The sequence below is a fragment of the Anabrus simplex genome, chromosome 2, assembly GCF_040414725.1.
Source record: "Anabrus simplex isolate iqAnaSimp1 chromosome 2, ASM4041472v1, whole genome shotgun sequence".
Lineage (NCBI taxonomy): Eukaryota > Metazoa > Arthropoda > Insecta > Orthoptera > Tettigoniidae > Anabrus > Anabrus simplex.
In genome coordinates this window covers 661,242,831-661,314,919 of record NC_090266.1, presented here as the reverse complement: position 1 = coordinate 661,314,919, position 72,089 = coordinate 661,242,831, and the positions used below count along the sequence as shown (strand labels likewise).

The 72,089-nt window shown below is 40.1% G+C and overlaps 1 long non-coding RNA gene across 2 annotated transcripts; it reads left to right on the top strand.

Moving 5' to 3' along the window:
• Positions 1-36,276: 36,276 nt before the first annotated feature.
• On the top strand, positions 36,277-63,224 carry LOC136863015 (uncharacterized). Of its 2 annotated transcripts, none has more exons than XR_010859129.2 (3): positions 36,277-36,332; positions 46,408-46,654; positions 61,830-63,224. It is a non-coding gene; the product is annotated as an uncharacterized lncRNA (long non-coding RNA). The 2 variants fall into 2 exon arrangements; XR_010859130.2 differs by lacking the exon at positions 36,277-36,332 and adding an exon at positions 45,446-45,955.
• Positions 63,225-72,089: the final 8,865 nt, after the last annotated feature.

The following is a 72,089-nucleotide window of genomic DNA, read 5'->3' as shown; positions in this document are numbered from 1 at the left end:
CCTTATCCTTCTTTCCTGGCCATATATGTACTGATAAAACGGACACTCCCAAGCTTGCTTGTGTTCAGCTCGTATGACTTGGAGTGAGTATGTCCGACATTCTTACACCTTATCCAATCACACTTAACTTTTCCGTAAGGCAGCCTCAGCACTTCCTTTCAAGTTTGCTTAGTACGAACTCTCCCTCTCTTCAATAGCTACAGCTTTCTATAACAAATGCTATTATTCATTTCTTATTCTGGTGTGACCATAACAGCAAAGCTGTTTTGATTCCATCTTGTAGCTGATGGGCATAACTTTGATAGTTCCTCGCACATACTCACTGCGCACGTTGTCATGCAGTGCGACTCCTGCTCTCTGCCTCTGTACATATCTGTTAGCACTATAGATGCCATCCTCGGAGGCCCGGGTTCAATTCCCGGTACTGCCATATATTTAAAAATGGCAGGAGGGCTGGTATGTGGTTTGAAATGTACATGCAGCTCACCTTCGCTGGGGGTGTATGAGAAAAGAGCTGCACCACCTCGGGATTAAAGAAGTCTAGTTTATTTATTTATTTATTGTTTATTTTACCCCTGCCAACCTAAGCAACGTCCACCATCTCTGTTACATGCATTCGCTGGTCATGTTTTTAGTGCATTGCCCAACATTTGGAGCCTTACTTGAGGGCAGGCCGGATAGTGGTATTGTTCACTTTGCCCTTTAACTTCACTGCATCGGCATATCACGCGAAACGCCAGTAAGTGACCGCCAGTTGATCCATCCAACACTGATGCAATGCTTGACATTTGCTCAATATTAACATCAGTTGTAATAACTTATCCAAGATATGTAGGTCTTGTCCATTCCAGTTATCTTTACCTTTTTCAATCTAAACACAATATTTTTCCTCTTCATTGCCTCCTGGATGTCATATTTTCACCACCAAGTTTCTTTGCCTATTTTCAGTCTGCCATTAAAAACTCCTACTGGTGCAATACTTCTGGAATCTCTCCCACATTTGATTTGGGGTGTCATTATCGTTGTTCTGTATGTCCTGGACCATATAAGCCTAGATATCATCAATGAGTTGTAGTGCTGTCTCTTCATCTCACAGCTTAAACCAGTTAGGCCCCATTCACAATGCAAACGTAACCGTAAACTTAAAGACGTAACATAACCGTTAAATTAACGTAAAATTTGTGTTATTCACAATGGAGGAACATAACACGGATGTAAAGAGTATACAGCAGCCAATCAAATCACTGCCATGTTATTTAGCACGGAAGTCGTGTTTTAGGCTATCACGCAGTTTTATGTGTTATTTTAATATATCGATGGAATTAAACAACGTGGTCGCGGAATTCATTTTACTTCATACATCTCTTGCTTTGCTGCTGGGAGCTATGTAAGTTTACATGGAAAGGCGAACTAAACAACGGTGCAGACAATGGGTTCATCCCTTGAATCAAAGAAGGTTATTTCAGGGCAATTTCGGTAATCTAGCATAAGAAATGACCCTCATCAGTTCATTTTGTACATGCGGATGAAACCTGAACTGTTTGACACTCTCTGACGATTTAATTCCCCTTTCCTAACAAAAAAAAGTGTAAGGTCTTCTTTACTGACATTATTTCGCCTAGCTATAACACTCGGATGAGATGTTTGGATCATAGCGTTTTCGCAAACTAGTAGTCTGTCATGATGTTAAGAAATATATTGGGACATTGTTTTATCTATGACAGGGATTGTCTCTCGTTCGGACGCCAGCGCTGCGAGCTTTTCTCCCGCCATTTACCATCAGATTTAATTGCTACAGCATATTTACTTCCACGTTTTTGTTTTCAGTACAGTGTTTTCGCAATTTTTTTTGCCTTTTATCATACATACGCATAAAGATTATTTTGAAAGAGAACACAAGTGTTTCGTCGAAAGAAGTAATTTTATATCGAGCACCAAATACAATATTTACGTCTGCTCTGATTTGCTTGTTCTTAAACCTTACGTAAAATTAACCGCAAGAGCTTGGAGTTGCAATCTCTTAATTTTACGTTCTCGCAGTTAAGTTTACGACGGCGTATTGTGAATGGTTACATTAGATAACATGGCCACTAAATTCTAAGTTAATCTTAATTTTAAGTTTACGTTACATTACGTTTGCATTGTGAATGGGGCTTTAATCTTCATAGTTGGTCGGATTCTGTTGTTTAACGGACAAAGTTGCAAAAGCTCTCCGATCGAAAGCATATTTTGAGATGTCAGAGGCCAATCAGGGATGACCTTGCAGTAGATGAACTGTCTCAGCAGATCATTGTTGAAGGGATTATAGTCAATTTACGTACATATGACTCTCTCTTCCACTTGGTCTTGTACCAATGATAAAGTCTTTCCTCTGTAAGTGATAAGGTGCTCTTCCTTCTTCTGAAAGTATCCGTTGAGTACAGCTAGATTATATGCTGACGCAAACTGGACGATCTCTTATCCCTGTTCATTCCTCATTCCTAACCAAAGCCTCGATGACATTCAGAATAATCCTTGCCAGTCTGTCAAACGTGACCAATAAGATCAGCCAATGCAATCTTTTCTCTTCATGTGACATCTGCTACATTAGATGATCATACTCCTCCCAGAATATTGGGTTATTATTCCATCACAGCAAGCCTGTGGTGCATATGAAGAGATCATTTTCAGGCAGGTGGCATCATTCATGGCTAATTTCACTGCCATGTGACGGTCGGTGATCCGTGTGACTGAAATAAGCCTTCTAAGAACATGACTGGCGAGAATGATTCTTACACCATTTCTTATTATTGTGTCGTTGTAGAAGAGTTTTTAGCCTTAGTCCCTGTTACTGGCTTTGCCTCCACTCCACTATGTTTCCTGCACAGCTACCATGTCCCATTTTGCACCTTTCTAGAATGTCTAATGTTCAAATTTTTTTCCGTTGAACATGCCAACATATCGAGTGCTGCTTCTCAACTCTGGCAACGTATCTCGTGCTTTTTACCCGGAGTCAGGTGTCCTTTTTTTTTGCCTCAGTTTTACGTCATGAGACAGAATGAGATAGCTTCCAGTGGCATTTACTCCACTGAAGGGGCCATCACCCCTCCTAAATGAGTTCATCTGCACCAAGGTGTTGGCACATTTGGGAAGTCAGATTATTTGCCACCACCCAACACCCGGCGTTGACTTTCTGGCTGTACGGTCTACTCAGTTTCCAGAGCCAGATAACTCTATAGAAATGTAACTTTTTAATCAAATTTGAATGGGACGTACAGTCAAAAGCTTTGCTAAGATCACATAACATAATCTGAGGAAGCCTCTTATTTTCTAAAGCAAAGAAAATGTCATCAAGTAGAGAGTCAATTGCTTTAATAGTAGATTTTCTAATTTGAAATCCAGAGCTTCATAACTTAAAAAGATTATCAGTTTCAGAAATGTTTACCAGTTGCCCTATCATAATGAATTCTAGAATTCTACCTAATACTCTGACAGCTGAAAATGCCAGTAACTGCTTGCCTTGCTATGTACAGTACAAACGTTTTGATTGGTACTGCGTTTATTCTTGAATAATTTTGTGTTTTGTTGAATACTCCAGCTTCCAAGCTGTTATTAACAGAGATACTGGTATGTTTAATAACCTGATCTACACTCACCAGGAAAAAAAAATAACATTTTTCAGAACAAATTAAATATTAGTCCGTTTGAAACCTAGCCTGTGAATTTAAACTACCTGGTGATTGCATGACATAGAAATAGTGATCTTTTCTAATTCAGGCATGCTGAATGTGGAACTGAATTGTGTTTTCCTGTATCACATCAGGTTTTTTTCCAATATTGAAAAGCATATACAAGAAAGTTATGCATATCATAACAACTGTATACATAGTGCCAAATGGTCTGAAATTTGTCACTCATAAACCTGGTAATATGTTGTAAACTGGCAAGTCCACGGTTTCAGTTGTATATCTTGACTTATTTTAAGAATCTTTGTTTTGTACCTTTTCTCTTGCGAGGTGTCATTCTTCGATAACCAGCAGTAATCTGCCAGCATGTTGGAGTTGGTAGGGAATTAATCCACATATGAAAAGAACATGTGCACAACTGACTTTATTGCACATAGTCAATTATTGGATGTACCTATATTTGAAATTGTTTTCATTGCATCAAAAATGCATTACCAAAAGGTAATAAGTTATCTATATTGAGATATTGAAAACAATTGCCTAGCTCTGGACAAATTATTCAAAACCAGAAGTCTGATTAGCAATCTAAAGTTAATTGTCAACCTAATTTACTATGGTGAGAATTTAGTAATGTATTGTTCAGGAGGCCTGGACTGTTATATATGAAATATTTGTGGATTGGAACATATAAATATTTAAAAATCCTGAATAATTCATGACCCTGTGAAAGATAGAGGACTTTTAATAGCAAGGAACAATGGGGAGATTGAAAAACTGCACTGTAGAACAGATGTTGTTCCAGGAATGAACAACAACAGATTGTTATGACTGGGCCATGTGCACAGTATGGTCAAAGCAAATTTCCTGGGGGAACCATGGTGATGTGAAATGAGAAGCATGCCAGCAAAGAGGTGAGTCAATCCTGTTGAAGATGACCTTGGGAGTGTGGGAGTTAATTGATGGAGAAAGAAAGCAAAGGTTAGAACATTTTGGGCAGTAATCAAGGAGGCTCTTGCCCTCCACAGATCTAGTGCCAAGGAGTAAGTAGGTAAGTAGGCCAACTTATTAAAATTTGCCATATAGTACTGTTGTTCAGTAGACAATTGATACTCTACATTAAACAAGTAATCTGAATATTGATCCCAAGAATTAATGCATAAGTCTTGCTCTGTATGGTACTACCCAACTCTTACCATATCCTAAGGGGGTCGACATTAACTGGAATACAAAAAACCTTTCGCATGTTAATCTGGTAAGTTTGCTGCCTTGTTCAAATAAATCCTTTATCCCTTGCTGTGATGATATCAAATAGGGATTCCTTTCACAGTTTTTGGATCCAGTTACTTCCTTTGTTACTTTAGAAAATACTCACATTACATTTAAATTCTTTTATTTTAGATATCATAGCATACCAAAATCTATATACTGGTATATATATATGTTCCTGGAAACTTGGAATGTCCTGTTCAGCTTAGAATATAGGTGACTGTACGTAAATTTTCTGCTGAAATGTTATGTTGGTGAATATTTCCACGGGCATGCATGATATCTTTTCTTTTTTTACATTTGGCATTACCGTGCACTGACACATATGCATTATGGAAGATTAATTTCATTAATATCATCTGTTTGTGTAATATTCTTAAATTCCCCATAGCTGCTAGTGGTTTTTTTACGTTGTACCGACACAGAGAGGTCTTATAGCGACGATGGGCGAGGAAAGGCCTAGGAATGGGAAGGAAGCAGCCGTGCTCTTAATTAAGGTACAGTCCCAGCATTTGCCTGGTGTGAAAATGGGAAACTACGGAAAACCATCTTCAGGGCTGCCGACAGTGTTGTTCGACCGACTATCTCCCGATTACTGGATACTGGCTGCACTTTAAACGACCGCAGCTATCGAGCTCATTCCAACAGGACATAGCAGATATCTTGGATTCAGGAGGTCAACTGGATTGTATAGCGATTGACCTGTCTAAGGCATTTGATAGGTTGGATCGTGTAAGACTACTGGCAAAAATGAGCACAATTGGAGTAGACAAAAGAGTGACTGAAGGGGTGGCTATATTCCTAGAAAATAGATCTCAGAGAATTAGAGTAGGCGAAGCTTTACCTGACCCTGCAATAATTGAGAGGCGAATTCTTCAAGGTAGTATATTGGACCTTTATGTTTTCTTATATACATAAATGATATGAATGAAGAAGTGGAATCAGAGATACCATAAAATGGGTTGAATAGGGACAAAGGGGTGAATAGGCACAAGGAAAGAAAAAATAATATTTTATTCTTCAAAATCACATCTCTGGCCTGTGAGTCAGCGTTACTGTCTAGGGGCCCGCCCCGCTTTTTGGGCGGGGAATGAAACACATTTTTTAAAAACAGCCGACCCCTTCTCCAGCTACTTGTGTACTGTATGGCAACTGCTACGAAAGGCGACACCTGTATACCAGCAGTAGATCAACAGAGGGCACCATCCGTCGCAAATTTACCATCTGCGGGTAAAGCAACATTCATGGCTTCCGGAAGTACTACACCACCACCACCACGAGGACAACAAACCACGATGGATGAGGAAACAGGAAAACAAGCAAAGAGTCTTGAATCCAATGATTCTTCGAGTCCCACTCATCGCAAGAAGCTCGCCATTGCTCCTGAGGATGACAGGTCTCGTGCATCGACTGGCAGTATCTATAAAACATTGTCAGCCAATCTGGAAGCATCTCCAAGCGGCATATCACTTCTAAACATCAAAGAGAGTGATATTATAGCACCGTTCCATTTACCACCTGGGAACCAGTCTCCAGGATTTATGCCATCAAATATTAGAAGCTATGCAGAGGCAGTAAAAAATCCTGCACTGCCCTATCAAGTACGACAGCGCAGTGGCACAGCAAAAAACACAGGTCTACCTGCCCCATTCTATATAGTGAAGTTGAGGCATCTGAACCCAGAATCAACCATCCTAAAGCAATCTACCATAATATCACCAATTTTCTGCCCAATGCCTTACATGAATAAAATCTAGAAATTCAGTGGAGCAAAGACGGCTACAATATCAAAACTTCTATACCATTCTACACAGTCCTAGTCAACTCCATAGGACTGGCGCACTTTGGAAAGCATGCTGCATCACAGAACCTGGCTCAACAACTACGGCGAAATGCCTTCTCTCTGGCCAGGAGAATGGTGGGGCTTGGGCATTTGTAGGAGTTGGAATAGGGGGAAACGGTCATCAAACGTGACATCAAATCTTCCGGGCCATTCGTACCCGGAATGCCAACGGACTGACCTCGCTGATGCATATCCTGTCCAGGGATACTGCAAGATTGGACCAAATACTGAGGGATGGTGTGCTGATCTACGCAAAGCGACATCGTGTGGAGGCCTCTCGCTCATCTGCACCACAGCGCAGGCGCTGTGATCGCTGTCAATCCTACGACCATCCTACTACTGCACCATGCTTTCATGATCAGGTATGTGCGATTTGTAGTGGTCAACACGCCTCACACGCTTGCATGAATAAGGGATCACCCAAATGCAGCACTTGCGGCGAAGCTCATCCAACATTTGCAGTTAAATGCAAGGGTAAAACTCCAACTTCCACCACTCAGCCAGAAACCATGCTACCTATCACTCCCATTGACCTCCCTAGCCCGCCTTCCTCTTCCACTCTTCCCCCTCCATCCACTGAGAGCATTCTGCGATTCATCACTATGCTGTTCCAGAATGTTCTCCTCTTCTAACGTCCTAATATTCTGTATCAGATTCTGTTAGCGGTGCGATTGATCTTCCAGACTCTCTTGGATGCAACGTTCTCTGGGACAAGAATGCACTGTGCATTCTTTACCCTTGATCCTAGTCCACTATTGTAGTAAATGAAAATTTATTATAATAACGTATGTTCTTTGAGGGTCAAGTGCCCGGTGCTGGATCTGCAGATAGATAAACAAAAACCAGATATCATAATTTTTAATGAAATATTTTTAACAAGGAAACAAAGTCCAAAATTAGAAACCATACTTTCTACCACTCCGATTGCCCCACCAGAGGCCGCGGAGGGGTAGCTATTAGTATTCATCAATCCATTCCCTCACAGTAACATTATCATTATCTAAATGAATATCCATCTAAAAACTTAATTAGAAACATCATGATTGGAAGTCAAATAATAGCTCTAGCAACAATTTATATACCTCCAGGTTCTTCCCCACCAACCAAATTTGTGGAATACATCGATTGTAAATAGAGTATGTACATTATTATTGCATATTTTAACATTACGTCATATACATAACAACAAGAAACCATCTACGACCAACTTATATGATATCCGGGGTGTTGACTTACCCTTCCCCTCCTCCACCCGCCCTATAAACACAAACAACCCCTGACATTCTAATCCTCTCCGCTAACCTAGCAATGAACTGTGACATCACTATGCCACCTTCAATCGGCAGTGACCATGTTCCTGCTCTATTAACCGTCACAAATATCCAAACCAATCCATACCAACACACCCGACGTCCTCCACCTGTCAGACAGTATAATCGAACCGATTGGGTAGCATACAGTCAAACAATAACAGACATAATACGAAATACTGACCCACCTACATCACCGCATGAATTACATGATGTAATTAAGGCATTAGAATCCACCCTAATTACTGCCGAACGACTCCATATTCTTCGCCACACCTCCCATCCCTCCAAACCTCCCCACCCACCCAAAGCACTCCAGCTATTAAAATATTCTCATGACTTTTACAAGGTATACCTCCAAACCCGTGACCCAAATACCCTCCGCGAACATAGAACTACCCTTAGACATGCTCGTTCATTCATCAAGGCTATGAAAAGAAAAGCCTGGGCAAATACTTGTACTAAATTATCCAACACAACTGATATTCGCAAATATTGGACCAAATTAAAACAACTGACACACATAAAGAAATCCTACCCCCCATTATCAAGTAATACATAACAAATCCGAACCCAATGATCCTAAAGTAAGGGCCGAAATTTTTGCAGATCATTATAGGGTAATTTTCTCACGTTCTTCCGACCCTCATTTCTACCGTCCTGACCACGCTGTAATATCCGAATATGCGGATATCAATCAACCTCCTCTTCGACCTAGCATTGAACCTCCTTCCACTCCTGATTCCCAACATCCCCTAAATGCTCCTATTACAGTACAAGACATAAAAGACGTACTCAGGACCAAAAAGAATACTGCTCCTGCTCTACATCAGATTACTTACCGACACAACAACGAAGCTCCACATCTCTTCCTAAGTGCAGTATATACTATCATTCTCCATACTGGATTCTTTCCTGCCCATTGGGGACATGTTAATGTTTTGTTATTTTTGAAACCTAAAAAACTACCATCCCTCCTAAATTCATATTGTCCTATCAGCCTTCTAACAGTGTATTCTAAAATCTTAGAAACCATACTCGCACGCTGTATATACTCCTATCTCAACTCCCTCCATCCCATACCTCAATTGCAAGCTGGTTTCCATCTCAGCACTCTACACATGATCACCTCTTTCATATCTCTGCATCCCTCACAAAATATTTACCTCCCAAAAACCTGCGCAGCCCTTATCAGTCTAGACCTTCAGAAAGCTTCTGACAAGGTATGGATCGACGAACTGATATTTAAACTTCGTCACCTCCCGCTACCTATGACGATCATCCGTTTCCTCGCCGACTTTCTTAAATCCCACACAGCCAAATCAATATCCATAATACAGTACCCTACCCCTTTCCTATTAAAGCAGGAGTCCTACAAGGTATTCCAATGTCACCACTTTGGTATACCTTTTTTTGTATCGATATTTCCCATCCTCTTCCCCCACTCAGATTATATCAACCTGCTGATGACATAGCAATACTGGCTTTATGAACTAATAACCAATTGCTGCAATCCCAATTACAAACCTTCTTAAATGTGCTCGAACAATGGCTGAATCTTTGGCACATCAAAATCAATGTAAGCAAAACACAACTTGTAATTTTTGTAATCGTAAACGTAGATGCCGTCCTACTAACCAAATTTACCTAACCTTACATGATCAAACCCTTACTGAAATCACCACTCTTACCTACCTAGGCATCACTTTTCAAAATAATTTAAAATGGAATATACATTTTGAACAGATTTACAAAGAGGCATCCTGCAGGGTTCAGCTCCTCCGCTGGTTGTTAGGTCAAACCTAGGGATTAAAACCAACACAAATTATTAATACATACAAAGCTTTTGTTCGACCTGTTATCACGTATGCATCCTTATCCTGGAACTCCTCCTCCCTTCTCCAATACCTCGACATATTAAACTAGACCGTCACGCCATCCGACTGGCTTATTGCCTCATACCAGAAACTAGACTCGAAGTAATAAATAACATTTATACATTCCCAACAATCCTGTCCCATCTGTATTCTATTCATCTCTGCCATTTACAGAATGCTGTCTCCCGCAGCTCATCTGAACCTTTTAGAAGCACTTTGCCTTTCTCCTCTCATCACCGCCATCCTTAAAAACCAACCATTTATCAAACACCTCTTCCCACCATCGACCTTGGACCACAGCTAAAGCTAAACGCACATAAAGTTATGGACCACTGCAGATTGCACAATTCTGAGTGAGGTTCTTATTCTGGTTATTTTTCCAGTGACACTTTACACATTTTGTGGAATTAATGGCAATACCACCGCCATCACTTACTACATTCGTGTTCAGTGTATGTATGACCTCTCAGAACTTATGACGATTTGGCTCTTTCACTTGGACAAGAATTGGTTAAAAATATTATGTCATTGCCTGTATATTAAAATTCCGAACATGTTTATCATTTCATTCCATATTCTTTCACTTCAAGAAATCAATGTTCACAGTTCTTATGTTAAGTTTGTAGTGCTTCGTACTTCAAGAAACAGACTTTCATTTCTGATGACGTGTTCTATAATAGAAGACTATTTTTAACCTTTCATAAAAAATGTGCTATTAGCACACGCTCATATAAAACATTTCACAACAAATTATTGTTCATGTAATTGGCCAAAGAGTCCCTTTGTTGGACTGGTGGCCTGCTCCCCTCATGGGGAGTATGAAACAACTATTTGAATAAAATATCTCAGTGTTCATCTCTCCCTTCTCTTACAGGTATCTTCTCCTAGTATGGACTACTCAATTCTACACATCAACATCTCTTTATTTCGCTTTCCGGGTGACGCCTCATCTCTAATTCGTACCTAGCCTGCTACAAAAAAGCATATAGGCCTGACGCCGAGAAGGCAGTCGGCCTCCCCTAAATCAATATGTATACCTTCACAGTCCACGACATTCGCTCTTTCACTTTCTTATCTCGAAATTGAAAGGGAACTTATCAAATATGGCATATACATTGTGGACAGGCTACACGCAGGCGCGGAACCATCCAGAGAGGTACTGCTACACATCTCCGAGCCCCGTGATTACCAGTATATCCTAAACAACGGTGTAACGCTCCGTGCCAACCGCTATATGACTGAACGGACTCCGCAGCATATCCCATTACAAATAATGGACACCTCACCACCTCAACATGCGACAGCACCACTACAGGAACCGCCGCAACAACAGCCACCGCCCCCTTCCCCCTACTCCCCAACAACCACTACTATCACTAACCCGACCACCACTACCTCTACTACAAAAATCTCCTCTCTTTCTCCTAGCACCACCATGGTCACGACCCATCCATCCTCCCTCATGACTTCCTGGCTCCCGGTACCGATTTCACAGCAAGCAACTCCGCATCCACCTGGAGATGAAACTGCCCCTTCTACTAATGACACAGCAAGGCCACCATCACCCTCAATAATAACGGACAACGGCACCATTCATAGATGCGTTATATGCGGAGTGGATACCAGCATCCCACCAGAAGACCTCGCAGAAGACCTACGGAGAGCAGGAATCCCCAACCAATGCGCGTTCAGGATCCGGAACGCAGACGGGTCTAAATTTCTAGTGCATCTCCATCTTCCAAGCCACAAAGGAGTCCAGCACATAGTTGACCACCTGCACGGCCAGCACCACCGAGTGGAACACGCCCGTTCCCCTATTCGCACTATAACTCGTCCCACAACACCCAGACGTCGTCCCTGGCTCACCCCTGCACCACTAACTAGTCCACATCCTCGCTACCATCCCCCTCCCCCGAAAACCCACGAACCACACCACCTAACTCCGAACTTCTCCATCTACTTCTTACCTCAATTATGAACTTCTCCTCACTATTAAATATCCTCGCACTCCACATTACTCCGCACACCTTTCCCAGACTATAAACACCTTATATTTCTTAGCACCTTTGTAATCACAATTGTAAAATATAATCTGTAATAACTGTATATGTAATCAAAGTACATTCCAATAAAAAGCACAGAGCAGATTACACCCCTTAGCCAGGAGGCCAAATTTTCACATCTCCAATAATCTCTCCCCCATTACCCATCTCCCAAATCCAGCAAACCTCCAAACCCCACCAAATCTCCTGGCCAGAGAGAAGGCGTTACCTACTATGAGGCCCGCCCCTTCCCTTTGGGAAGGGGAATGAAATCATCCCCCCAGGTCTCGGTGTTTGTGCACAGTATTTACAATGTCAATCACCACCACCAGCCCTATTACAACTACAACCATCACCACAGCATCTCTTTCACAATATAGCTACACACTCATCACTCCAGCCCATTACAGGGGTGTCTCCTGCCCAAGCACGGACTTTTCACTAACTCGTGATACCACCAGCGCCTAAATGTTCATCTAGGCCCAGGACTGCAATCAAAGGCCAGAACTGCATCCTGCTCAACACGACTCCTCACGGAGAAAAGCCTTCGAGAACCCTCCAGCTACTGCATCCAGGGAACAAGGACCTGACATCATGGACACAATCCCTCCAACTAGAAAATTCAATCCTTCAAGCGAATTCTCTGCCATCTCCCTCGCTCGTTTCCCTACAACCAATCCATGCACCCTACAGAGACCTCCAGTTGGCAACCACAGCTTCCTCCTACTCAACCCTACCTCCGAATTCTGCATTCCCGAAATATATTTAATACTCTTTCCACGGTCAACATGCAACGACATGAAATTGCTGACATCTGCCCCACAGGTAGCGGTGTGATAATAAAGGTCAACGGGGATGATGCAGCCCACCAAATAACGCACTCAAATGGAGATTCGCACCTAGGTTCCCCCTCACCCCTCAAATCTCTCCCCTCCCCAACCATTGAAACACCTCCTCCTCCTCCTCTTGCCCGTCACAGTCTTTTCAGCTGTGTCGTCCATGGCATTGACCCCGACATCCCTGAGAAAGCCATCATCATGGAAATGAATGCGGAGGGCGTTCTGGCTAGGAAAGCCTTCCACATCAGGAATGCCATTGGACCCACCTTTATGGTGAGGATCCTACTCCCAGCCACCGGGGATGTCGACCGGTTTCTCACCAGTGGAGTGTCTATCCTCACCACCGCAGAGCTTAAACGTCACATGGCCTGGTCCCTCAGTCAATTCTATGTGAACGGTGCCTGGTCTAAAACCAGCACACTAGAGCACACAGCACCGCAAAACATCCGGTATGTAGTCATTGTTCTGAGTCGCCTCCCACCAACTGCTGTCCCAATGTCCAACGCCCCCCAAATGTAACACCTGTGGGGAATCCCAACCAACTTAGTCTTGCCAATGTAAATTTCACCCTGCACCTCCCGAGAATCTCCCCGACATGGTCGCCCCTATCCGTACCATAATCCGTACCATCGATACCCCTAACCAACCAACACGCTCCCTCTTTCCACCTCCGACCTTAGAAGACATCATCTGCTTTATCACCATTTCACTCCTCAACATCCATCCAGTGCACCATACCCTAGTCCTTACTCAGCTCCAAACAGCCGCCAAACAGACCTTAAACATGCACTTCCAGACATACCATTCCGGCCTCAACACCTACTTCAATTTCACCCCCCTCAAAACATTAGTTCGATAATAACACTAGTCCATTCCAGAAGCTGGTCCCCTACAACCATCTCCATCATCTTCCTCAACATCCAATCCTTCCACTCCAAACGTCTCCACCTCCAAGCTCTCACCACATAATACCCCTCAGACGTCCTCCTCCTGAATGAAACCATGCTGCGTCCCCATCATTTTGCCCACTTCCCTGGCTTTACATTTCATTGCGCTGACCACCCCCACGACGTAGGCCACGGGAGCTCAGCCATCGCCACTCACTCATCAACCATACCCCTCCTGATCCCCTTTCCTTCCCCGACTCCATCGCTGTAACCATTTAATTCTGATCCCGAATCCTTCACCTCGCTACAATATACCATCGATCACACATTCCCTTACCTCTAGAGTACCTCACCTATCTCTCTGACACATTCTCCTACTTCCTGCTCCTCGCTGACCTGAACCTCACATACCGATCCAGCCGTGAACTAAATGACCTACAATCCCTCCTTAATGATAGAGACAGTTCCCTGGTGTGGTGCCTTCACAGCACCACACCAGATCCCATCATTGATCACAACTCCCTCGTTCACCTCCTGAATGTTGCGTACAATTGCAGATGAGACAATTCGCTATACCAATGACTTTATGAATTCAAAGAATGATGAACTGACACTGTGGTCCAGAGTTTGTGACTGGAAGAACATTGATATTGATGAAATGTATGTTTATTTTGGATTACAGATGCTCATGGGAATTATTCAGAAGCCTTCCATAAAATCATATTTTAGTAAAAATCCTATTCTTGACATGCCTATATTCTACAGTGTAATGACACAGGACAGGTTTCAACTGATAACTAGATTTTTACATTTTGTTGATAATTCACACCTTGAAAACTATGAAGGCAACAAAAAGTTGTTTAAGGTAACTCCTACCATCACACACCTAAATGAAATATACTCTTCACTCTATGACATGAATGAAAATATTTGCTTAGATGAATCATTGATTTTGTGGAAGGGCAGTCTAGGGATGAAAACATACAATCCCCCTAAAGGCTGTCAAATTTGGTATAAAGTCCTATGAGTTCTGTGAATTGTCCACGGGGTACTTGTGGAAATTCATTATATACACAGGTGTCACAAGAGATATACAAACTGATTTAGAACCCATTGAAACATTTCCACGTTTTACACGTTTTCATAATGCCTCAATAAAAATAACAGAGACACGCGGTAAGGAAATAGAGAAACCCATTGGCATCACAGAATATATAAGTTTATGGGAGGTGTTGATCTCAAAGGTCAGAATCTGCAGCCCTACGTCATAGAGAAGAAGCATTGCTCGACATTTCATTTAAACGCTCCCTCCCACAAAGAAGAAAGCTAAACCTTACAAAAGGTGTGTGTGGTGTGTATGCAAAAAACTGGAAAGCGGAAGGAAACACCATTCTTGTGCACGGAATGTGGCGTTAGGCTCTCTGTAGATGGATGTTTCAAAGTTTATCATACTGAAGCCAAATTTTAGGCGAGTTAATTTATTTTTACTTTTTGTAACTAAGTGTCTATTGTGGTGTGTATCTCCTCAAAATTTGAGGTATTTATATGCAAACGTTGTCGAAATACAAATGTTTATTTGAAGTACTGTAACTTAGCTACTGCTTGGCCATTTAAATTACCACTAGTAGGTACTGGCGAGATAATTTTATTGCCGGCTTGAGGGGTTAAGAATGTTTATATCTTGTAAACATATTATTCAAAAAATACTTCACTTGAATTAAACAAATAATACACATCACTTCATTGTAAATATTGTAAATATTTCCATTATGCATGTGTAAAAAGGGGGAGAAAAAGAAAAGAAAAAACCGTGTCAAAACAAAATAAATAACAAAAATCAAGAAAAAAATACTTTGCACACCTTCCTCTCCTTCACTTCAAATTCCCCTCTTCCTAACACTATTGATCATTCCCCAACCTGCCAAAACTCCTGGCCAAGGTGAAGGCGAAACCTTCAAGGTGGCTCTCCCCTACCGCTCAGGGAGGGGAATGAAAACTTAGGAAAAAAAGCCTCCATCCCACATCCTTTGACATCCAACGGTTTTCTACACTGATACATCAGTCACGTAGGACATTCCCTATTAAAAATGTGTGCTGATTAAGTGGACGAGCCCATCATCGACGACTTCCGCATTTCTGATTCACCGTATTTTGAGTGAACATTCCTGCCACACCAGCTCCACCTTTAGATAATTCAAGACAGCAATGTTACTTTAAGAATCTGGCTCCAAGATCTACTCTAGAGCAGGTACCAGCCACACGGCACCTGGAAGTGGCCTCAGAACGGATCCCTCAACCAGCCACGTCACGTGACCTGCCACTCGCCATGGATGTTATTATGCAGAGAGACCTTCCACCTGCAACTACAACCACCACCACCACCACCACACCTGCTCCTGTCCAGCTCTCCTTCATTGCTGAATCTGCCCCTAGATGCTCTATTATTCACTCACGTTTTCTTCAACCAACTCGCTCAGGTACTCATTCCTTTTTACTTTCCATCCCTCCCCTGCTTTCTAATCACCTGACGCCATATTTGCCACTCTGCTTTGCTTCAACAAGCGCCGTGAGGATATCGCAGACATCCAGAAAACTACTGCTGAAGTCATCATGCTACAAAAGATATTATAAATAATATTAAATTAAAAGAAATAATTAGAAAGAAGAAACATTCTGAGTATTGCATGCATATATTTAAAACTCTCTGAGCAAAAATAAAACGAGGGATAACTATTGCATACAACCAATATGTCCAGAAGATTGAAAATAACTTGAGTACCGGTAATGATTGTAATATATTCTGGAACTTTATTAATAATAAGAGGAGGTGCTTAAAAAATAACCCACAGTTTGAATTTCAAGGTTGTCTGTTACAATCACCAGATGACATAGCTAATGGATTTGCAGACTATTTCAAAACTATATACTCTCAGGAAAACTCTAAATATAATTTGGAATTTAGGATTAATGATCAATTAAACATAATAGGTGTACGTAATATACAGCATATAACTATAGAAGAAGTTCTTAAAGCAATTGACCACCTAAAACCAAAGAAATCAGTAGGAGCTGATGACATTCCTCCATACATTTTGAAAGGTCATAGAGAAGTTTTAGTATAATCTTTAACCATTATCTTCAACCTAATAGTAAAAACAGAGATATTCCCTGACTTGTGGGAACATACCAAGGTTACTCCTGTATATAAAACTGGAGATATAACATTGTTCAGTAATTATAGACCTGTTACTATTGTTTGTGCCCCAGCCAAAATTTTTGAAATTATTTTGTAAACTAATTTATGATCATGTTAGAAATAGTATGTCACTGAGACAACAAGGATTCATGGCGAGAAGACCACAGAAACAAATCTTTTCAACATTACTGAATATGTATCTGCTAATTTATGTGAACAGCACAGGGTGATGTAATTTGTACGGATTTTCAAAAAGCTTTTGATAAGGTTAAGCATGATTGCTTAATAAATAAATGTTCTTCCTTTGGATTTTCTACTGCATTACAAAACTCATTGAGTATAGTATTTAAAGGATAGAACTCAGGATGTATGTTACAAAGGTCAAATTTGATGTGAATTCTGGAACTTTTAAAGGTTCTAACTTGGGGCCTCTGCCTTTTCCTATCTTGGTAATGACATACCGGAAACTATAACATCATCTGAAATTCTTATTTTTGCTGATGATATTAAAATATACAAATCTATTAAGACAGTATCTGACTGTCAACAACTTCAAAATGGTTTAGTTTCTCTTGTAGACTGCAGCAAACTTAAATAAAATTTTTACATAGGTAAATCGATACCTTAGCCATGACATTTATTCTGAAGAAACGGAAGATTAAATATAACGATGCAATGGATATTGACATATTGATTCGTGTCAAGATGAAAATGGATTTAGGAATAACATTCAAATAAGATTTAAGATTCAACAACCATATTCAAAAAATTATGAATAATGCTCTCAAAATGTTAGGCTTCATTATATGGAATTCATTATCATTTCATCCAAAGACACTATTAACCTTGTTTAACTCATTTGACTTGAGTATGGCTCAATTATTTGGAGCCCAATGACCACAAAGAATATCAATCTTATCGAGAGTGCTCAACACTAGTTTTTAAACTTCATGACTTATAAAATCACATGAAATTACACAACCATCATAAATTATTCAGGTATACTGAAGCAAAATGCTATGAATAGCTTGTGCCACAGATGAAGTTGCAAAGATTTTATTTTCCTGTACAAAATAATTAATTGTGTGATTGATGGCTCATACAAATTTAAGTCGATAACATTCTATGTGCCACATAAACTAATTCTTTCTATCAAAGGCTATGACTGAAATGCATAAGAAATCCCCAATTAACAGAGCAATAAGATTTTACAATAATGTTCATCCCCATGTATATATTTTTAGTATGACCGACATGTAACACTATACTATTGAATATAGTTTAATAGATTATGCAGAATTTCTTTTAGAAAAGGGGAAAACTAGTATACACTAGTATAAATGTTGTAAACCACGCTTTTAAATATATTCATTCCAAGTGGAAATCCTGTAAAATAATTGTTTTAAATATTATACTAAATTTAATTTGAATTTATTAGTACTGTAATGTACCTAAATCATTTTGTTTTCTCAATAATGTGACTTGTGTGTCACAGGAATAAATTTTTAAGTTTACTCTAGCTGTATATTGTTTTTGTTTTAATTTGTAGTTCTAACGTATAAGTAACAGTTGTCATGAACATTGTAATTGGGTCTCATGAGCTGTTATGTTCACAATAAAATCAATCAATCAATCAATCAATCAATCAATCAATCAATCAATCAATAAATCAATAAATCAATCAATCAATCAATCAATCAATGAATAAATAAATAAATAAATAAATAAATAAATAAATAAATAAATAAATAAATAAATAAATAAATAAATAAATAAATAAATAAATAAATAAATAAATAAATAAATAAATAAATCATCCAGTTCAACGGGGATGTTGCTGCCAACCTGCTTACTACAATAGGATCCATCACCTCGGTTTAAGCACCCCCCCCCCCCCCCTTTCAACACCACCCGCCTCAACACATTTTTTTTTTTTTTTTGATATGGGCTTTACGTCGCACCGACACAGATAGGTCTTAAGGCGACAACGGGATATGAAATTCCTAGGAGTTGGAAGGAAGCGGTCATGGCCTTGATTAAGGTACAGCCCCAGCATTTGCCTGGTGTGAAAATGGGCAACCACGGAAAACCATTTTCAGGGCTGCCGATAGAGGGATTCGAACCTACTCTCTCCCGGATGCAAGCTCACAGCCGCGCGCCTCTACGCGCACGAACAACTCGCCTGGTCCACAACACATTAAAGCTCCGCCTACTCCTACTCGCTATCTAATCCTCACCTTCATAATACAACGTGTAGACCCCTCTATTACTGAAGATAACATCCTCGCAGAACTTGAAGTCGAAGGCATCCCCCCGAAAATATATTCAGGATAAAGAACTCAACAGGACCCACCTACATGGTTTGAATCCTTCTTCCAACACCTGAAGATGTAGACCGAGTACTGGCCAGCGGAATTTCAATCTACAGACACCATCACAAAGTGGAGCCATCCCGAGCCCCGCCACTACAATCCATCAGGTGTGAGTGATGTCTCATATATAATAACCACCATACCACTCAGTGCTCAGCTAAACATTGTGTATGCGCACATTGCAGCCGACAGCACTCTACAGGTTGCCCCAACATCCGTCACCCTCCCCTGCGCCAAACTTGTGGAAACAATCACACAGCATATTCACGCCATTTCACAAGCTGGCCTGCACCTCCTCAGAACAGATCAGAGCTCATAGCTCCTATACGACCCATCGACATGCACACACCACTCGACCATTCCCTCTTCCTAACACCTATAGTTGAAGATCTTCTCTGCTCTTTAACCATTTCCCTACTGAATATTTATCCCATCACAGATCGCTAGTGCTCACTCATCTACAAGCAGCGGCGAACAAAATATTCAATTTTCATTTTTCAACCACTCACTCAGGCTTAAACTCCCGCTTCAGTTTCAGACCTTTTGAAACCCTCATCTTAAAGCACTCCACATTCTCTAACTCCATCCAATAAGCTCAATCTTTCATACATTTCTTCACTCATACTGTAAACGTAACCACTCAAAATTATGATAGAAACTTGTTGGTGTGTCAGTGTGCTGGGAAATAAATTATTTTTGTATTTAAATACAGTTTTCTATTTTGATACATGTCCTTCGAGGTATAGGATCTCAAGAAAATTCCTAATATATAATTTCTTAAAACTGTAGATTGTATGTACATTGTAGATACAATAAAAGATGAACTAAATATGTAAATTGTAAAATCCTCAGGCATAGGCAAAATTCCTCTCCCATCTCCACCTCCTTCACATCTCTTACCCACATCTTTCTTCCATCACATCTCCCCAACCCTCCCCCACCCTTACTCCAGAGAGAGGGCATAACCTACTAGGTGGCCTGCCCTACCCCTTCAGGTTGGGGATTGAAAACATTTATAAATAGATAAAAGCCTCCACTGTATGCACTAGCCATGCGTCTTAGTAGGTGTGCTACTTACTAACTGATGAGCCCAACTTAGCACACTGGTGCAAAACGCTGACAACCAAGAAAATTTATAATGTCCAATAACGGACCAACTAATATTGGTATTACAAGTGGTATGTTCTGAGCTGTCAGTGGAGATATGGCGTAGAATGACATTAGGAGACGAATAAGTTTGAGTGGTGTCTTGAAAGGTAGGAAGGATCACAATATGAAGATCAAGTTGGTATTCAAGAGGACAAATTGGGGCGAATATTAATTTATAGGAAGGGGAGTTAGGGATTAGAATTACCTACCAAGGGGGATCTTCAATAAATTTCCTATTTCTTTGCACACCTTTAAGAAAAGGCAAGGGAAACAACAGATAGGTAATCTGCAACTTTGATGCCTGCCCTAAATGCAGATCAGGATTGATTGATTGATTGATTGATTGATTGATTGATTGATTGATTGATTGATTGATTGATTGATTGATGATTGATTGATTGATTGATTGATTGAAATTGTGTTGAAATTATGAATACATTTCAGCACATTAGGTGCATCAACAGTAAAATTACGAGTGTTTTGCCCTAGTGCTGCAGTAGACCCATCGGTTGGATTGCATCACATTTAGGAAGCGCTGTCGGCTAGCACCACATGGGACACAACACCAAGACTCCTATGTAGGACAACGCAAAGCTGTGTACTAGGGGAAGAATGTACCTCATTTTCTTTTACATCAGAAATTAAGTTCTGAAGGAATTCAGAATTTAAAGTCATTGACTACTAAAGTTAATAACATTCAAGCATTCTAGGTTTTAGCATTTTTGTAGCACTGGGCTCATCAGTTATATTACCATATACATTTCCAAGACCCAGGCAGCTAGTGCGATGCTAAAACACAACTGCAAACTTAGTATGCACGAAAAAAACAATGATGATGAAATAGGGAAAATATATATCCCCACTTGTATTTACGCCTGCCTGGCATTTTAACAAAAATTAAAGTTCCCGGAAGGGAACCAAAATATAATTTCTTTGATTATGCATGTTAAAAGTATTCAAGTTCCTTACACCTTTTCAAACATAAATATTACCAGCGTTCTGCCTTTGTGCGGCAGAGTATTGCGCAGTTGGATTGCTAAACCTATCTACGATGCCTGTGGTTAGTGTGCAGCTGGTGAAACACTGCAGGTTTCATGATGATGATGATGATGATGATGATGATGATGATGATGATGATTGTTGTTTTAAGGGGCCTAACATCTAGGTCATCACCCCCTGATGGTATGAAATGAAATGACAAATTAAAAGTTTTAGATCATCCACTGACCAAATATAAAAAAATGGCATGAAGAATGAATGGATGGATATGAATTTAAAACAATTAGTGGATCCTATCCAAAAACTACCATAAAAAAATAGTATTACTGACCAAGAGACCACTTCTAAAGCACAATACTGACTCGAGAATGCTTGTTGTCTAAAGGGGTCCAAATACAGGTCAACAGCCCCGCATAATGGTACTTATCGCTAGTAAAGGATAACCATGGTTTTTATCTTGTTGCGGTACTAATCAAAAGTAGCCGAGACTCACAGTGTTCCATACATCATGATACTACTCACAAAGATTGGACGTCGTACAGGTAACGCAGACCTATGGTGTTTCGCACATAATGGCGCCACACATAGGCAACGCAAACTGCTGGTGTTTCTAGGTGTACTAATCACGGGTGCCGGTATTGCCGTGTTGTACCTCACATAGTGTGTACTAAGCACAGGCAATGCAGACCAAGGGTGCCGCTCACAAGGTTACGACTCACGGATATTGGAAAACCACAGTGACCCACGCTCTGCTGCTACTAATCACAAACCTATTTCGTACCTAATAAAGTGGTACTACTCGCAAGTAGAGGCAACCCATGCTGTTCCCTGCGTGATGGTACTAATCAATTGTAGTTTCATGGTTCCAATACAATCATCCCTTGGTCGCCCCTGTTAGTCGCCTCTCACGACAGACAGGTGATACCGTGGGTGTATTCTTCATCTGCATCCCCTGCCCACAGGGGGTACTGCAGGTTTCCAATGTAGGAAAATACAGTTAGGGTTCAAATCAGAATTTATATACCTGCCTGCTTTATCCCCTTAAGTGGGGTGCTCGGTACACTCCTGCTCACTCCCAGGAGGGGAGAAATTTCCTTGATCGATGGAAATATTTATTTACTTCATAAAAATCATTGATTAAAATAAACTATAGAAGTGGCCTAAGAGAAATATTTACTTGAATATAATATATTTAATTATTGAAAAATCCTATTATTTCAGTTTTCCATATTTTCTGCAAGAACATACTAAGTGCTTTTGAACTGTGTTACCAAGCTTGTTTGTTCCAAATAGCAAAGCTCTGGTTTTCTAATAAAGTAACTTATACCTACACTTTTTGTGCAGTTTACAAACAATCTCTGCCTGGAAGTTATTCGTCTACTGAGATAGATTTTTGTAAAGGTAAATTGTTGCTTTACGACATTTAGATGTACTTATATGATTTCGAACGGAATAAATGATAATAGAAAATTTATGTTGAATTAGTTAGTGCTTTTGAGGGATCCAGTTTATATACCTACAGTTCATAGGTGACACATACATAGTATAACACTAAACTACAAGTAATATTTAGAATATTTACACTTTACATAGTGTTATGTCTTTTACAGCTGTTGACACGGAAGCAGATCATGCTATATACCGTGTCCCAACTTTGCATAATTTGTATGATTCAATTCCAAAATGCATCATTTTCTTGATATGTAAACTTTCCACCCCAGCCACCCTTTCCATAACAAGCAGTTCTCATCAATAGACACTTTGCCATCAGGGTATAAGCTTCCAAAACATGTGCTACAGGAGGAAAAATGCTGCCTTTATCTTGTACATTTTGAGAGAAACCTGCCCATTATGTGCCTCATTGTCATAGAAATATAAAACGTTGTGCAGGAAAAAAATCTCTTCTCTGTCATCAACTCATAGAATGTAGGCGTGGTCAACAAGCAATTGTGAGAAATATTTTGTCCTGATTTAGGTTTATTAACAATCACCTGCGGCAGCAGTGGGCTATGTTCTGAGCTAGATGCTAGCAAATCTCATAATTGTGGAGCTACAAAATAAATTACAGGAAGTGTACATGAGAAATGAAGGCACTCATTCATATGTTGAGAATAATAAACCTGTAAATTGTGCAGTGATTGGCGATTCTATTGTATGAAATTTAGGACAGGAGAATAGTTCAGTGAAGGTGATGTGCTTGCCGTGAATTCAAGCGGATCGGTTGAACAGAAAAATAGAGGACAAATGCGGCAGGAATGAGGAAGTAGTAATTCTCCATGCAGGAACAAATGATTAAAAAAGGCAACTGGCTGAATACATAATGGAGAACATTTATGATCTAGTGAACTTGTCTAAGAAAAAGTTCCTGAAGGCAAATTTTGTAATTAGTGGTACACTAAAGAGACCGGACATATCATGGAAGAAGTTTGGCCTGTTGAACGAAGATCTTCAGTGGGTGGAAGAAAGTACCAGATCACCCTTTTAGACAGCAAAAGTTGAATTGACGACAGGGACTTCAGCGGAGGTGATTTTACCTCAACCAGCGAGGAGTGGTGTGACTAGTAAACTCCTTTCAAGGGTTACCGTGTCCTTTTCCACCAAACTGAGTTTTTGCGCAGAAGGGGCAATCGAATGATGATCCACAATGGGAGCAGATTTAATGCAGGTACAGCGACAACAGGGACACCAAGGGTATATTGCGAGAAGCAGTGATACCGGATTGGGTAAATTTCTTAGATTGTTGCAAATAAATTGCAGAAGTATTGGTAATAAAACTGCAAAATTCAAAAAGTTAGTTGATGTGAGTGACCCTGATATAATTGTGGGAATGGAAAGTTGGTTACCGGATAATATATAGGCTATAATTCGGAATGATAAATTTCTTACATTTAGACGGGATAGACGGTCGAAGGAGGGGGAGTTTTCATTTGTGATAGTTCAGAACTAAGCAATGTATTAAAACAGGTTCCGGATGACTGAGAAATATTTCAGATGGAGGTAAATTATGCACCCAGTAAACAAAATATATTCATAATTGGAGCTCATCGCCTTCCAAAATCAGGTTTAAAAATCATCACTTGTCTTCAAGAATTGACATGTGCAAGTACAAGCTACAGGAAGGGAACTACAATTGCAGGGGCTCTAAATCTACCATCTCTAAACTGGGTTGTGCCAACATGAGGGAATGGGGGTGTTATCGCTAGAAGCATTTAAGTTATTAGAGTGGAATAATGGCCTTCCCCATGTCGTGATTTAATTAAGGGGATTTAGTGACCACAGTGCAGTGGTACTCGATCTCCCTTGGGGAACTTTTAATACCAGGCTTGCGAGAATTTCTAATACTATTTGGCGATATGCGAGAGAAGACTGTATGTTTTCAAAATTATTTGAGGTTATAATGTAATAATTGGCTAAACGAGGCAAGGGAATGGATGGCATTTAGGAGAATTCAAAGATTTTTAAATACTGGACTGAATAAATTCATCCCCACAAAGATAATAATTGAAAAGTCAGATCTGCCGTACATCCCCATGACTATTAGGAAGGTTAAATGTAAGACTAGGAGAGCACTCAACAGAGGAAATAATAATGATGCATGAAAAGAGGAGTAGAGAAGTTTGGTGAAGCATTTGCTAGCAGAAAAGAGAGTGGCTGAAGAGAAATATTTTGACAATATACTTAATGGAAATCGAAATTCCTGGGACCTTTTTTTAAAATACATACGAAGACTGAAGGGAGAGAACAATTCAATTCCCTCTCTTTGTATAGGAGGGGATTTATTGGCGATAACAGACATAGATAAAGCGGAAGCATTACGTAAACACTATGGAAATGTTTTTGATTTGGCGCACAGTTTTTTAAGGACAGTTAAATGAAAACGATTAATGTTTTTCCAAATTAAAGCTTGCCTTTGTACATTTTATCAAAAAATACATTTTCAGAAGGGATCCAAAATTTCTTTGACTGCAAATGTCAAATACATGCAACCTCTTTAGGCTTCTATATTTGTGGAATTTACAGCATTTCACTCTACTATGGCAGTGAGCTCATCAGTTGGATTTATATACGGTTCTAAGATGAGGGCTGTTAATGCACCACTGCAAGTCACCCATGTAGGACAATTCAGTAACGGTACACTAAGAGTAGTATGAATCTCCACGTGTATTTTGTGCTTGCCTTTTAATTTTATATCAGAAAATAAATTGGCAGAAATGAACCACAATTTAAATTTATGATTGAAAACGGTACACACATTCAACCTCTTTTGGCTTCTACAGTCATGAGACTTCCAGTGTTTTACCTTACTGGGGCAGATTCCAAGATGCTGGTGGGTAATACACATTTGAGACACAACTACAAGCCTCATCTGTAGGACAATGCATTGATGGTACACTTGAGGATGTATGAATGCATGCCTTTGGCATTTAAATAAAAACTATGTTACAAAGATGAAACCAAGATTTAATATCATCTTTTCAAGTTTTAGTTTGTTTTTCAGCTTGGGCTCATTTGTTCAATTGCCACAACTGCACAACTGCAAGTCACCCATATAGAAAACATAATGACAGTGTACCAGAGGAAGGATGTACTCCTTTTACATGAAAACCTGACTTGGATTTCATATTATTACCGGTAATTAGTTTGCCAGCAGGAAACATTAATGTAATGTCATTGATTACAAATTTTAAAACCACTCAACACCTTAAGGCCTTGTCAAATGTAAAATTACCCGCCTTCAATCATAGGATGGCTTGGGTTCAGGAGTTGCTTGCCAAAACTTTCTAAGATGCAGGCAGCTAATGTGGTAGTGAGGCAACACTGCAAACCTTCTATCCAGGAAATTGCAGGGGCTGTGCACTAGGGGATGTCTTTACCTCTACGTGTTTCGACTTTTATATTAAAAAATTATGTTCGCAGAATGAAACCGTAATTTAACTACATCCACTGCGAATGTTAATGACATTCAGAACATTCAAAAACATTCAAGGGCGATAGACTTAAAGCTGAAAATTACAGGCCAGTAAGTTCGACATGCATTGCATGTAAGCTTTGGGAAGGCATTCTTTCTGATTATATTAGACATGTTTGCGAAATTAGTAACTGGTTCGATAGAAGGCAGTTTGGTTTTAGGAAAGGTTATTCCACTGAAGCTCAACTTGTAGGATTCCAACAAGATATAGCAGATATCTTGGATTCAGGAGGTCAAATGGACTGTATCGTGATTGACCTGTCTAAAGCATTTGATAGGGTGGATCATTGGAGCCCAAGGCAAAAATGAGCGCAGTTGGACTAGACAAAAGAATGACTGAATGGGTTGCTATATATCTAGAAAACAGATCTCAGAGAATTAGAGTAGGCGAAGCTTTATCTGACCCTGTAATAATTAAGAGGAGAATTCTGCAAGGCAGTATTATTGGACCTTTATATTTTCTTATATATATATATATATAAATGAAATGAGTAAAGAAGTGGAATCAGAGGTAAGGCTTTTTGCAGATGATATAATTCTGTATAGAGCAATAAATAAGTTACAAGATTGCGAGCAACTGCAACGTGACCTCGATAATGTTGTGACAAGGACAAAAGCAATTGTATGTTGATAAACGGGGTTAAAAGTCAGATTGTGAGTTTCACAAATAGGAAAAGTCCTCTCAGTTTCAATGACTGCGTTCATGGGGTGAATGTTCCTTTTGGGGATCATTGTTAGTGTCTAGGTGTTAATATAAGGAAAGATCTTCATTGGGGTAATCACATAAATATGACTGTAAATAAAGGGTACAGTTCTCTGCACATGGTTATGAGGGTGTTTAGGAGTCGTAGTAAGGATGTAAAGGAGAGGGCATATAAGTCTCTGGTAAGACCCCAACTAGAGTATGGTTCCAGTGTATTGGACCCTCACCAGGATTACCAGATTCAAGAACTGGAAAAAATCCAAAGTAAAGCAGCTCGATTTGTTCTGGGTGATTTCCGACATAAGAGTAGCGTTACAAAAATGTTGCAAAGTTTGGGCTGGGAAGAACTGGGAGAAAGAAGATGAGCTGCTCGACCAAGTGGTATGTTTCAAGCTGACAGCGGGGAGATGGCGTGGAATGACATTAGCAGACGAATAAGTTTGAGTGGCGTCTTTAAAAGTAGGAAAGTACACAATTTGAAGAAAAAGTTGGAATTCAAGAGGAAAAATCGGGGCAAATATTCATTTATGGGAAGGGGAGTTAGGGAATGGAGTAACTTACCAAGGGAGATGTTTAATAAATTCCCAAATTCTTTGAAATCATTTAAGAAAATGCTAGGAAAACAACAGATAGGGAATCGGCCACCTGGGTGACTGCCCTAATTACAGATCAGTATTGTTTGATTGACTTTACAGGTTTTAAACTGTGAAAAAGCATGCCTTTGGTGCTGGTATAGCATTGGGCTCATCAGTTGGGTCGCCACACATTTCGAAGACTCTGGCAGCTAGTGCAAAATTCAGACACACCTGCAAGTTTTCTGTATTGGAGAACGCAATGACAATGTACTAGCGGAAGTATGTAGGCTACCTCATTACCTATATACCTACCTTTGGCCTTTATGCCAAAAATTAATCCCCGGCTGGAAGTCATAGTATAAATGCTTAGGTTGGAAATGTAAAAACAGTCCACTTCATTAGGGCTTTTCAATACTGAAATTATCAGTGTTTTTTCCTATTGTCACCTTCTTCACATCATTTGGATTGCCACACTTACCCAGCACACTGGACCACAGTTCGTTTGTTCTGGCAAAATATTAACCCCACACAACCTCTCATTGGAAGGCTGTTGTCACCATATAAAAAAAAGGAAGTACCATAGGAATGAGAGACCCGGAATTGATGACATTCCCTCTGAATTACTGACTGCTTTAGGAAAGCCACCATTGTGAGGTTATTCCATTTAGTGTGTAAGATATATTAGACAGGAGAAGTGCCATCCAATTTTCAGCAGAGTGTAGTTATACCTGTTTCCAAGAAAGCCAGTGCTCACAAGTCTGGAATCTATGGTACCATTAGTTTAGTATCTCACACCCTGCAAAATGTTAACACATATTATTTTCAGAAGAATGGAAATACAAGTTGAAACTGAGTTGGAAGAAGATCAATTTGGCTTCAGAAAAAATACCGGAACATGTGAAGCAATCCTGATGTTGCGTCAGACCTTAGACGATCAAATTAAGGTCTCAGCTAAAAATCTAGAAAAGGCATTAGATAATGTTTATTGGACCCAGCGTTTTGGGATTCTGAAGGTTATCAGGATCAGGTAACGCGAATGACACATTACCTACAATCTATATCAAAATCAGTCTGCAGTCATAATTGAGGGCTGTAAGAAATAAGCAGCAATCCACAAAGGAGTGAGGCAAGGCTGCAATTTGACCCCCCCCCCTCCTTTTCAATGTTATCTGGAGAAATTGCTGAATGGAATGGACAGAGACTTGGGTAAATAGTACAAGGTGAAAATAAACAAGTCTGAAACAAAAGTAAAGGAGTGCAGTCATAAGAATTCAGGTGATACAGGCAATAATAGATTAGGAAATGAAGTCTTATAAGAATAAGATGCATATTGTTATTTGGGTAGTAAAATAACTAACGATGGCAGAATTAAGGAGGACAGAAAATGTAGGCTAGCAAAAGCAAGGAAAGCCTTTCATAAGGGAAGAATTTTACTCACCTGAAACATTGATATAGGAATTTGAAAAATGTCTTTCAATACTTTTGTCTGAAGCATAGCGTCATCTGGAAGTGAAATGTGGACAATTCCTCGCTCAGAAAGAAATAGAATAGGAGCCTTAGAAATGTCGTCTTACAGAAAAATGCTGAAGGTGAGATCGATAGATCGAATCATGAATGTAGAGATACCGATTTGAATTGGTCAGAGGAGATCGTTGTGGCTAAATTTGATGATGAGAAGAGAATACATAATAATGGGCAAATTTCACATTATTTCAATGTAATACGTACTGCAAAACAAGGTAAGATTTATTGTTATAACCTGTTTTAGACTTTCAAAAATGCATTCAAGCACATTTAACCATGTTTATTAATATTTTAATGTAGATATATAATATGTTTTATTGAACTATTAGCATAAAATTTCATTTGGTTAGCGTATTTTACTGCTTAACATTAATCACTTCACAAGTATCAACAAAGCGCGCCTCATACGTGACTAAACATTTATAAGAATGGAGCTTATTTTAACTGAATAGGCAAATACGTATGGTAAACTATTCCTACATACTCATAACGCATTACAAAAAGAAAAAAGATGAACTCATTTTATTATAATTATATGTATACATTGGGTCATTATATTATGTAATAAGAGTATTTAACATGTTATAATTATAGCTCTGTTGTAACATAAGAACTCTTAGCAAAAGTGTAATCAACATAATGTTGTTAAATTTCAGAGTATGTCATAAAGCTTTCAAGAATGAGGCATAACACAAAAATGCAAACATAAGATTCTAATGCAGCTGAGGATGACCTTGTAAGAGGTTGAAACCGGTCCTATTATACACGTGATATTCTATCATACATGTGATAATAAATAAGTATTGATCAGGTGGAACTTTTTTTTCTTTTATGACATTTGGTGGCTATCAATACAGAACAAAAATGAAATTTATAAATCAAGATACTGCTACCCTATATCGACCTCCACCACCAGTCAATCAACCCCTTCCTCCAACGTCTTCCTTCATCCCATCACCTCTAACAGCTGACCTACTCCGACTTTTCACCACCTCATTATGCAACATCTCAGCCACGCTTCACCTCCTCCTTTCACACATTGGAACTCCAGTTTGAACTTTCACTACTTCCTAGCCCACATCTTCTCAACCAAGAAGCCCTAATCACTTCTCCACCTAATTCCAAATCGCATTACCCACCTTCCTCAATTCTCACACCTCCCAGTTCTCTTCATTCTCCCAGCCCGAGTGAGAGCGTCACTCTCTAGGGGACCCGCCCCGCCCTTGGGCGGGGAATGAAAACGTGAAAACGAACGCCTCCACGGTATGCACTAGCCATGTGTCTTGGTAGGTGTGCTAGGTACCAACTGATGAACCCAAACTAGCACACAGGGGCGAAACGCTGGCAACCAGGAATGAGTTAGCTAGAAAATTTATAATGTCCAATAACAGACTATTTATACATACATACATACATTATCATTATAGACTGTTATGCCTTTCAACGTTCAGTCTGCAAGCCTCTGAGAATTTACTAAACGTCGCCACAATCCTCGATTTGCAACTAGTGTTGTGGCCTCATTTTGGTATTATAAATTTACTCATTCGGGACAAATATTTCAGATTCCCTATGCGAATCAAAATCTATATCAAGTGCTGCAGAAGTCAAGTCTTGACCATAGAGACATAGACACACTCCTCAAGGAATCTCTCGTGAAGACTGCAGAGGAGTACTGTAAAAAGTCCAGGAGAATGGCACTGAGGTTCAACAAATTGTGGGACGATTGCAAGGGTCTCCAGGAGATGATACAGGGTCATCTTCATAATTTTTCAGAGCAGCCACGTACAAAGAGAGGGACTTCTGAAGAGAAAACTTTTGCTTTGGCTGCGTAGAATAGGAGCAAAAAAATGTACTGATTTCTTCTGTGCTTAATGACTCTACCCAGTTAAAGGTCTTTACATGGACTCTTGATGAACATCCCATTACAGCGGGGCCTAAGTGAAATTCTTCTTCAACACTTGAAGAGTGTCATGGAGAAGCTACAAGAAGATGACTCCTGATGTTTGATGAGATGGCTCTGCAGCTTGGGTTTTACTATGATGACAACAAGGGATATATTGTAGGATATCAGGATTATGGTACGGTACTTCAGGAGTATGGTATTCCACATAGGAACAACCAGAGTGCTGCTCATGCTCTTGTATTCATGATTCAGGGTATCAGACAAAACTGTTTTATTTTCCTTCTCTAAAGGCTGCACAAGAGCAGTAGTGCTTGTAAACCTTATACAGTATGCTGTGAGAACCATATTTCACCATGAGGTTCTTGTTGTTTCTACTGTCTCTGACAAGCACCCTATAACTAATGATGGCAGAAGTAAGGAGGATATAAAATGCAGACTAGCACAAGTGAGGAATTCCTTTCTTAATAAAAGTAATCTGCTCACTTTGAACATTGATATAGGATTTAGAAAGATATTTCTGAAGACATTCATCTGGAGTGTGCATTGCATGGAGGTGAAACATGAACAAAATATATCTCCAGAAGAAAGACAATAGAAGCTTTTAAAATGTGGTGTTATGGAAGAATGCTGAAGGTGAAATGGACAGATTGAAGATGTTCAGCAGGTTTCTGAGGGAAGTGTAGGTGATAAGAATGGTAGGGGTAGACCAAGGCAAGAATATGACAAGCAGATTAGAGTAGACGATGGATGTAACAAGTTACATAGAAATGAAAATTTTAGCACAGGATAGGGTGACATTGAACGCTGCATCAAACCAGACTATGGACTGATGACTCAAACACGAGCACTGTTACAGGAATGGAGAGACCGTGTTCTTCACTGAAGGTTTCTTTCATGTACATGAACCTTTGGCATTTGAACTGAGATTCCCAGGAGAATTTGTTTGCTGTGGTGAATGGTAAATGTGGTAACAATGATTCTCCAAACTTCATTCACTTCATAGCTGTACTGAAAAGTGCAGTGTTACATGAATCGTGGTCACAACAACTGAAAGGGAAAACTGCAAATACGATAATGGTTTATTACTGAGCAACCTTCAGACTTTCTTGGGAGGGCCTCACATTCAGCATTGGAGGAGAATCTGAGCAATCTGTGGAAGAATCCAAGATTCCTGCAATGAATCAACTAACTAGTAGAAAATTCAAATTGTCCTAAAAGTCCACAGTAGTACATTAGAGTAATATCATATGAAGGTCTACAGACAGGCACCTCTGTGTGAGTGTGTGTGTGTGTGTGTGTGTGTGTGTGTGTGTGTGTGTGTGCGTGCGGGTGTGTGTGCATGTGTGTGCATGTGCACGCACAAGCGCTTCTGTTGTGAAGCAGGTACTACATGACTTTGAATGCTTATAGTGTCAAGGTTTATTAACCTGTAGCATTGAGGAAAGGAGCTCGGACAAAAAGTTTATTGAGCTGTGTGAGATGGGCGGTGGAATAAGCCATCTTACTTACCCAAGTAGAGTGCATGAATACCTTTTCGATCTGCAAGAGATAATTCCAGAAATGTGGGAAAACATAGGCCATAAAAAGAAATGTGCAGGATTTAGCGAGTAAGATTTGGACTATTTTTTTGCTAGTTGCTTTAAGTCGCACCGACGCAGATAGGTCTTATGGCGATGATGGGACAGGAAAGGGCTAGGAGTGGGAAGGAAGCGGCCATGGCCTTAATTATGGTACAGCCCCAGGATTTGCCTGGTGTGAAAATGGGAACCCACGGAAAACCATTTTCAGAGCTGCTGACAGTGGGGTTCGAACCTACTATCTCCCGAATACTGGATACTGGCCGCACTTAAGCGACTGCAGCTATCGAGATCGGTGATTTGGACTCTTTGCCAAAAATTTGATTGAACTAAGGTGAAGGGACTCCATGAAGAAAGTCCACTTTCTGGCCGACTGGAAATACAAATGAAACTTTTCTTTATAATGTCTGGTAACTGGCACAGGTGTAAGTTCCCTGTTAACCATGACTGTGTCACGTATGATCACTGCCGTGGGATTAACTTCTCTATAAAACATTTCTGTGTAATGTGTGTTCAGTGGCGCTGGATTAAGTTAGCCATAAATCGTTTCTGTGTAACATGTGGTCACTAGTGTGGGATTAAGTTCTCTGTAAACCATTTCTGTGTAAAGTGTCGTAACTGGCAAAGGATTAAGTTCCTCATAAACCACCCCTGTCTAACAAGAGGTCATTGGCATTGGATTCAATTCCCTGTAAACAGTTTCCATGTAAAATGCAGTCACTGGTTAGAGATTAATTTCCCTTTAAAACATTTATTTGTAATGTGTCTTCACTAATGCAGGATTAATTTCCCTGTGAATCATTTCTGGGTAATGTGTGGTCACTGGTTCTGAATTAACTTCCATGTAAACCATTTCTGTATAACCTGTCTCATCACCATCATCACCATAATTAAGGTTTTGCCTTGTGTTTTGATATTTGTCAACTTGATTGAGCTTACGTATAGTACCGGTACAAAATATTTTGAACTTTGAAGTATCAATTCACTGATCCTTTTTGTTGTACCTTCTGGCTGTACATTTGCTTTTGTTGCTATTTTCTTATATACTGTTATGTGACTGTATTTGGTGATTGTATGAGATGTGAGTAGGTAACTTGATGCTGTATACGATGAATTTCTTACATTCCATGTTTATATTTTTGTGTGTAGGAAGTGAAATCAGAATTATAGGCATTCTTAGTGTTAAGAAATATTATTATGACCATAAATTTCTCTTGTGTTGAACTAGTAGTTGCCAGTATATATATGTGTTTGTGTTTATGTATTTACGTGCTTCTTACGCGTTCTTTTGAATATACCACAAATGTGTGCATACATTCAAATTACAAACTATGTATATACATTATGGTGTGTTTTACTTCTTCGTTCCATGCATCGTCGTACTATTGTCACGCCTCTTATTTTGCGGCTGGGTGGCTCTCTACACTTCCCCATCTCAGCCGGGCCAATCAATGATAATTGGGCAGACGCCTCGTTGGCTGTCGCCTTCCTTCTCATCATGTATGCTGTTCTTATCAAGGGCGTCGACACATCCCTCTCCGAGTCCTTCATTTATCAGCACATTACTGGTGATCCTCCTATCTCATCGCTTTCGGATGTCATCCGCCTTCAGGACCGGCGCTCGGGGCAACTTTCACCAGATGTTTGCTCCTCTACCGCGGCTCACATGAAACTTCCTGCTTGATCTCCAATGGCATCGCTTTCAAGGGTCGTCACTATAACGTGGTCCCCGCTCCTGAGGAGTTACTCCGGGATCTTCGTCATCTTCCAGACCCCCCTGTCGCCGTTCACTCTCGTTTCCCACTTCCACTACTACCACCACCACTACTAATACTACTTCCTCCTTCACCACGGCTGCTTCTCTTACTTTGCCTACTTCCTCCGTCCTTACCACAACCAGTCATCCTTCTCCTATTATGTCTACCCCGCTCCCTATCGAACCTCCTGATCCCTCTATTCAGGTTCTTGTCGCTGATCGATCTACAGCTACTTCCGCTCTAGTTGTCCGCGATAATTACCCTGATTTTTCACCTCTGACTTCGTCCTCCACCTGTTCTACGGACTCCACGATCGCAGCTCCCCCAGTCTCTTCTGGCAGTGCAGACGTCTCCGCTCCCCTTACGAGTTGTGTCATCCGTGGGCTCGATGGTGTCACCGAACGGGACTTGCTCCAGGAATTGCATCGGAATGGCGTCTCCGCTCGTCGGGCGATCCGCATCTTCAACGACGCTGGACCGACCTTCATGGTGCGCCTGCAACTTTCCTCTGATGCGGACCTCGACCAACTCATCGCCAATGGTATCCGTTTTCGTCGGCAGGCGTATCGTGTGGAACCTTCTCGCTCCCCGCCACGCACTCGTCTGCAGTCTCCTCAGCCCTCTGTTCCTCCCTTATCGTTTGTCTCGCCTCCCACCCCCCCGGCGCCCCCTGTTACTCTCACAGCTTCGCCACCCATTTTTGTCCTCCCTCCTCTCCAGATCCTAGACATCCTTCGTCTTTATGCCACCTCAGTCACTAACATCACCTCCACGCTTTACTACCTTCTCATGCAATATTATCCTTTTCCGTCTTCCAATGTTCTCTCGCACCCCAGTCTTTTTCCACACCCCGTGAGGTAACATGTTTAGCATACTATGTAGAGCTTTTCTGTACCTGCTCACCATAGGTGACTATTTTTGTACATATTCTCTGTAACGAATGCTGCAAGACTTTCACAATTTTAATGCGCTGGGACATTCTACATTTTATTTTACGTATGTGCACAACATACTTGCCATTTTTTGTTAGATTCACTCTCCATTTTTGATTCGCAAGGCCTAAGAGCCGCTAGTTCGGCTGATGGCCCGCCCGCCGCGCTTGCGGCGGGAATGAAATAACTTACGTTTGTTTGTTTTTGTTTTCTTCGTTCCTTCATCCGTTTACCATTCCTATATATAAAGTTAGTGGGAAGGGTTCACCGAGAGAATGAGGTTATGTTAGGTCATGAGTTAGATAAGCAAGGGCGTTTGAGGCTTTTATATGATCTGCATTCACATTTTCAGTATTCAGTACTACATTCCTCATTCAACAGATGTTCTCTAAAGAAATCCAACGCTGAAACAACAATAGAGACGAGTTTCAAAAAGGAAGTATTGCCAACACACAAATAATTAAAATATGCTTTTCATGTAAAATAGACACGGGAGTAGCTTGTGATACTGCTTTCTTATCGAAATAGAATCACCCTCTCCATTATAAATAAGAATTGAACGAAGTAAACTCGGCCTGGACCTGTTATTCATGTTTAAACAACAACCATTGTAGCCCCTGTTATTATCCATTTTATTACGAGGTACAAAATTGTTGTTTTTTTTTCCCCTTAAGCTGGTCATTGTACCTTCCATTACCTGTTTTCTCAATAAACTTTAATGTACAGGAGTATAATCTACTGCAAATAATTACATAGGACTATGCATGGAGAATTATAAGATTCCATAATGTAACGGTATCCAAGATGTTAAAGATTATAGGAAAATTTCCCCGTTGTGGGAAGTTCTATACGTTATCGCAGCAATTTGTACGAATGGTGTTGGCAACACACCCGATAAGGAGATGATTTTAATCACTATATTCTTAACATATTTTCTCCTTATGCAGGTACGTTTAGTCATACTATCATATACCATTTGGTGTACATAAATAAATTCAAAGAAACTGTAGGAAATATTAATTTAAGAGATCATTAAAACGTTATCTCGCTGGAACATAGTGTGCTACTCACTCGCATATATAACGCAAATTACATTATTTATATTGAGCCAACACATAAGCAGGATGAAAATTGGTTTATAGAATAAAATCTTCAGTCTCTACAGTTAATTCTCTACTCCAGCCAATATTGTATACTAAATGTTGAATAAGATTATTCTTTTTGATTGTTCATGTTACCCACACTCGTCACAATTCCCATCCCTATCCGCAAAATATTAATTTTCAAAAATGCGATTGTCGTTCGAACGATCGCAGTACGTCGGCCCCTGAGGGACCGTGGTACAGCAGCTCTGTACTCTGACCGGCCAACCGAGCAGAGGAAAGGTGGCCGACCGGACGGGCCCACGGCCCTACCGTGGCTCTACGCCTCTGCATTCGGTTGGCGGGATCCAACCCGTCGGCTGTCCTGAGAATGGTTTTCCATTCTCCTGCACTAAGGCGAATGCCGGGACAGTTCGTAGTATAGGCCAGGGCCGCCCTGCCCCTCACCTACGCCGTAACAAATCTCCTGGTCTGTGAGATGGTGTAACCGGCTAAGAGGCCCGCACTCCCCCTTCAGGGGAGAATTGAAAACTTTTAGTAGTAGTAGTTCCTAGTAGAGGCTGCGCCTGTCAATCGTTCACCTACTCCACAAACCTTGTGCACCATACCAAATCCTCCTCTAAGCACACCGAGTTCCCCTTCAGGGGTTGAACGAAAAGTTGCATTAAGTTAGGTTAGGATAGCAGTAATTCACAAAATATTTCTTTAATTCATTGAGAGTTAAAAAGTATATACCGGTACGGTATATCGGATATTAGGGAGTGGCTTTATAACTATGAACGCTTTGAGTTGCTACTCTCTACTTGGAGAAAGCATGATGTGAACTGGTAATACCTGAAGTGTTTCGGCTAAGTTGCTGCCCATACGAGTCAAACCGATGGGAGCGCAAGTTTGTTGGTTTGTTCGTGGTACTCTTTTACAGTTAAATTTCCACTGCAATTCTCCAAGTGGAAATCGTAATTTTTTTCATGTAGATGAATGAATTGAGGTTATACTATCTTACAAATTTTCCAACAGGTGATTTGTTGTTACCGTAAATTCGATAATATTTCTAGTTGTTTTTATGTTGGTATCAATAAATCTTCCTGTCACTGATCATAGAATTTGCAATAGACATCGTCCCATTAAGGCCTAGGATGTATAATGATAAAAATGTAGCCTACATGTATAACCTACAATATTTGTACTTAATATGTACAGTATTCTATGATTAAGTACTGATTAAATCCATTTCAAAAACTCGTTTGTTGAATAAAAAGGATGTTAGAGCAGCTATTTCTTCAATTTAGTTTTAAAGGTTCCTTAAAAAATACAGTAAATTTGACTGAATCTGATGATACGATTTATGCATTCATTCCATGTCAGGTTAGCTTCTCCTAATGCTTCTGCTTCTTTTTCCTCTCCTTCTCCTTCTTTCCTGGCCATATATGTACTGATAAAATGGACACTCCCAAGCTTGCTTGTGTTCAGCTGGTCTGATTTGGAGTGAGTATGTCCAACATTCTTTCACCCTATCCAATGACACTTAACTTTTCCTTAAGGCAGCCTCAGCACTTCCTTTCAAGTTTGCTTAGTACGAACTCTCCCTCTCTTCAATAGCTACAGCTTTCTATAATAAATGCTATTATTCATTTCTTATTCTGGTGTGACCATAACAGCAAAGCTGTTTTGATTCCATCTTGTAGCTGATGGGCACAACTTTGATAGATCCTCGCACTTACTCAATGCGCACGTCGTCATGCAGTGCGACTCCTGCTCTCTGCCTTGGTACATATCTGTTAGCTCTATAGATGCCATCCTCGGAGGCCCGGGTTCAATTCCCGGTACTGCCATATATTTAAAAATGGTAGGAGGGCTGGTATGTAGTTTGAAAGGTACATGCAGCTCACCTCTGCTGGGGGTGTATGAGAAAAGAGCTGCACCACCTCGGGATTAAGGAAGTCTAGTTTATTTATTTATTTATTTTTTATTTTACCCCTGCCAACCTAAGCAACGTCCACCATCTCTGTTACATGCATTCGCTGGTCATGTTGTTAGTGCCTTGCCCAACATTTGGAGCCTTACCTGAGGGCAGGCCAGATATTTGTATTGTTCACTTTGCCCTTTAACTTCACTGCATCGGCATATGACGCGAAACACCGGTAAGTGACCGCCAGTTGATCCATCCAACACTGATGCAGTGCTTGACATTTGCTCAATATTAACATTAGTTGTAATAAATTATCCAAGATATATAGGTCTTGTCCATTCCAGTTATCTTTACCTTTTCACTCTAAACACAATATTTTTCCCCTTCATTGCCTCCTGGATGTCATATTTTCATTCTGCCATTAAGAACTCTTGCTGGCGCAATACTTCTGGGATCTCTCCCACATTTGATTTGGGGTGTCATTATCGTTGTTCTGCACGTCCTGGACCATATAAGCCCAGATATCATCAATGAGTTGTTGTGCTGTCTCTTCATCTCACAGCTTAAACCAGTTAGGCCCCATTCACAATGCAAACGTAACCGTAAACTTAAAGACGTAACATAACAGTTAAATTAACGTAAAATTAGTGGTATTCACAATAGAGGAATGTAACATGGATGTAAGGAGTACACAGCTGCCAACCAAAACACTGCCATGTTATTTAGCATGGAAGTCGTGTTTTAGGCTATCTCGCAGTTTTGTGTGGTATTTTAATATATCGATGGAATTAAACAACGTGGTCGCGGAATTCATATTACTTCAGACATCGCTTGCTTTGCTGTTGCGAGCTATGTAAGTTTACATGAAAAGGCAAACTAAACAACGTTGCAGAAAATGGGTTCATCCCTTGAATCAAAGAAGGTTATTTCAGGGCGATTTCGGTAATCTAGCGTAAGAAATGACCCTCATCAGTTCATTTTGTACATGCGAATGAAACCTGAACTGTTTGACACTATCTGACGATTTAATTCCCCTTTCCTAACAAAAACAAGTGTAAGGTCTTCTTTACTGACATCTATGCCCCTAGCTATATCACACCAATGAGATGTTTGGATCATAGCGTTTTCGTAAACTTTTTTTTTTTGCTAGGGGCTTTACGTCGCACTGTCACAGATAGGTCTTATGGCGACGATGGGATAGGAAATGCCTAGCAGTTGGAAGGAGGCGTCCGTAGCCTTAATTAAGGTACAGCCCCAGCATTTGCCTGGTGTGAAAATGGGAAACCACGGAAAACCATTTTCAGGGCTGCCGATAGTGGGATTCGAAACTACTATCTCCCGTATGCAATTTTCGTAAACTAGTAGTCTGTCATGATGTTAAGAATTATATAGGGGGACATTGTTTTATCTATGGAAGGGATTATCTCTTGTTCGGTCACCAGCGTTGCGAGCTTTTCTCCAGCCATTTACCGTCAGATTTAATTGCAACAGCATATTTATTTCCACATTTTTTTCTTTTCAGTACAGCGTTTTCGCAATTTTATTTCCTTTTATCATACATAAGCACAAAGATTATTTTGAAAGAGAACACAAGTGTTTCGTCGAAAGGAGTCATTTTATATCAAGCACAAAATACAATATTTACGTCTGCTCTGATTTGCTTGTTCTTAAACCTAACGTAAAATTAACCGCAAGAGCTTGGAGTTTGCAATCCCTCAATTTTACGTTCTCGCAGTTAAGTTAACGACGGCGTATTGTGAATGGTTACATTAGATAACATGGCCGCTAAATTCTATGTCAATGTTCATTTTAAGTTTACGTTACGTTACGTTTGCATTGTGAATGGGGCTTTAATCTTCATAGTTGGTCCGATTCTGTTGTTTAACGGACAACGTAGCTAAAGCTCTCCAATCGATAGCCCATTGTGGGATGTCAAAGGCTAATCAGGGATGACCTTGCAGTCCATGAACTGTCACAGCAGATCATTGTTGAAGGGATTATAGTCAATTTACGTACATATGACTCTCTCTTCCACTTGGTCTTGTACCAATGATAAAGTCTTTCTTCTGTAAGTGATAAGGTGCTCTTCCTTCTTCTGAAATTATCTGTTGAGTACAGCTAGATTATATGCTGACGCAAACTGGAGGATCTCATATCCCTGGTCATTCCTCATTCCTAACCAAAGCCTCGATGACATTCAGAATAATCCTAGCCAGTCTGTCAAACGTGACCAATAAGATCAGCCAATGCAATCTTTTCTCTTCATGTGGCATCTGCTGCAGTAGGTGATCGTAGTCCTCCCAGAATATTGGGTTATGATTCCATCACAGCAAGCCTGTGGTGCATATGAAGAGATCACTTTCAGGCAGGTGGTATCATTCATGGCTAATTTCACTGCCATGTGACGGTCGGTGATCCGTGTGACTGAAATAAGCCTTCTAAGAACATGACTGGCGAGGATGATTCTTACACCATTTCTTATTATTGTGTCACCATTGTAGAAGAGTTTTTAGCTTTAGCCCCTGTTTCTGGTTTTGCCTCCACTCCACTATGTTTCCTGCACAGCTGCCATGTCCCATTTTGCACCTTTCTGGAATGTCTAATGTTCAAATTTCTTTCCGGTGAACATGCCAACATATCGAGTTTTGCTTCTCAACTCTGACAACGTATCTCCTGCTTTCTGCCCGGAGTCAGATGTCCTTTCTTTTGCCTCAGTTTTACATCATGAGACAGAATGAGATAGCTTCCAGTGGCATTTACTCCACTGAAGGGGCCATCACCCCACCTAAATGTGTTCATCTGCACCAAGGTGTTGGCACCCTAGGGAAGTCAGATTATTTGCCACCACCCAACACCCGGCGTTGACTTTCTGGCTGTACGGTCTACTCAATTTCCATAGACAGATAACTCTATAGAAATGTAACTTCTTAATCAAATTTGAATGGGACGTACAGTCAAAAGCTTTGCTAAAATCACATTTGAAATCCAGAGCTTCATAACTTAAAAAGATTATCAGTTTCAAAAATGTTTACTAGTTGCCCTATCATAATGAATTCTACCAAATACTCTGACAGCTGAAAATGCCAGTAACTGCTTGCCTTGCTGTGTATAGTACAAACTTTTAGATTGGTACTGCATTTATTCTTGAATAATTTTGTGTTTTGTGAAACACTCCAGCTTCCAAACTGTTATTAACAGAGATACTGGGGAAGCAAATAACATTTTTCAGAACAAATTAAATGTTAATCCGTTTGAAACCTAGCCTGTGAATTTAAACTATCTGGTGATTGCATAACATAGAAATAGTGATCTTTTCTAATTCAGGCGTGCTGAATATGGAACTGAAGTGTGTTTTCCTGTATCACATCAGGTTTCTTTGCAATATTGAAAAGCATATACAAGACAGTCATGCATATCATATCAACTGTATACATAGAGCTGAATGGTCTGAAATTTGTCACTCATAAACCTGGTAATATGTTGTAAACTGGCAAGTCCAAGGTTTCAATTGTATATCTTGACTTATTTTAAGAATCTTTGTTTTGTTCCTTTTCTATTGCGAGGTGTCATTCTTCGATAACCAGCAGTAATCTGCCAGCATGTTGGAGTTGGTAGGGAATTAGTCCACATATGAAGAGAACATATGCACCTTTAAGCTCATATTTCAGTCTAAATCCTGGAAAGAAGCAGGCATTCTGTCCACCATTTGTTTGTAGTCTGGATCCTCTGTATTGCCAGGAACGATTTTGACTACATCCCGGAATGCTTTCCATGTCGAACAAACTTCTGCCCACATTGAATCCTCAAAATCAATATCAGAGAACTTCTTTCTGGTATCTGGACGTGTAAGATACCGTTTTTGATTCTGGCATTACTGATGCCTGAGAATCGATGACACACAGACTAGAAACATTGACCTTCATTGTTCATACATACATACATAGATTATCATTATAGACTGTTATGCCTTTCAGCGTTCAGTCTGCAACCCTCCGAGAATTTACTAAACGTCGCCACAATCCTCGATTTGCAACTAATGTTGTGGCCTCATTTAGTTCGATACCTCTTATCTTTAAATCGTTAGAAACTGAGTCTAACCATCGTCGTCTTGGTCTCCCTCTACTTCTCTTACCCTCCATAACAGAGTCCATTATCCTCTTAGGTAACCTATCCTCCTCCATTCGCCTCACATGACCCCACCACCGAAGCCGGTTTATGCGTACAGCTTCATCCATCGAGTTCATTCCTAAATTAGCCTTTATCTCCTCATTCCGAGTACCCTCCTGCCATTGTTCCCACCTGTTTGTACCAACAATCATTCTTGCTACTTTCATGTCTGTTACTTCTAACTTATGAATAAGATATCCTGACTCCACCCAGCTTTCGCTCCCGTAAAGCAGAGTTGGTCTGAAAACAGACCGATGTAAAGATAGTTTCGTCTGGGAGCTGACTTCCTTCGTACAGAATACTGCTAATCGCAACTGTGAGCTCACTGCATTAGCTTTACTACACCTTGATTGAATCTCACTTAATATATTACCATTCTGGGAGAACACACAACCTAAATACTTGAAATTATTGACCTGTTCTAGCTTTGTATCACCAATCTGACATTCAATTCTATTGAATTTCTTACCTACTGACATCAATTTAGTCTTCGATAGGCTAATTTTCATACCATACTCATTGCACCTATTTTCAAGTTCCAAGATATTAGACTGCAGGTTTTCGGTACAGTCTGCCATTAAGACCAAGTCGTCAGCATAAGCCAAACTGCTTACTACATTTCCACCTAACTGAATCCCTCCCTGCCATTTTATACCTTTCAGCAGATGATCCATGTAAACTATGAACAGCAAAGGTGAAAGATTACAGCCTTGTCTAACTCCTGTAAGTACCCTGAACCAAGAACTTATTCTACCATCAATTCTCACTGAAGCCCAATTGTCAACATAAATGCCTTTGATTGATTTTAATAATCTACCTTTAATTCCATAGTCCCCCAGTATGGCGAACATCTTTTCCCTCGGTACCCTGTCATATTCTTTCTCTAGATCTACGAAACATAAACACAACTGCCTATTCCTCTCGTAGCACTTTTCAATTACCTGGCGCATACTGAAAATCTGATCCTGACAGCCTCTCTGTGGTCTGAAACCACACTGGTTTTCATCCAACTTCCTCTCAACGACTGATCGCACCCTCCCTTCCAAGATGCCAGTTAATACTTTGCCTGGTATACTAATCAATGAGATACCTCGATAGTTGTTGCAATCCTTCCTGTTCCCTTGCTTATAGATAGGTGCAATTACTGCTTTTGTCCAATCTGAAGGTACCTTACCAACACTCCATGCTAATTTTAGTACTCTATGAAGCCATTTCATCCCTGCCTTCCCACTATACTTCACCATTTCAGGTCTAATTTCATCTATTCCTGCTGCCTTATGACAATGGAGTTTATTTACTATCCTTTCCACTTCCTCAAGCATAATTTCACCAACATCATTTTCCTCCTCCCCATGAGCTTGGCTGTTTGCAACACCACCAGAATGATTTCCTTTTACATTGAGAAGATGTTCAAAATATTCCCTCCACCTCTCCAGTGATTCCCTGGGATCTATTATGAGTTCACCTGAATTACTCAAAACACTGTTCATTTCCTTTTTCCCTCCCTTCCTAAGATTCCTTATTACTGTCCAGAAAGGTTTACCTGCTGCTTGACCTAGCCTTTCCAGGTTATTACCAAAATCTTCCCACAACTTCTTTTTGGATTCAACAACTATTTGTTTCGCTCTGTTTCTTTCATCTACGTACCAATCCCTGTCATCCTCTGCCCTTGTTTGGAGCCATTTCTGATAAGCCTTCTTTTAACGTTTACAAGCTGCTCTCACTTCATCATTCCACCAAGATGTTTGCCTTTTCCCATCTTTACACACAGTTGTTCCTAGGCATTCCCTTGCTGTTTCTACTATAGCATCCCTGTATGTCACACATTCACTTTCTGTATCCTGAACCTGCTTAATGTCTACTGTTCGAAACTTCTCACTAATCATATCCATGTACTTCTGTCTAATTTCCTTGTCCTGGCGATTTTCTACCCTTATTCGTTCACAGACAGATTTCACATTCTCTACCCTAGGCCTAGAGATACTTAGTTCACTACAGATCAGACAGTGGTTGTATCATCGAAAAATCCATGAAAATCTCGTACATTCCTAACAGATCTCCTGAATTCAAAGTCTGTTAAGATATAGTCTATTATGGATCTGGTACCCCTAGCCTCTCATGTGTAGCGGTGAATAGCCTTATGCTTGAAGAATGCATTCGTAACAGCTAAACCCATACTAGCACAGAAGTCCAGCAAACGCTTCCCATTCCCATTAGCTTCCATATCTTCCCCACATTTACCAATCACCCTTTCGTATCCTTCAGTTCTATTCCCAACTCTCGCATTGAAATCGCCCATTAGCACTATTCTAACCTTGCTGTTGACCCTGACCACGATGTCCCTCAATGCTTCATAAAACTTGTCAACTTCATCCTCATCTGCACCCTCACATGGTGAATACACGGACACAATTCTTGTCCTAATTCCTCCCACTGACAAATCTACCCACATCATTCGCTCATTTACGTGCCTAACAGAAACTATGTTGTGTGCAATGGTATTCCTGATAAAGAGCCCTACCCTAGACTCTGCCCTTCCCTTTCTAACACCCGTCAAGTACACTTTATAATCTGCTATCTCTTCCTCATTATCTCCCCTTACCCGAATATCACTTACTCCTAGCACATCCAGATGCATCCTCTTTGCTGACGCAGCCAGTTCTACTTTCTTTCTTCCATAAGCCCCTTTAATATTGATAGCTCCCCATCGAATTCCATTTCGTTCGCCAAGTTGTTCATAGCATTAATGAATTGCTTCGTAAGTCAGAGTTTGATAGTAAACAGAGGTAAAAGTCTGTACGCATATAATTTTAAATGGCTATACACAGTGAAATACATTTCTCACTTTATATCCAAATGACAAATAGACAATGTTAGCATAATATAAGGAAGCACAACTGACTTTATTGCACATAGTCAATTGTTGGATGTACCTATATTTGAAATTGCTTTCATTGCATCAACAATGTATCACCAAAAGGTAATAAGTATATCTATATTGAGATATTGAAAACAGTTGCCTAGCTCTGGACAAATTATTCAAAACCAGAAGTCTGATTAGAAATCTAAAGTTAATTGTCACCCTATTTTACTATGGTGAGACCTTAGTAATGTATTGTTGAGGAGGCCTGGACTGCTATATATGAAATATTTATGGATTGGAAAATATAAGTATTAAAAAATCCTGAATAATTCATGACCCTGTGAAAGATAGAGGACTTTTAATAGCAAGGAACAATGGGGAGATTGAAAAACTGCACTGTAGAACAGATGTTGTTCCAGAAATGAACTACAACAGATTGTTATGACTGGGCCATGTGCACAGTATGGTCAAAGCAAATTTCCTGGGGGAACCATGGTGATGTGAAATGAGAAGCATGCCAGCAAAGAGGTGAGTCAATCCTGTTGAAGATGACCTCGGGAGGGTGGGAGTTAATTGATGGAGAAAGACAGCAAAGGTTAGAACATTTTGGGCAGTAATCAAGGAGGCTCTTGCCCTCCACAGATCTAGTGCCAAGGAGTAAGTAGGTAAGTAGGCCAACTTACTAAAATTTGTAATATAGTACTGTTGTTCAGTAGACAATTGATACTCTACATTAAACAAGTAATCTGAATATTGATTCCAAGGATTAATGCGTAAGTCTTGCCCTGTATGGTACTACCCAACTCTTACCATATCCTTTCGCGTGTTAATCTGGTAAGTTTGCAGCCTTGTTCAAATAAATCCTGTATCCCTTGCTGTGATGATATCAAATAGGGATTCCTTTCACAGTTTTTAGATCCAGTTTCATCCTTTGTTACTTCAGAAAATACTCACATTACATTTAAATTCTTTTATTTCAGATATCATACCATACCACCGAAAACCATTTTCAGAGCTGCCGACAGTGGGGTTCGAACCCACTATCTCCTGAATACTGGATACTGGCCGCACTTTAGCGGCTCCAACTATCACGCTTGGTTTTGTGTGCTGATCTACGCGAAGCGACATCGTGTGGAGGCCTCCCGCTTATCTCCACCACAGCGCAGGCGCTGTGATCACTGTCAATCCTACGATAATCCTACTACTGCACCGTGCTTTCCCGATCAGGTGTGTGCAATTAGTAGTGGTCAACACGCCTCACATGCTTGCGTGAATAAGGGATCACCCAAATGCAGCACTTGCGGCGAAGCTCATCCAACATTTTCAGTTAAATGCAAGGGTAACCTTAACCTTCCCCCACTCAACCAGAAACCGTGTTACCTATCACTCCCATTGCCCTTCATAGCCCGCCTTCCTCTTCCACTCTTCCCCCTCCATCCACTGAGAGCATTCTGTGATTCATCATTATGCTGCTCCAGAATGTTCTCCCATTCCAACGTCCTAATATTCTGTATCAGATCAAGTTAGCGGCGCGATTGACCTTCCAGACTCACTTGGACGCAACGTTCTCTGGGACAGGAATGCACTGTGCATTCTTTACCCTTGATCCTAGTCCACTATTGTAGTAAATGAGAATTTATTACGATAATGTATGTTCTTTGAGGGTCAAGCGCCCGCTGCTGGATCTGCAGACAGATCAACACAAACCGGATATCATAATTTTTAATGAAATATTTTTAACAAGGAAACCAAGTCCAAAATTTAAAAACCATACCTTCTACCGCTCCGATCGCCCCACCAGAGGCTGCGGAGGGGTAGCTATTAGTATTCATCAATCCATTCCCTCACAACAACATTATCATTATCTAAACGAATATCCATCTGAAAACTTAATTATAGAAATCACGACTGGACATCAAATAATAGCTCTAGCAACAATTTATATACCTCCAGGTTCTTCCCCACCATCCAAATTTGTGGAATACATTGATCGTAAATAGAGTACGTACATTATTATCGCAGATTTTAACATTACGTCATATACACAACAACAACAAAACATCTACAACCATTATATGATATCCGGGGTGTTGACTTACCCTTCCCCTCCTCTACCTGCCCTGTATCACAAATGACCCCTGACATTCTAATCCTCTCCCCTAACCTAGCAACGAACTGTAACATCACTATGCTACCTTCAATCGGCAGTGACCATGTTCCTGCCCTATTAACCGTCACAGATGTCCTAACCAATCCATACCAACACACCCGACGTCCTCCACCTGTCAGACAGTATAATCGAACCGATTTGGTCAGGGGCGAATGCTGGTCATGATAGTCAGGCTTGCTCTTCCATTCGTGAAAGTTGGTGGGGTAGGACATGCATAGTTCTGAATGAATAAAATTTATAAACCCAATAATCGCTAAATCACATGAACATTTTAATCATCGGTTACATGAACATGCATTCAAACTGGTTACATCACACCTTCAAGAAAGGCAAAAGAAAAACAATCAGACACATTTTATAATTGTTACGGGAATACCCATGGAGCAGAAAAAGGTTAAAGAAGGTTCTGCTCTTGATTCCCAACATCCCCTAAATGCTCCTATTACAGTACAAGGCATAAAAGACGTACTCAGGACCAAAAAGAACACTGCCCCTGGTCTAGATAACATTACTTACCGACACATCAAAGAAGCTCCACATCTCTTCCTACAACTCCTAAGTGCAGTATATAATATAATTCTCCATACTGGATTCTTTCCTGCACATTGGGGACATGCTACTATTTTGATATTTTTAAAACCTAAAAATTACCATCCCTCCTAAATTCATATCGTCCTATCAGCCTTCTAACAGTGTATTCTAAAATTTTAGAAACCATCCTCGCACGCCATATATATTTCTATCTCAACTCCCTCCATCACATACCTCAATCGCAAGCTGGTTTCCGTCCTCAGAACTCCACACATGATCACATCTTTCATATCTCTGCATCCCTCACAAAATATTTACCTCCCAAAGACCGGACAGCCCTTATCAGTCTAGACACTGAGAAAGCCTTTGACAAGGTATGGATTGACGGACTGACATTTAAACTTCTTCACCACCCGCTACCTGTGACGATCACCCGTTTCCTCGCCAACTTTCTTAAATCCCACACAGCCCAAATCAATATCCATAATACATTATCTTACACGTTTCCTATTAAAGCAGGAGTCCTACAAGGTAGGCCATTGTCACCGCTTTTGTATATTTTGTTTTGTATCATTATTCCCCGTAACTTCTGCAGCAACTTCTCCGGTATTTCGTATAGATATACGTTCAAACTAAAGCGAAGGTAATAATTTACTACATTAAAAAACACGATACACTTGTAAACTTCCATTTAAAACGAAGTTAAAGAGATTACACGATAATAGTTAACAGTCGTATTGTTATTGATTATTGTCGCTCCTCATATTCAAATATTGCATTGTTGGCTACAGTCGTGAACAAAGGGTGTAGTGTAGTCAAGTAAATATAAATAAAAATCAGCTGACCTTGTATTTCATTCATTTGTACTTCTGAGTAGGTAGTTAGTATCCGTAATTTATATTTCGCTCCCTCGATCTTTCAGTATTTATGAGCGGTTAGCTAATAATAATAAAGTTCATATATCCCAGTAATTGCAGTTCAAGTCCCTGGAGTAGTAGTAGTACCCGGTAGTAGTTTTGATAGAAATATTTGAGAAATTATTGTAGACAACCTCGTATTTTTCAGTAGGCCTAATTAAGGACAATTTTTTTTTCTCCGTCCCGTGGAGTAGGGAAAATAATAGTAATCCACCAGCTGTAATAATCACATAACCACATTTCAGTAGAATTGTAGTGAAGATAAGGTATAATATATTAGATAGTATCTTGCCAGTTATATTCGTGTTTTTCTTCGTGTACGGCAATCCTTTTGATACTTAAGCATTTAACCAAACGCAGTGTAGTGTAGTGTAGATACATTGTAGTATAGATACAGTACACTTAGATAGTGCCGTATCTTGCCTGCTATATTCGTGTGTCATCTTTCGTGTATATCTATTAGACCGTAATACTAATAATAATTTGTCTAAGCATTTAGCTTCGTTGGTAATCTTTGAGTACAGTAGTTCTTGCAAATTTCATTTCTGTTGTGCTTAGTAGTGACATACGGTACGGTACCGGTATCGTAATTAGGATACGTCTGAAAGTAGTTTAAAAATTACTGTAGTGTACTGTACAGTAGTATATGAGTAATATCCTATTAGAATTTAGTGTGCTTATGTTATTATTGTAATATATTTGTGTAGTACTGGTGTAGTAGAAGTATCCGTAGAAACTCTTACTAACATATTGTTGAAATTAGGATAGGCTTAATTGCAGTTTGAAATTGTGTAGTTCTTGTGTATTACTTTCGATATTCAGTAATTAACAGCAGCTTTTATCCTGTTAGGGGTTGTAGGATTAAAAATATAGAGCACGACTAAGTAGTATTGTAGTGTAGTCGTATATTAATTACCTTATTGTTGTGTACTATCCCAGACAATATATCCCTCCGTTCTTTTATTTTTTTGCAAATAAGTTATTTTATTTTTTAATTTAAAATTTTCCCCCCGTAAAGAATAGCTAAGGAGCGCGAGTGTACTTATTGTGGGTGTGGTGGGGCATTGAGGGGTATGAGGGAGGAGTTGGAAAGTTTGAGGGAGATAATTAGGATTCTCACAGAAGACAGGAAGGAAGATAGGACTCCCTCAAACAATGTACAGGTTACAGTAGGTGTACAAGAGGGAGGGGAAGGAAAGGGAGGAGTTGTAGAAGACAGGTGGTCTAATGTTCTAAGGGGATTGAGATTGCAGGCCAAGGGCTCTATTCAGGATCAGAATTCAGGACAGGTGTCTGTGCGAAATCGGTACGAGTCACTCCAGGTAGAACAACAGAGGGAAGACGAGGGACAGGGAACTGTTGCTGAGATGCATGGAAGTAGGAGGAAGGGAAAAGGTAGGAAAGGGAAATGTAGAGTAGAGGATAGGAAAAGACAGGTGGAACAGGGTCATGGGAAGGAGAAAAGGGAGGAGGAAGTAGCTTCTGCAGCTATCAGGAAAGATAGGGCTGACCAGGAGGGGAGGGGATCAAATGAGGTGGGTAGGGTTGAGGCTCTGGTCATGGGGGATTCCATCGTTAGACACGTGGGGAAAGTGTGTGGAGGAAAGGGAACCAGGGTAGAATGTTATCCAGGAATTAATTGCAGTTTGAAATTGTGTAGTTCTTGTGTATTACTTTCGATATTCAGTAATTAACAGCAGCTTTTATCCTGTTAGGGGTTGTAGGATTAAAAAAATAGAGCACGACTAAGTAGTATTGTAGTGTAGTCGTATATTAATTACCTTATTGTTGTGTACTATCCCAGACAATATATCCCTCCGTTCTTTTATTTTTTTGCAAATAAGTTATTTTATTTTTTAATTTAAAATTTTCCCCCCGTAAAGAATAGCTAAGGAGCGCGAGTGTACTTATTGTGGGTGTGGTGGGGCATTGAGGGGTATGAGGGAGGAGTTGGAAAGTTTGAGGGAGATAATTAGGATTCTCACAGAAGACAGGAAGGAAGATAGGACTCCCTCAAACAATGTACAGGTTACAGTAGGTGTACAAGAGGGAGGGGAAGGAAAGGGAGGAGTTGTAGAAGACAGGTGGTCTAATGTTCTAAGGGGATTGAGATTGCAGGCCAAGGGCTCTATTCAGGATCAGAATTCAGGACAGGTGTCTGTGCGAAATCGGTACGAGTCACTCCAGGTAGAACAACAGAGGGAAGACGAGGGACAGGGAACTGTTGCTGAGATGCATGGAAGTAGGAGGAAGGGAAAAGGTAGGAAAGGGAAATGTAGAGTAGAGGATAGGAAAAGACAGGTGGAACAGGGTCATGGGAAGGAGAAAAGGGAGGAGGAAGTAGCTTCTGCAGCTATCAGGAAAGATAGGGCTGACCAGGAGGGGAGGGGATCAAATGAGGTGGGTAGGGTTGAGGCTCTGGTCATGGGGGATTCCATCGTTAGACACGTGGGGAAAGTGTGTGGAGGAAAGGGAACCAGGGTAGAATGTTATCCAGGAATTAGGTTGAGGCAGATGTTGAGGAAAGTAAAAGAGAGGGAGGAGGGGAAGGAGAAGGTGGTAGTGTTTCACGTTGGTACCAACAACGTAAGGCAAGCTGATATAAGTACCAAGATAGTTGGAGATGTGTGGGATCTGGTAAATGCAGCACGGGTGAAGTTTAAGAAAGCGGAGATTGTTATTAGTGGAATACTGTGTAGGAGGGATACTGACTGGAGGGTGATTGGGGATTTAAATGAGACTATGGAGTGGGTATGTGGGAAACTGGGAGTGAAATTTCTAGATCCTAATGGGTGGGTAGGAGATAGGGATCTGCGCTCGGATGGCATTCATTTAAACCGCAGTGGTATGTATAAGTTAGGAAATTTATTTGGAAGGGTAATAGGGAGGTACATTCAGGGAAACGGGATGGCCTAGGGAGCGGTGATAAGGGAACAGGGAACTGGAAATCAAGTAGGGATGACATAAAATAGTTAGTGTTGAACTGTAGAAGTATTGTAAAGAAAGGAATAGAATTAAGTAATTTAATAGGTATATATTTACCAGACATTGTAATAGGAGTTGAATCATGGCTGAGAAATGATATAATGGATGCAGAAATTTTCTCACGGCACTGGAGTGTGTATCGTAGAGATAGGATAGGAAAGGTGGGAGGGGGAGTTTTCATTCTGGTGAAAGAATAATTTGTAAGCTACGAAAAAGTTAAAGATGAGACACATGAAATTGTAGGTGTAAGGCTCATTTCTAAAGATAATAGGCAACTTGATATATTTGGAGTGTACAGATCGGGAAAGGGTAGCACTGATGCGGATTCGGAATTATTTGATAGGATAGTCAGCTATGTGGGAAACGACATGGAAAGAAATGTGATTGTAGCGGGAGATCTGAATTTGCCAGATGTAAATTGGGAAGGAAATGCGAACGACAGGAAGCATGACCAACAAATGGCAAATAAGTTAATATGGGAAGGACAGCTGATTCAGAAAGTGATGGAACCAACCAGAGGGAAAAATATTTTGGATGTGGTGCTGATAAAACCAGATGAGCTCTATAGGGAAACTGAAGTAATAGATGGTATTAGTGATCATGAAGCTGTTTTTGTGGTAGTTAAAAATAAATGTGATAGAAAGGAAGGTCTTAAAAGTAGGACTGTTAGGCAGCACCATATGGCTGATAAAGCAGGTATGAGGCAGTTTCTAAAAAGTAACTATGATCGGTGGAAAACAGTAAATAAAAAATATAAACAGACTCTGGGATGGGTTTAAAGAAATTGTTGAGGAATGCGAAAACAGGTTTGTAACTTTAAGGGTGGTAAGGAATGGTAAAGACCCACCTTATTATAATAGAGAAATAAAGAGACTAAGAAGAAGGTGCAGACAGGAAAGAAATAGAGTTAGAAATGGCTGTGGAAGTAAGGAGAAATTGAAGGAACTTACTAGAAAATTGAATCTAGCAAAGAAGGCAGCTAAGGATAACATGATGGCAAGCATAATTGGCAGTCATAAAAATTTTAGTGAAAAATGGAAGGGTATGTATAGGTATTTTAAGGCAGAAACAGGTTCCAAGAAGGACATTCCAGGAATAATTAATGAACAAGGGGAGTGTATATGTGAGGATCTTCAAAAGGCAGAAGTATTCAGTCAGCAGTGTGTAAAGATTGTTGGTTACAAGGATAATGTCGAGATAGAGGAAGAGACTAAGGCCAAAGAAGTAATAAAATTTACATATGATAACAATGACATTTACAATAAGATACAAAAGTTGAAAACTAGAAAAGCGGCTGGAATTGATCAGATTTCTGGGGATATACTAAAGACAATGGGTTGGGATATAGTACCATATCTGAAGTACTTATTTGATTATTGTTCGGTCGGAGGAGCTATACCAGATGAATGGAGAGTTGCTATAGTAGCCCCTGTGTATAAAGGAAAGGGTGATAGACATAAAGCTGAAAATTACAGGCCAGTAACTTTGACATGCATTGTATGTAAGCTTTGGGAAGGCATTCTCTCTGATTATTTTATTTTTTATTTTTTATTTTTTTTTGCTATGGGCTTTACGTTGCATCGACACAGATAGGTCTTATGGCGACGATGGGATAGGAAAGGCCTAGGAGTTGGAAGGAAGCGGCCGTGGCCTTAATTAAGGTACAGCCCCAGCATTTGCCTGGTGTGAAAATGGGAAACCACGGAAAACCATTTTCAGGGCTGCCGACAGTGGGATTCGAACCTACTATCTCCCGGATGCAAGCTCACAGCCGCGCGCCTCTATGCGCACGGCCAACTCGCCCGGTCTGATGATATTAGACATGTTTGTGAAATTAATAACTGGTTCGATAGAAGGCAATTCGGTTTTAGGAAAGGTTATTCCACTGAAGCTCAACTTGTAGGATTCCAGCAAGATGTAGCAGATGTCTTGGATTCAGGAGGTCAAATGGACTGTATCGCGATTGACCTGTCTAAAGCATTTGATAGGGTGGATCATGGGAGACTACTGGCAAAAATGAGTGCAATTGGACTAGACAAAAGAGTGACTGAATGGGTTGCTATATTTCTAGAAAATAGATCTCAGAGAGTTAGAGTAGGTGAAGCTTTGTCTGACCTTGTAATAGTTGAGAGGGGAGTTCCTCAGGGCAGTGTTATCGGACCTTTATGTTTTCTTATATATATAAATGATATGAGTAAAGGAGTGGAATCGGAGTAAGGCTTTTTGCGGATGATGTTATTCTCTATAGAGTGATAAATAAGTTACAAGATTGTGAGCAACTGCAACGTGACCTCAAAAATATTGTGAGATGGACAGCAGGCAATGGTATGTTGATAAACGGGGCTAAAAGTCAGGTTGTGAGTTTCACAAATAGGAATAGTCCTCTCAGTTTTAATTACTGTGTTGATGGGGTGAAAGTTCCTTTTGGGGATCATTGTAAGTATCTAGGTGTTAATATAAGGAAAGATCTTCACTGGGGTAATCACATAAATGGGATTGTAAATAAAGGGTACCGATCTCTGCACATGGTTATGAGGGTGTTTAGGGGTTGTAGTAAGGATGTAAAGGAGAGTGCATATAAGTCCCTGGTAAGACCCCAACTAGAGTATAGTTGCAGTGTATGGGACCCTCACCAGGATTACCTGATTCAAGAACTGGAAAAAATCCAAAGAAAAGCAGCTCGATTTGTTCTGGGTGATTTCCGACAAAAGAAAAGCGTTACAAAAATTTTGCAATGTTTGGGTGGGGAAGAATTGAGAGAAAGAAGAAGAGCTGCTCGACTAAGTGGTATGTAATACCAATATAAATGGTCCGTTATTGGACATTATAAATTTTCCAGCTAACTCATTCTTGGTTGCCAGCGTTTCGCCCTCGTGTGCTAGGGTGGGCTCATCAGTTGGTACCTAGCACAACTACCAATACGCTGGCTAGTGCATACCGTGGAGGCCACTGCGTAGGCTAACTGGAGCCACCGGCAGTGCCAATGCACTAAGAGACTTTGTCTCATTATCAAAAATTGATGCCTGCCTGGCCATCAGATGATATAGATGTTGATTCCCATTGGGAATCTGAAATATTTGTCCTGAATGAGTAAATTTATAATACCAATATAAATGGTCCGTTATTGGACATTATAAATTTTCCAGCTAACTCATTCTTGGTTGCCAGCGTTTCGCACTCGTGTGCTAGGGTGGGCTCATCAGTTGGTACCTAGCACACCTACCAATACGCTGGCTAGTGCATACCGTGGAGGCCACTGCGTAGGCTAACTGGAGCCACCGGCAGTGCCAATGCACTAAGAGACTTTGTCGCATTATCAAAAATTGATGCCTGCCTGGCCATCAGATGATATTGATGTTGATTCCCATTGGGAATCTGAAATATTTGTCCTGAATGTGTAAATTTATAATACCGATATAAATGGTCCGTTATTGGACATTATAAATTTTCCTGCTAACTCATTCTTGGTTGCCAGCGTTTCGCCCTCGTGTGCTAGGGTGGGCTCATCAGTTGGTACCTAGCACACCTACCAATACGCTGGCTAGTGCATACCGTGAAGGCCACTGCGTAGGCTAACTGGAGCCACCGGCAGTGCCAATGCACTAAGAGACTTTGTCTCATTATCAAAAATTGATGCCTGCCTGGCCATCAGATGATATAGATGTTGATTCCCATTGGGAATCTGAAATATTTGTCCTGAATGAGTAAATTTATAATACCAATATAAATGGTCCGTTATCGGACATTATAAATTTTCCAGCTAACTCATTCTTGGTTGCCAGCGTTTCGCCCTCGTGTGTTAGGGTGGGCTCATCAGTTGGTACCTAGCACACCTACCAATACGCTGGCTAGTGCATACCGTGGAGGCCACTGAGTAGGCTAACTGGAGCCACAGGCAGTGCCAATGCACTAAGAGACTTTGTCTCATTATCAAAAATTGATGCCTGCCTTCCCAATGGGAATCAACATCTATATCATCTGATGGCCAGGCAGGCATCAATTTTTGATAATGAGACAAAGTCTCTTAGTGCATTGGCACTGCCGGTGGCTCCAGTTAGCCTACGCTGTGGCCTCCACGGTATGCACTAGCCAGCGTATTGGTAGGTGTGCTAGGTACCAACTGATAAGCCCACCCTAGCACGCGAGGGCGAAACGCTGGCAACCAAGAATGAGTTAGCTGGAAAATTTATAATGTCCAATAACGGACCATTTATATCGGTATTATAAATTTACTCATTCAATACAAATATTTCAGATTCCCAATGGGAATCAACATCTATATCATCTGATGGCCAGGCAGGCATCAATTTTTGATAATGAGACAAAGCCTCTTAGTGCATTGGCACTGCCGGTGGCTCCAGTTAGCCTACGCAGTGGCCTCCACGGTATGCACTAGCCAGCGTACTGGTAGGTGTGCTAGGTACCAACTGATGAGCCCACCCTAGCACACGAGGGCGAAACGCTGGCAACCAAGAATGAGTTAGCTGGAAAATTTATAATGTCCAATAACGGACCATTTATATTGGTATTATAAATTTACTCATTCAGGACAAATATTTCAGATTCCCAATGGGAATCAACATCTATATCATCTGATGGCCAGGCAGGCATCAATTTTTGATAATGAGACAAAGTCTCTTAGTGCATTGGCACTGCCGGTGGCTCCAGTTAGCCTACGCAGTGGCCTCCACGGTATGCACTAGCCAGCGTATTGGTAGGTGTGCTAGGTACCAACTGATGAGCCCACCCTTGCACACGAGGGCGAAACGCTGGCTACCAAGAATGAGTTAGCTGGAAAATTTATAATGTCCAATAATGGACCATTTATATTGGTATTATAAATTTACTCATTCAGGACAAATATTTCAGATTCCCAATGGGAATCAACATCTATATCATCTGATGGCCAGGCAGGCATCAATTTTTGATAATGAGACAAAGTCTCTTAGTGCATTGGCACTGCCGGTGGCTCCAGTTAGCCTACGCAGTGGCCTCCACGGTATGCACTAGCCAGCGTATTGGTAGGTGTGCTAGGTACCAACTGATGAGCCCACCCTAGCACACGAGGGCGAAACGCTGGCAACCAAGAATGAGTTAGCTGGAAAATTTATAATGTCCAATAACGGACCATTTATAATGGTATTATAAATTTACTCATTCAGGACACATATTTCAGATTCCCAATGGGAATCAACATCTATATCATTAAGTGGTATGTTCCGAGCTGTCAGCGGAGAGATGGCGTGGAATGACATTAGTAGACGAATAGGTTTGAATGGCGTCTATAAAAGTAGGAAAGATCACAGTATGAAGATAAAGTTGGAATTCAAGAGGACAAACTGGGGCAAATATTCATTTATAGAAAGGGGAGTTAGGGATTGGAATAACTTACCAAGGGAGATGTTCAATAAATTTCCAATTTCTTTGAAATCATTTCGGAAAAGGCTAGGAAAGCACAAATAAGGAATCTGCCACCTGGGCGACTGCCCTAAATGCAGATCAGTATTGATTGATTGAACCTCTTCCCCCACTCAGATTATATCAATTTCCTGATGACATAGCAATACTGGCTCGACGAACTAATAACCCATCCCTGCAATCCCGATTACAAACCTACTTAAATGAGCTCGAACAATGGCTGAGTCTTTGACACATCAAAAACAATGTAAGCTAAACACACTTCCTAATTTTCGTAATCGTATTGCCCCCATTTTTCCCGAGCTAAGCCCAGCCATCGAGCGAGAGTTCCCAAGGTGGACCGTTTGATCGTTGGCTATCACTTTCTAGAGGCATTTAAGGGATGTTAGGGATTGATGACCAAGCAGGATAAAAAGAAATGTTAAAACAACACTCTGACATTTATTCACATAAGCAAACAAACAAATGAAATACTCTTGCTGATGTGTTTTACAAAAATAGAACTTTCATAATATTGCATTTCTTCCTCGATTTAGAGTGACACGTGTTCTTAATCTCCAGCCTTACTGTGCTGTAATGAAACCAAAGAAAAATTAGGCCTCTTGCCTTTTCAAATCAAAATATTTGACTGAAAGAATTAAATAAATTAACATAGAACTTAAAAAAAAAAAAAGATTAACATTTGTCTTGCGAACGAGGGTTTTACAATAAATGTGTTCAAAGCTTTACAAATTCAAAGTAGTCTCAACAAGTGGTTTTAAGATGTACTCAACTGAATTTGTCATTTACAGTATTTAATAATAGTCAATGACACCAACATGAACTTCAGTATAAAATGACAATTGATTTCGAAATTCTCAAAATTAATTAATTATTATTCTGATTATTATTATTATTATTAATAATTTCTCATCATTTAATTAGCTCGTGTTTCATTGTCACACGATCGTGTTCTTATTAATTTTCCACCACATTATTTACCTAATGATCGTCATTAGCATTTCAGAATAATTATTTTGAATTAATTATTAATGACTTATTTTCACCATAACTCCAATTAATCATGCGGCTAACAAATTTCTACCTCTGATCTTTGTATTTCATTTCTATTCAAATTAATCTTAAAATATTTCAAAATTTAGAAATTCGCATTACCAACGTGTGAGCTAGTTAAATAAATTTTATTTACAAATCGAGTGCCTTCATAAAGTAACGAGATGATATTTCCTTTTAAATCTTGCTAATTACGAAAATAAATTCTTCCTAGTCTTCCTCGACTTAACTTAATCAAACTTTCCCTTAAGGGCATGAAAATTATTTCTTAAGGCAACACACAACGATGAGTGTAAACTGCGTCACAGCGAGTGCGTGACCAGATCGAAATTAAATGAAACCAACATGGCACAAGAGAAATATACATATTTACATACACACACACATTCACACCAGGGAAACACGTTTTTATGTACATTATTTACATCGAATCCTGTTTTGGCAAGTTTATTTATGATTTTTATTGGTGGTCGGGACGCGTAATGTCTAGCAGAAATAATCCGTGTACTGAAATTATCCTTCATTTATAGTGGCGAGTGATCGAAGTCATGGGTATCACTTGGTAGAAACACATTTCACATATCAATGTAAGTTCATCTAACTCATGAAATTATAATGGAAGATTCTAGTAAAATCCATAAGCACTATCATCATTTGGGCTACAGGTTGAAATTACCGCAAGCGTGAGCCTTACTTGTATTACTTTTATTTCCTACCTGTGAAATACACTCGCAACACGTGCTCCAATAATTATAATCTATCTTGCGCTCCCAATACACAAGAATAAGTCAAATATCATCATTAAATCATCAACTGCACAATTATACAACAAGTATCCCTCAGGATTGGTCATATTCCAGACCCTTCATGAACAGAGCACATTCAATCTCACACATAAGGACTCTACAGTAGTTTTATGGCTCACGAGCGTTTACTTCTGTTTTACCCGATCTTTAGTTAATATTATTATTATTTAAGTGATTATTACATCTACTGATCCTCATGGAATATCGTAAAATTAGATGACTTCATCATAAATACGACAAGTGATCTTGAAAGACACTAGGTTCGACCCTATTCACTCAAAATGTACACGTAAATTTCCATCCAGTAACTTTCAACATTACAAGGAAAGTAGATTTATCGTGTGGTCAGTGATTATTAAATATAAAGCTCCTTAAGCATGGGAAATCATTCAAAGACAACCTACATGTCTGCTCTAATAGATTCCAAAATTTCATTCACACGTACCTAGTCTACCACGACACCTTAAGAAGTGGAAAAATGAAATATTTCTAACTACAACAAACTAATAGATCTACGACTTAAGAAGAAAGACCTCTAGTTGTAAAAAAGGTAAGACAGATAAATTAAATTAAAAAGGTACTCAAGTTTTGATGGGGTTCGATTCTCGTCGACAGTCAGTTATTCCAGCATACTCCTCCGGTCAGTCTCCTTCCAATTACCAGATACGCCTCACATTTTACAGCTCCATGGAGGCTCTGCAACAGGTGTCCCTCGATGAAATGATGTTGTCAGTGGTTGCGGAATTATCCATCTTGAGATGTTCAATTCTAAGATGACTTCCGTAGAATGCCGGTCACAAGCTGTAACTGAGATGACAAAATTAAGTATTTTGCACAAGCACACGCCGAATATAAATAGCTCGTCTACACTGTCACACTTAACTTGGTTCCTAGGCGTCTTTATTCCATAGAATTCACTAATGGTTTCTCTAAATTCTAGCAGAACGGCGTCGACTTGAACTGAAATTACTTCTCATCGTGGTCTGAGAATGCGGTGCAGCACAACACGACGAAGGATATTCAGAGTAAGAGCTTCAAGAACATTAAGAGAGCGATTTACTCGAAACAAGGCCTTTTATCTAATTAGCCTGGGAGGTGTGATCTTCAGCGAGAACGGTAATTGGCTGATGGTCTCATTTAATTGGCTCAGACTATTCCAGAAACAAGCTGGGTTGCGCGCGTGCGAAGGCAGTCACGTGGTTTGCTCTGACCTTGGCACAGTCTTGCCGGTGTGTCACCCCTCTGAACGACGAAAAAAAACTCGTTCTCAGCTCGCCACAACTCCCCAAATGATATGCTGCAGTTCCACGCAGACAATAACATTTTCACTTTCCACTTGTTAAAATATTCGTAATATCGCCAATTTTAACGGGGACAGTATACGTAGATGCCATCCTACTAACCAAATTTACCTAACCTTCAATGATCAACACCTTACCGAAACCATCACTCTTACTTACCTAGGCATCACTTTTCAAAATAATTTAAAATGGAATATACATTTGGACCAGATTTACAAAAAGACATCCTGCAGGTTTCAGCTCCTCCGCTGGTTGTTAGGTCAAACCTGGGGATTAAAACCAACACAAATTATTAATACGTACAAAGCTTTTGTTCGACCTGTTATCACGTACGCCTCCTTATCCTGGACCTCAGCCTCCCTTCTCCAATACCTCGACATATTTAAACTAGACTGTCATGCCATCCGACTGGCTTATCGCCTCAGACCAGAAACTGGACTCGAAGTCATAAATAACCTTCATACATTCCACAAAGTCCTTTCCCATCTACATTCTATTCGTATTCGCTATTTACAGAATGCTGTCTCACGCAGCTCATCTGAACCTTTAGATGAACTTAGCCTTTCTCCTCTCGCCACCATCACCCTTCCAAACCAACCAACACCTTTTATCAAACACCTCTTATCACCATCGACCTCAGCCCACAGTTAAAGCCAAATGCACATAAAGTTATGGGCCACTGCAGATCGCACAATTCTGACTGAGGTTCTTATTCTGGTTATTTTTCCATTGCCACCTTACACATTTAGTGGAATTAATGGCGATACCACCGCCATCTCTTACTACATTTGTGTTCAGTGTAAGTGTGACCTCTCAGAACTTATGATGACTTGGCTTTTTCACTTAGACAAGAATTGGTTAATAATATTATGTAATTGCCTGTATATTTAAATTCCGAACATGTTTATCATTTCATTCCATATTCTTTCACTTCAAGAAATCTATGTTCACAGTTCTTATGTTAAGTTTGTAGTGCTTCGTACTTCAAGAAACAGACTTTCATTTCTGATGACGTGTTCTATAAAAGAAGACCTTTTTTAACCTTTCGTAAAACATGTGCTATTAGCACACACTCATATAATATATTTCACAACAAATTATTGTTCATGTATTCGGCCAAAGAGTCCCTTTGTTGGACTGGTGGCCAGCTCCCCTCATGGGGAGTATGAAACAACTATTTGAATAAAATAACTCAGTGTTCATCTCTCCCTTCTCTTACAGGTATCTTCTGCTAGTGTGGACTACTCAATTCTACACATCAACACCCCTTTTTTTCGCTTTCCGGGTGACACCTCATCTCTAATTCGTACCTAGCCTGCTACAAAAAGGCATACAGGCCTGACGCCGAGAAGGCAGTCGGCCTCCCCTAAATCAATATGTATACCTGCATAATCCACGACATTCGCTCTTTCACTTTCTAATCTCGAAATTGAAAGAGAACTTATCAAATATGGCATATATATTGTGGACAGGCTACACGCAGGCGCGGAACCATCCAGAGAGGTACTGCTACACACCTCCGAGCCCCATGATTACCAGTATATCCTAAACAACGGTGTAACGCTCCGTGCCAACCGCTATATGACTGAACGGACTCCGCAGCATATCCCATTACAATTAATGGACACTTCACCACCTCAACATGCGACAGCACCACTACAGGAACCGCCGCAAAAACAGCCACCGCACACATCCCCCTACTCCCCAACAACCACTACTACGACTAACCCGAACATCCCCACAAAGATTATAATTGAAAAGTCAGATCCGCCGTACATCCCATACGACTATTAGGAAGGTTAAACATAAGACTAGGAGAGCACTCAACAGAAGAAATAATAATGATGCATGGAAAGAGGAGTAGAGAATTTTGGTGAAGCATTTGCTAGCAGAAAAGAAAGTGACTGAAGAGAGATATTTTGACAATATACTAAATGGAAATCGAAATTCCTGGGACCTTTTTTAAAAATATATACGAAGACTGAAGGGAGAGAACAATTCAATTCCCTCTCTTTGTATAGGAGGGGATTTATTGGCGATAACAGACATAGATAAAGCGGAAGCATTACGTAAACACTACGGAAATGTTTTTGATTTGGCGCACAGTTTTTTAAGGACAGTTAAATGAAAACGATTAATGTTTTCCAAATTAAAGCTTCCTTTGTACATTTTATCAAAAAATACATTTTCTGAAGTATCAACAAAGCTCGCCTCATACATGACTAAACATTTATAAGAATGGAGTTTATTTAAACTGAATAGGAAAATACCTATGGTAAACTATTCCTACATACTCATTACGCATTAGAAAAAGAAAAAAGATGAACTCATTTTATTATAATTATATGTATACATTGGGTCATTATATTATGTAATAAGAGTATTTAACATGTTATAATTTTAGCTCTGTTGTAACATTAGAACTCTTAGCAAAAGTGTAATCAACAAAATGTTGTTAAATTTCAGAGTATGTCATAAAGCTTTCAAGAATGAGGCATAACACAAAAATGCAAACATAAGATTCTAATGCAGCTGAGGATGACCTTGTAAGAGGTCGAAACCGGTCCTATTATACACGTGATATTCTATCATACATGTGATAATAAATAAGTATTGATCAGGTGGAACTTTTTTTTCTTTTATGACATTTGGTGGCTATCAATACGGAACAAAAATGAAATTTATAAATCAAGATACTGCTACCCTATATCGACCTCCACCACCAGTCAATCAACCCCTTCCTCCAACGTCTTCCTTCATCCCATCACCTCTAACAGCTGACCTACTCCGAATTTTCACCACCTCATTATGCAACATCTCAGCCACGCTTCACCTCCTCCTTTCACACATTGGAACTCCAGTTTGAACTTTCACTACTTCCTAGCCCACATCTTCTCAACCAAGAAGCCCTAATCACTTCTCCACCTAATACCAAATCGCATTACCCACCTTCCTCAATTCTCACACCTCCCAGTTCTCTTCACTTCTCCCGGCCCGAGTGAGAGCGTCACTCACTAGGGGAACCGCCCCGCCCTTGGGCGGGAAATGAAAACGTGAAAACGAATGCCTCCATTGTATGCACTAGCTGTGCGTCTTGGTAGGTGTGCTAGGTACCAACTGATGAGCCCAACCTAGCACACAGGGGCAAAACGCTGGCAACCAGGAATGAGTTAGCTAGAAAATTTATAATGTCCAATAACCGACCATTTATATTGGTATTATAAATTTACACATTCGGGACAAATATATCAAGTGCTGCATAAGTCAAGTTTTTACCATAGAGACATAGGCACACTCCTCAAGGAATCGCTTGTGAAGACTGCAGAGGAGTAATGTGAAAAGTCCAGGAGAATGGCACTGAGGTTCAACAAATTGTGGGACGATTGCAAGGGTCTCCAGGAGATGATACAGGGTCATCTTCATAATTTTTCATGGCAGCCACGTACAAAGAGACGGACTTCTGAAGAGAAAACTTTAGCTTTGGCTGCGTAGAATCGGAGAACAAAAATGTACTGCTTTCTTCTGTGCTTAATGACTCTACCCAGTTAAAGGACTTTACATGGACTCTTGATGAACATCCCATTACAGCGGGGCCTAAGTGAAATTCTTCTTCAACACTTGAAGAGTGTCATGGAGAAGCTACAAGAAGATGACTCCTGATGTTTGATGAGATGGCTCTGCAGCATGGGTTTTACTACGATGAAAACAAGGGATATATTGTAGGATATAAGGATTATGGTACTGTACTTCAGGAGTATGGTACTCCACATACAAACAACCAGAGTGCTGCTCATGCTCTTGTATTCATGATTCAGGGTATCGGACAAAACTGCTTTATTTTCCTTCTCTAAAGGCTGCACAAGAGCAGTAGTGCTTGTAAACCTTATACAGTATGCTGTGAGAACCATATTTCACCATGAGGTTCTTGTTGTTTCTACTGTCTCTGACAAGCACCCTATAACTAATGATGGCAGAAGTAAGGAGGATATAAAATGCAGACTAGCACAAGCGAGGAATTCCTTTCTTAATAAAAGTAATCTGCTCACTGTGAACATTGATATAGGATTTAAAAAGATATTTCTGAAGACATTCATCTGCAGAGTGCGTTGCATGGAGGTGAAACATGAACAAAATATATCTCCAGAAGAAAGACAATAGAAGCTTTTAAAATGTGGTGTTATGGAAGAATGCTGAAGGTGAAATGAACAGATTGAAGATGTTCAGCTGGTTTCTGAGAGAAGTGTAGGTGGTAAGAATGGTAGGAGTAGACCAAGGCAAGAATATGACAAGCAGATTAGAGCAGACGATGGATGTAACAAGTTACATAGAAATGAAAATGTTAGCACAGGATAGGGTGACATTGAACGCTGCATCAAACCAGACTATGGACTGATGACTCAAACACGAGCACTGTTACAGGAATGGAGAGACTGTGTTCTTCACTGAAGGTTTCTTTCATGTACATGAACCTTTGGCATTTGAACCGAGATTCCCAGGAGAATTTGTTTGCTGTGGTGAATGGTAAATGTGGTAACAATGATTCTCCAAACTTCATTCACTTCATAGCTGTACTGAAAAGTGCAGTTTTACATGAATTGGGGTCACAACAACTGAAAGGGAAAACTGCAAATACGATAATGGTTTATTTCTGAGCAACCTTCAGACTTTCTTGGGAGGGCCTCACATTCAGCATTGGAGGAGAATCTGAGCAATCTGTGGAAGAATCCATGATTCCTGCAATGAATCAACTAACTAGTAGAAAATTCAAATTGTCCTAAAAGTCCACAGTAGTACATTAGAGTAATATCATATGAAGGTCTACAGACAGGCACCTCTGTGTGAGTGTGTGTGTAGGTGTGTACGGGTGTGTGTGCAAGTGCATGTGTGTGCATGCACACGCACGCGCGCTTTTGTTGTGAAGCAGGTACTACATGACTTTGAATGCTCATGGTGTCAAGGTTTATTAACCTGTAGCATTGAGGAAAGGAGCTCGGACAAAAAGTTTATTGAGCTGTGTGAGATGGGTGGTGGAATAAACCATCTTACTTTCCCAAGTAGAGTGCATGAATACCTTTACGATCTGCAAGAGATAATTTCAGAAAATGTGGGAAAACATAGGCCATAAAAAGAAATGTGCAGGATTTAGCGAGTAAGATTTGGACTCTTTTCTTGCTAGTTGCTTTACGTCGCACCGACACAGATAGGTCTTATGGCGATGATGGGACAGGAAAGGGCTAGGAGTGGGAAGGAAGCGGCCATGGCCTTAATTAAGGTGTGAAAATGGGAACCCACGGAAAACCATTTTCAGAGCTGCTGACAGTGGGGTTCGAACCTACTATCTCCCGAATACTGGATACTGGCCGCACTTAAGTGACTGCAGCTATCGAGATCGGTGATTTGGACTCTTTGCCAAAAATTTGATTGAACTAAGGCGAAGGCACTCCATGAAGAAAGTCCACTTTCTGGCCGACTGGAAATACAAATGAAACTTTTCTTAATAATGTCTGGTAACTGGCACAGTTGTAAGTTCCAGGTTAACCATGACAGTGTCACGTATGATCACTGCCGTGGGATTAACTTCTGTATAAAACATTTCTGTGTAATGTGTGTTCAGTGACGCTGGATTAAGTTAGCCATAAATCGTTTCTGTGTAACATGTGGTCACTAGTGTGGGATTAAGTTCTCTGCAAACCATTTCTGTGTAAAGTGTCGTAACTGGCAAAGGATTAAGTTCCTCATAAACCACTCCTGTCTAACAAGAGGTCATTGGCATTGGATTCAATTCCCTGCAAACAGTTTCCATGTAAAATGCAGTCACTGGCTCGAGATTAATTTCCCTTTAAACCATTTATGTGTGTTGTGTCTTCACTAACGCAGGATTATTTTCCCTGTGAATCATTTCTGGGTAATTTGTGGTCACTGGTTCTGAATTAACTTCCATGTAAACCATTTCTGTATAATCTGTCTCATCACCATCATCACCATAATTAAGGTTTTGCCTTGTGTTTTGATATTTGTCAACTTGATTGAGCTTACGTATAGTACCGGTACAAAATATTTTGAACTTCGAAGTATCATTTCACTGATCCTTTTTGTTGTACCTTCTGGATGTTACACGGCAAACATTTGCTTTTGTTGCCTTTTTCTTATATACTGTTATGCGACAGTATTTGGTGATTGTATGAGATGTGAATAGGTAACTTGATGCTGTATACGATGAATTTCTTACATTCCATGTTTATATTTTTGTGTGTAGGAAGTGAAATCAGAATTATAGGCATTCTTAGTGTTAAGAAATATTATTATGACCATCAATTTCTCTTGTGTTGAACTAGTAGTTGCCAGTATATAACTGTGTTTGTGTTTATGTATTTACGTGCTTCTTACGCGTTCTTTTAAATATGCCGTACATGTGTGCATACATTCAAAATCAAACTGTGTACCTATATACATTATGTTGTGCTTTACTTCTTCGTTCCTTCATCCGTTTTCCATTCCTATATATAAAGTAAGTGGGAAGGGTTCACCGAGAGAATGAGGTTATGTTAGGTCATGAGTTAGATAAGCAAGGGCTTTTGAGGCTTTTATATGATCTGCATTCACATTTTCAGTATTCAGTACTACATTCCTTATTCAACAGATGTTCTTTAAAGAAATCTGACGCTGAAACAACAATAGAGACGAGTTTCAAAAAGGAAGCATTACCAACACACAAATAATTAAAATATGCTTTTCAAGTAAAATAGGCACGGGAGTAATTTGTGATACCGCTTTCTTATCGAAATAGAATCTCCCTCTCCATTATAAATAAGAATTGAACGAAGTAAACTCGGTCTGGACCTAACTGTTATTTATGTTTAAACAACAACCATTGTAGCCCCTGTTATTATCCATTTTATTACGAGGTACAAGCAAATACAGTGTATTTGGTACAAGCTTGTTGATTTTTTTTTCCCTTAATCTGGTCATTGTACCTTCCATTACCTGTTTTCTCAATAACCTTTAATGTACAGGAGTATAATCTACTGCAAATAACTACATAGGACTATGCGTGGAGAATTATAAGATTCCATAATGTATCCAAGTCGTTAAAGATTATAGGAAACTTTCCCCGTTGTGGGAAGTTCTATACGTTATCGCAGCAATTTGTACGCATGGTGTTGGCAACACACCCGATAAGGAGATGATTTCAATCACTATATTCTTAACATATTTTCTCCTTATACAGGTACGTTTAGTCATACTATTATATACCATTTGGTGTACATAAATAAATTCAAAGAAACTGTAGGAATATATTCATGTTAAAAATCATTAAGATGTTATCTCGCCTGAACATAGTGTGCTACTCACTCATATATGTAACGCAAATTACATTATTTATATTGAGCCAACACATAGGCAAGAACTAAATTGCTAAATAAAATAGTCTTCAATAATGCCCGACTCCAGCTAATATTGCATACCCAATGTTGAATAAGATTAATCACTTTGATTGTTCATGTTACCCACACTCGTCTCAATTCCCGTCCCTATCCCCAAAATATTAATTTTCAAAAATGCGATTGTCGTTGGAACGATCGCAGTACGTCGGTGGGTGCAGACTCCGGCGCCTAAGAGGCCACGGCTTCTCCGTAGTCCGGCAGTTCTGTACTCTGACCGGCCACCCGAGCAGAGGAAAGGTGGCCACGGGACGGGCCCACGGCCCTACCGTGGCTCTACGCCTCTGCATTCGGTTGGCGGGATCCCACCCGTCGGCTGCCCTGAGAATGGTTTTCCATTCTCCTGCACTAAGGCGAATGCCGGGACAGTTCGTAGTATAGGCCAGGGCCGCCCACCCCCTCACCTTCGCCGTAACAAATCTCCCGGACAGAGAGACGGTGTAACCGGCTAAGAGGCCTGCTTCCCCCTTCAGGGGAGAATTGAAAACGTTTAGTAGTAGTAGTTCCTAGTAGAGGCTACACCTGTCAATCGTTCACCTACTCCACAAACCTTCTGCACCATACCAAATCTTCCTCTAAGCACACCGATTTCCCCTTCAGGGGTTGAATGAAAAGTTGCATTAAGTTAGGTTAGGATAGCAGTAATAGACAAAATATTTCTTTAATTCATTGAGAGTTAAAAAGAATATACCGGTACGCTATATCGGATATTAAGGAGTGGCTTTATAACCATGAACGCTTTGAGTTGCTACTCTCTACTTGGAGAAAGCATGATGTGAACTGGTAATACCTGAAGTGTTTCGGCTAAATTGCTGCCCATACGAGTCAAACCGATGGGAGCGCAAGTTTGTTGGTTTGTTCGTGGTACTCTTTTACAGTTAAATTCCACTGCAATTCTCCAAGTGGAAATCGTAATTTCTTTCATGTAGTTGAATGAATTGAGGTTATACTATCTTACAAATTTTCCAACAGGTGATTTGTTGTTACCGTAAATTCGACAATATTTCTAGTTGTTTTTATGTTGGTATCAATAAATCCTCCTGTCACTGATCATAGAATTTGCAATAGACATCGTCCCATTAAGGCCTAGTATTTATAATGATAAAAATGTAGCCTACATGTATAACCTACAATATTTGTACTTAATATGTACAGTATTCTATGATTAAGTACTGATTAAATCCATTTCAAAAACTCGTATGTTGAATAAAAAGGATGTTAGAGCAGCTATTTCTTCAATTTAGTTTTAAAGGTCCCTTAATAAATACAGTACATTTGACCAAATCTGATGATAAGATTTATGCATTCATTCCATGTCAGGTTAGCTTCTCCTAATGCTTCTGCTTCTTCTTCCTCTCCTTCTCCCATATACGTACTGATAAAATGGACACTCCCAAGCTTGCTTGTGTTCAGCTCGTCTGATTTGGAGTGAGTATGTCCAACATTCTTCCACCCTATCCAATGACACTTAACTTTTCCGTAAGGCAGCCTCAGCACTTCCTTTCAAGTTTGCTTAGTACGAACTCTGCCTCTCTTCAATAGCTACAGCTTTCTATAATAAATGCTATTATTCATTTCTTATGCTGGGGTGACCATAACAGCAAAGCTGTTTTGATTCCATCTTGTAGCTGATGGGCACAACATTGATAGATCCTCGCACTTACTCACTGCGCACGTTGTCTTGCAGTGCGACTCCTGCTCTCTGCCTCGGTACGTATCTGTTAGCAATATAGATGCCATCCTCGGAGGCCCGGGTTCAATTCCTGGTACTGCCATATATTTAAAAATGGCAGAATGGCTGGTATGTGGTTTGAAAGGTACATGCAGCTCACCTCTGCTGGGGGTGTATGAGAAAAGAGCTGCACCACCTCGGGATTAAGGAAGTCTAGTTTATTTATTTATTTATTTTTTATTTTACCCCTGCCAACCTAAGCAACGTCCACCATCTCTGTTACATGCATTCGCTGGTCATGTTTTTAGTGCCTTGCCCAACATTTGGAGGCTTACCTTAGGGCAGGCCGGATAGTGGTATTGTTCACTTTGCCCTTTAACTTCACTGCATCGGCATATGACGCGAAACACCAGTAAGTGACCGCCAGTTGATCCATCCAACACTGATTCAGTGCTTGACATTTGCTCAATATTAACATTAGTTGTAATAACTTATCCAAGATGTATAGGTCTTGTCCATTCCAGTTATCTTTACCTTTTTCACTCTAAACACAATATTTTTCCCCTTCATTGCCTCCTGGATGTCATATTTTCAGTCTGCCATTAAAAACTCTTGCTGGCGCAATACTTCTGGAATCTCTCCCACATTTGATTTGGGGTGTCATTATCGTTGTTCTGCACGTCCTGGACCATATAAGCCCAGATATCATCAATGAGTTGTTGTGCTGTCTCTTCATCTCACAGATAAACCAGTTAGGCCCCATTCACAATGCAAACATAACCGTAAACTTAAAGACGTAACATAACAGTTAAATTAACGTAAAATTTGTGGTATTCACAATGGAGGAACGTAACATGGATGTAAGGAGTACACAGCAGCCAATCAAAACACTGCCCTGTTATTTAGCATGGAAGTCGTGTTTTAGGCTATCTCGCAGTTTTGTGTGGTATTTTAATATATCGATGGAATTAAACAACGTGGTAGAGGAATTCATATTACTTCAGACATCTCTTGCTTTGCTGCTGGGAGCTATGTAAGTTTACATGAAAAGGCGAACTAAACAACGGTGCAGAAATTGGGTTCATCCCTTGAATCAAAGAAGGTTATTTCAGGGCGATTTTGGTAATCTAGCGTAAAAAATGACCCTCATCAGTTCATTTTGTACATGTGGATGAAACCTGAACTGTCTGACACTATCTGACGATTTAATTCCCCTATCCTAACAAAAACAAGTGTAAGGTCTTCTTTACTGACATCTATGCACCTAGCTATATCACACCGATGAGATGTTTGGTTCAGAAAGTTTTCGTAAACTTTTTTTTTTTTTTTTTTGCTAGGGGCTTTACGTCGCACCGACACAGATAGGTCTTATGGCGACGATGGGATAGGAAATTCAGAGGAGTTGGAAGGAAGCGCCCATGGCCTTAATTAAGGTACAGCCCCAGCATTTGCCTGGTGTGAAAATGGGAAACCACTGAAAACCATTTTCAGGGCTGCCGATAGTGGGATTCGAAACTACTATCTCCCAGATGCAATTTTCGTAAACTAGTAGTCTGTCATGATGTTAGAAATATATAGGGGGACATTGTTTTTTCTATGACAGGGATTATCTCTCGTTCGGTCACCAGCGCTGTGAGCTTTTCTCCCGCCATTTACCGTCAGATTTAATTGCAACAGCATATTTATTTCCACGTTTTTTTTTTTCAGTACAGCGTTTTCACAATTTTTTTTCCTTTTATCATACATATGCACAAAGATTATTTTGAAAGAGAACACAAGTATTTCGTCGAAAGAAGTCATTTTATATCGAGCACAAAGTACAATATTTACGTCTGCTCTGATTTGCTTGTTCTTAAACCTAACGTAAAATTAACTGCAAGAGCTTGGAGTTTGCAATCCCTTAATTTTACGTTCTCGCAGTTAAGTTTACGACGGCGTATTGTGAATGGCTACATTAGATAACATGGCTGCTAAATTCTAAGTTAAAGTTAATTTTAAGTTTACGTTACGTTACGTTTGCATTCTGAATGGGGCTTTAATCTTCATAGTTGGTCCGATTCTGTTGTTTAACGGACAACGTAGCTAAAGCTCTCCAATCGAAAGCCCATTTTGAGATGTCAGAGGCTAATCAGGGATGACCTTGCAGTCCATGAACTGTCTCAGCAGATCATTGGTGAAGGGATTATAGTCAGTTTACGTACATATGACTCCCTCTTCCACTTGGTCTTGTACCAATGATAAAGTCTTTCTTCTGTAAGTGATAAGGTGCTCTTCCTTCTTCTGAAAGTATCTGTTGAGTACAGCTAGATTATATGCTGACACAAACTGGAGGATCTCATATCCCTGGTCATTCCTCATTCCTAACCA